At 34.3% G+C, this 72,089-nt stretch overlaps 1 non-coding gene across 1 annotated transcript; it reads right to left on the reverse strand.

Moving 5' to 3' along the window:
- Positions 1–15,227: 15,227 nt before the first annotated feature.
- On the reverse strand, positions 15,228–15,333 carry LOC113180241 (U6 spliceosomal RNA). The gene has a single exon (XR_003300451.1). It is a non-coding gene; the product is annotated as a U6 spliceosomal RNA (small nuclear RNA).
- Positions 15,334–72,089: the final 56,756 nt, after the last annotated feature.

Consider the following 72,089-nt stretch of genomic DNA (forward strand, 5'->3'; position numbering starts at 1 on the left):
GGGTAATACTATTCTGCACATCCACCATGTTTGACCATCCATTCCTTAAACTCCCTTTGGTACCATGAATATTTTTAAATGATTTGACATATGTTTTGGAATTTGATGCAAATTTCCATTGCTGTGGAGTCTTTCCACATATGCTTTCCTTTCCTAGAGTGTTTATTTCTGTGGCTCCTTATCCAGAACAGTTGTCTGAGATCCTCATAAGTCAGAATGTAGCTTGAATCCACACATCAGCAAAAAATGAAGCACCACAGAGGCCCAGAGTGGTATGAGAAGTGGGCATGAAATGCCACAGTGATGTCAGTAACTCGTTTGTAGGTCATGTTAGCTTGATCACATTTCAGATGAAAGAACTTGAGCTTCTGTTATGTTCATGGACTCATGTTTATTTTTTTTCCATGCTGCTATTCTGAAACCATGTTGTGGAGAGGAAGCTCATCACCTTTTTTTTTAATAAAATAAATTAGAGAGAGGGAAATTCAATAAATAGGAATTAAGTTGTTATTATATTTCAGATCAAATGCAAATTCACAATGCATATTTGATCAGAACAAGTGATGTTTAAGTTGTTGTTAGAACTCTCTGATTCTCAGACGTGCTCCGGTTTTGGAGATTACATCGGAAAATTCTACCAGGCTGTTTTTTGGAATTATGTTAATTTCCACTGACTCCAACTGTAGGTATAAGAAGGGCCTTTACTTAGGTCTCACAGAGCATATACACAAAAAATAAATATGTTAAGAAATACCTTTGATAAGTCAAGATTTTGCTTTTACACTGGCATAACTTTACCTGTAGCACTAAACTGTTGCTGCCATCACCAACTCCATTCAAAGAAAACACTACCTCTTGTGTATATCCTCAAACAAAAGATAACTTGATTCCTAACATTGCAAAATGTTGGCAGATTGGGCTGTCCTCACTGAGAATTAGACGGAAAGAATTCAAGCAATGTAAATACCAAAAGAAATGTCAAATTAAGCCTGTGGAATCCTTAATTTCAGTTATACAATTACAGTTTGTCACGATCAATTCCTTTACGTTTTCATGTCCCACTTTGTGTTGGTGGAAGTTTTCATGAATTAGTATGCTATTTTCCACAGTGAATAAGACAGCCAGAGAGGCAGATTTCAATGCTAAACACTTCATGTCACCCATAAATTTCTATATGTGTAATTTTTCTTATGACCAGGGGTCAGCACTATGGATTCCAGGGAAAATCTGTCCTGTTCTGGTATTATTGAAAACAGGGTCTTTCCTCCCTTTACACCCTCACACATTATTTACATGTTACATATGGTTGCTTTTTATTAAGAGCTACTTGGTCTGTAAACCTAAAATATTTGCAATCTGCATATAAATGGTGATTATTTCAACTTCTGCATACAAATGGTGATTCTGAATTTTATATCAGTGACTAGATATACAATGAATTTTAGAGTGACAGCTTAGTTTTTCTAACATATTTAATAATATTGAACTTACTATTAAAAACAACACAACTTCATAGAAATATACTGAAATTTTTATTTTTGTCAATTATAGTTTCTATGTTGCCTATGACATTTAATAGAAAAGCTTGAATGTATTGGAGAATAATACTTTACATTAGGGATAATTTCATTTTTTTTAGATGAGCACTATCATTTATTTTTGATTAACATATATTATCAAATTGCTTACCCTTTTTCTGTGGTTACATTTCATTTTTAATTGCTGAAATTATTGAGAACAAATATGTGTGGGAAGATTGGATATAAGTAAAAAAAAATTCTGAAAATAGAGTTCAGGGAAATTATCAAAAGTGAAAAGGAATGTAGTAATTTTGACATGATAGCAGTATATTTGACAGGAGGATAGAGTCCAGTGGGCTTGATCCATAACTCTGCATAGATACTTCTGTGTTTCTGTCGTGGGGCCTGCAGACCTCTGCGAGGAGCCAGTTCCCTAAGTTCCAACTTAGGCAGAAACATCTTCTGAACATGCTTCTGAACATCTCTACCTGATGAATTACCCTATGATTTGCTAGCTTGTCTATCATTCTCTCCTAGTATGTGTAAATGCTTGGAAATACTATAAGAACACACGCATCCATTTTTCAATAAACAAAATTAAACTATTATTTGCTTATTTATTTCAGGAGAAAATGGCTAGATTCAATTTAACCAAATATAGATGATGAAATGAAATTAAAATGTGAGCCACAGTTAATTGTAAAATTCACTTGCTATGCAGTCATGCTTCAGAAGTGAAACTGAGCCAAGGGAGACCCCTATGATTTCCATTTTTAAAATATTTATTTTTATTGGTGCATCTTAATTATACAGAATAGTGGGTTTCATTGTGGTATATTGGTACATGCATATAATATTATTTGACCTATTTCACTCTCCAATAACTCCCCTTACCCTCTCCTCCACTGTCCCCTTGAACCCCTTTCTCTAGCCTGGTAGTCTCCTTTCTGTTTCATGAATCTCCCCACCCCATCTTCCACATATTGGAGAAAACATATGGCACTTACCTTTCCAAGTCTGGCACATTTGGCTTAATATGATGATCTACAGTCTCATTAATTTTCTTGCAAATGGCATAATTTCTTCTGTATGACTGAATAATGCTCCATTGTGTGTGTGTATGTGTATGTATATGTGTGTGTATGTATGTGTGTGTGTGTGTGTATCACATTTTACATTTTTTCAACCATTCACCTGTTGATGGACACCCATGTGAATCCCTAGCTCAGCAAATGTGAACTGTGCTGTGATAAACTTTAACATTCAGGTATGAAGTGAGCTGACTTTGATTTTTTGAATAGAAACCAAGGACCAGTGATTTCTCAGTTAAAGAAATATGCTTCATGTATATGACAGAGCAAACCAAGAAGAATCAATTAGTTTGCACCTGCAAGGGCTGTTACTTAGAAGGCTGCTTTCCTGATGAACTTCCTCAGGTACTCTAGTCAATGGTGGGGCAATGTTAAGCATGTTTTCTAAACAATGTCTGCTATTTCTTTGAATCAGTACTTGTTACAACCAGCATGACATGAATCTAACAATATATGCCTCTAATTAGGATTTTTCAGAACTGTTTCTATACATCTTCCCTGACATGCTTTGAACAACTTCATCAAGCTAGGATTTTCTCAGAGTCTGTTTCTGTTACCCCCCATTGGGTAGCTCACCTGCTCTGCCTCCGATGGATTATGAAGATTGTACTGACTTAACTTACAGAACCAATACATATCACCCTCTCAGCGTTAGGAAATGTGTTACTTTATTAGTGTAAGCAGGTGCTTCCTGGTCAGCTCAGACACCACAAATGGTGGATTTGAGTCCTCTCCGCAAGAAATATGGTGAAACTAACTCACAAACTAAAATGTGACTGAGTCCCTATTGTTTTATTGCTTTTTTGCCCAAACACCAAAAGCACTAACCGAGTCCCATCTATGTATTTTTACCTTCCTTTGACATGGATGAGGCTTAAGAATATTTACAATAAATTTGCCAATCCCTTCTTCTTTTACTCCTGGTCTGTATATTTAATTGGCTTATTTAGGGTCTCTTCATTCAATTCAATTCAACAATTCTCAAGGCTCAGCAGATGCCTCCAACTCCACCACTGTCAATCTGCTTTGCCCAAACTCATCATCTGTGCTTTACCAGTGCCAATCATAATCCCAAAAGACACAATCCCAAAAGCCATGTTGTATTCCCAAATGTTTAAATATCAAACAATCAAATACCTGGAGTCTAAAATTTCAAAAGAAAAAAAAATATAGTTCTGAAAGATTAAATTCCCAAACATTAAAATCCTGAAAGCCAAAATCTTAAAAAATACAGTTTCCATTTTCTTAATGGATACATAAAAGTGGTAGAAAGTTGAATTCTGGGGAAGGAATTGGTGTGGATCTGTTTGTACACAGTACAGTTGTGTGATGAGAGATAAAACAAAGATGGAGAGATCTGGTAAAGCATTATTTTGTGTGAGTCTGTGGGGGTGATTCCAGAGATGAGTGTGGTCTGAGTAGACTAAGTGGGGAAGACTCACCATGTAGATACTGAATATCTTCTATTTTCTGAGGAGAGTCATGCTGTCAAAGAAAAGAGCAGTTATTTATCCTGATGCAAAGTTTCAAAATACAGGTAAACATCATTGAAGCCAGCCAGCTGATATGGACTGTCTGCAATTGTCCATATTGGATCTACTTTTTCAGATGTTGAATTTTACTTTACATTTTTAACATTTTTTTCCTCTACTTGTTTTCTATTTTGAGTGCTTTCCTCACTGTTTTAAGTTGAAAGCATTGTTTTTAATTTGTTCTCTCATGTGTTTCCTCTTCACATCTTTCCAACATGGCAGACATAAATTGTGTAAAGATGTTGAGAGTTCCAGTTTGTTTCATGGTGTGCCCGCCCTGCTGTTTCAGCTGACCACAGTTATCAAACTGGATGCCCACATTCAGTGAGAATGACATAAATTTATACATTTTGCTAGTTGACACATTTTCTTATGAATATGATTTGCCTACTCATAGCTGTTGTCTATGCAACTGTCATTAGTGTATTAGTCCATATCCTGTACCTAAAAATGCAATGCCACAGGGTGAATAAATTTTGAGGAGATTTAGGACTAGGGCTGCATCTGAAGATGGTCTCCTTGCTGGCAGAGTCTTGGGGCAGTGCAGGAGCTATTAGGGAAGTAATTTCATTCTGCCATATGGTCCTGTTATGATGTGCCACCAAAGGCCCAAAGTTGCAGGGTCAATCAATCATGGACTGGAATCTCCAAACCTGTGAGCTAAGCTAAATCTTCTATCTTTATAAGTTAATTATACCAGGTGTTTGTTATAGTAACAGAAAGCTGACTAATACAAATGGCCTCTGTTATTTTTTAGATTCCAAGTAGTCAGGGACCTTGTATCCTTTGTTCACTGCTACAGTTTTTCCTAAAGTACAAGACAGTGCCTGACACATTGTAGGTGATAAAATTGTTGATTGCATAATTGATGGGTTAGCTGGATAAATTAACCCATAAATTATGGTGAGAAGACATATTAGGAAAGACTTAAAATTGCCTTGAAGCAAGACATTTCTCTGCACATAGGAAGTTTAAATTAAGGATAATATTATACAGATGAACACGGATTAGAGATTATTAATACTCTTGTGTCTGTGATGAACCTTAATCAGAGAAAAAAGAAAATGTATGTGTGTTAGAAGATGACAGAAACAAAAGAATATGTAACTACTGATATCTCTGGACAGCTTTGTTGGAACTGAATTTGAAGGTGCTAAATTTGAATTTTTGCTTTCAGGGAAGTAAGGGATCACTGAGTGTTTTTAAGTATCAGGGCAATATGATCAAGTTTATGTTTTATTAGAATTATTTTAATCATTGTGTGTGTGTGTGTGTGTGTGTGTGTGAGTGTGTGTGTGCGTGGGTGCGTTTGTGCACGCATGCATATTTGTGTGTTATAAGAGGGGACTGGTTTGAAGAAAACAAATGAATTGAAGTAAAGGAACATCTGTAGCAGGACACCAAAATAGTTTAGAAGGAGCCCAGGAGACTCTGCAAAAAAAAAAAAAATAGCATGAGTCAAAATTGATGTCACAATAATGTAGAGAGAATGAAAGAATCAAGCTGAGTGAGGATTTCTAAGTTGGATAAATCTGATGCACTTGGATGTTTGTGCACTAAAGCATATATAGATGTGTATACTTTATTGCATACATACATATGTATGCTAATTAAGCAATATAGCATTAGACTGCTTTAAAAAGTGTTCACAGCTGATATTTTATCAACTTAATTTCATCATCTGATTTCCTTCCTTCTACTGCTGAATACAACCTGGAAAGAATGGAGACCCTAGAATCCTGATGCCTGCTACCCTACAGACACCACTTATAAGGGGACATTGTTCTTTCAAAGAAATCCTGACACATAGTAGTAAAATCATTGCCTGTTTGTAGAATAAATGAGAGTTAACTATTGAATAAATAAATGAATTACAATACCAGATGCACTTTGATTTCTACCTTAAAAACCACCCAAGGTACACCTGGAGGACTGTAAGGATAAACACCAAGCATGAGATCTAGTTAAGTGTTCTAACTCTGCAGTGAAACCACCAAATGTTGGACTTCCTGCTGAATACCACTAATAACAAAGACACATATATTTATTTTCCAAATAAAGTAAGAAGACAAAATATGACAAACTGGATGACAGCAGAAAAATGTCATTTGATCATGTTAACATATAAATTAAATTTTGGAGGGTACGCAAATTCATGTATACTTCACCCATGATAATGAATATATCCTGAGCAATGCTAAAAAATTATTTACCTCTCATCATAGTAATGGTAATCTATCTCTACATATTGTATTTTTGTTTGTAATAAACAGTGTTTGGGGAATTAGAAAGGTGTTACTATTCCATTCCATGCCTCGCATCTTAAAAGTATTGCTACCCAGAACATTTCATAGCCTTGAATAACAATGATTAAATTTCATTAACAAGGCACCTAATTTAACAGGTAGTGACTGAAAGAATAAAGTCTTTAAGTGTTTCCAGATACTAAGCTTAAATTAGCTTTAATCTTTGACAAGCAATGATTTATATGTTTTCCTAAATATATTTGCAGCCCTAGTAAGGTTTGTGTTGGTTTGTTATGTTCTAAGAAAATAAGCATTACATCAACTTGATTCAACCACCAGAAGGTGCATAAATTGGAGAATGCAGAGACTTGGGGTAAAGATGGATTGCAGTTAGACCAGCTCAGAATTATCCTGAGTATTCAAATTTATTACCCAGGAGGGGTTAGTATATCTTCTTATGGTTTTTGTAGGACAACCAAACCTCTTAATAAATTTTGAAGTATTTCAAATTCAGAAAGCAGACCAAGCAATACTAAACTTTAGATTCTAATGCTTGAAGATATTCACTCTAGAAAGAAAATATGTATCTTTAAATTATGCTTTATCTACCAGATTTCCCAGACACAAAATAGTTTTGGAAATTTTGCCAGTTTTTATGCACATATCATATACTAAAAATAGGAGGTAGTCTTGAAAGTTGGCATGCCCAGGAGCAACAGAATTCTGCTGTGATTTTTCAGTAAGTTAAGCAACTAAAAGAAAAACAGCACATTTGCAGCATTAACTTTGAAAATACAATATCTCAAAATATCTCTTTAGTGTGGACTGAGCTGATGGCATATTTCCACACTAATGTTGGTGTTCTTTGGCCCATCAATAAGGGGAAACAATGCTCATCATTGGGACTGAGGTGGCCTCACATCCCAGGATGTGCACAGTGGAAATATCAAACTTTTTGTATTGACAGCTAAAACGTTTAGTCGTATGCATTTCACTTGGAGTGGAGGTTAATTAAATTACAATTACTGAGAAAAATAAAAGTATTTCTTTAAGAAAATTTGAGAGATTTGTATTTGAAATATTTCTCATGAGATTAGAAATATTGATAGATGAAACTAAAATACATGGAATGCTAATCCAGCCTGTGGTTTACTTGCAATTTGTCAATGCTCTTTACCAGACTTCTTTGAAGTGCTTTTCTGCACAGATCATGTTTTATACAACCTAGTATTCTATTTCTGGCATTATTGTCACAGGGAAGAGAGCTCATCCCCCACCTCCTACTCCTCAAAGATTTGAGATCTACCTAATAAGTTTATACAGGTGAAACTTCTTTTTCTAGTTTTCAATACAATGTAAATATAAGACATAATCACACTTCTTCTTGTCTGGCTGGATTTATAATAGCTTTATGAATCTCTGTGGTTTCAATACTTTTCAACAGTCAGTTTTCTCAGATATGTGTGTATGTGTGTAGTAGAGCTCATGTGTGTAATTGTTGATTAGGTGTTGTGGTTAAGATACTAGGTGTTCCCTAAATGTTCACATGTGATACAATGCAAGAAAATCTAGAGATGTAATGATTGGGTTACAAGAGGTGTAACCTAATCAGTGCATTAATCCCCTATTAGGGATTAAGTTGGTGGTACCTGTAAGCAGATAGGGTGTGGCTGGAAGAGGTGGGTCCCTAGGGGCATGCTTTTGGGGCCTATATTTCATCCTTGAGGAGGAGTGCTTTCTCTTTGCTTCCTGGTGCCATGTACCCAACTACTTTCCTCCACCACACCCTTCTGCCATGGTGTTCTGTTTCATGTTGGGCCCAGAACAATGGGGTCGGCCATCTATGGACTTCCAAAACTGTGAGCCCCCAAATACACTTTCCCTCCTCTAATTGTTCTTGTTGAGTCTTTTGGTCATGGCAGATAAAAAGCCGACTAAAACACTAGGGGATTATTTCTTCCCCTTCCCTGTGTGTTCCAGTGGCTTCCACCAGAGTGACACTCTATTTATAGTGTTTTTATATTATGTCTTATTTATATTATGTCTTACTCTACACTTACGGACTTCACATCATGAGGAGAAACAAGCAGTTCTCAATGCTCCATTTGTTGTATCCTTTCTCCTAAAAGGCTGTGAGGATTGGGTACCTGCTCAGATGAACTGTGTGGGATTTAGACTTGGAATAGAATGTGGTATCCCAGAGAGTTATGGAGCTCATTGGTCACCCTCCTTAGCCTAAGTTTATCAGTAATATTGCTGTTCTACTGATCTCCTTTTCAATTTACCCCAATGACGGCAAAAGAGAAGTAATGTTCTAGAACCCCTAAAACCCCAACAGAGCCTCTTGTACAAGCTGCAGATGTCAATAAAAAAACAAATTTTAGGTGCTTCTCTAATACTTGATTTATCTCCTAAGAAAGGCAGAATTAGCACAGTGAACTATTCCTGATAGAGTGTATGTGTGTGTGCAAGTGTGTATGTGTTGTATATAGATGTGAAATTTAATTTAGTTGTTTCTTCTATATCTTCTAGTTTTAAATCAGGAATAAAAGTGAAATACATCTTGTATTTCACTCTGATTTGAAGATAGAATTGAATGATTTGGGTGATCTTCTGAGGGCATTCTTAAAAACTCTTAAATACACTCAGAACTCTAAAGATCACTACCACCAAGACATGGCTGCCACCAGTTCTTACTAGTGCACACTGCTGTATGTGAGCTGGTCTCCCATCCCCTTTAGCCCTATTTTAGGATTTTCTGTAGTCAACAACGTAGTTTCTTTACGAATAAGTAGAAAAAAGAAGCAAATTGTTCATTTTAAATTAATGATTTTCATTTGATATTGTGAATTAATCCACTGATATGGATTGACTGTAGGCAGATATGGTGTGGCTGAAGGAAGCATGCACTAGGGCTGTGCCTTTGGGTTTTATGTGTTCTGCCCTTGTCTCAGGCTCAGAGTCAAAGCATCAACTGACCATGGATTAAACCTCTGAAACTATGGGCCAAAATAAAATTTTTCTCATCTTAGTTTTTCTTTTCATCAGAGCAACAACAACAACAAAAATAACCTGATTACAACATATATGTAGCATTGGTGGACAATAAATTTGTGATTGATTGATTTTCTTTTAAAATCCCTTAAGTGTCCTGTGTTTAAGCTATATTTTAAAATAATTATGTGGGTACAACATTTGTACTTTGTAAAAGGATTTTCAACCATATTTTTTATCTGATATTCAGAGGAAGGTATTTTCCTTTTATAGAGTTGCACACCCATTCAGCAAGAAGGTAAGGGAATCACTCACAGGTTCATGGCTGTGGCAAAGGGAAAAACTTAAAGCTCTCTCTGAACCCATTTAATGTAGTGAGAATTTCCTTGGCATATCCAAGACTATTGACTAAATTAGTAAAGCTTTCAGCAAGAAAAAAGAGAAGTAAGGACTTTGTTAAATATTTTATTTTTTATTAATATTATGTTTTTGAGCAAAGTTAATTAGTTAGTGGGAAGACTAAAACAGCTGAACACATCTGGTGTCCACTGACAAGAACTGTGGTGTCACCCAATTTCCTCTTGGGAGCTGATCTGTCCATGGCCCAACCCTGTGCCCCTGCCTCTGCTGCCTAGTGTCCCTCCTGGACATCCCTGAGGGCAGCCGTCTCCATGCACTAACAGAGGTGGGTTGCAGATTTAAGGAGACTTTTAAGGTGATAAGGGGCGAGGTTCCTCTCTTCTCCATGTTTGCTGACTACAGTCAGGTGAGTGAGCCGTGTAGTCAGGCTCTTGTTTAAGAGGCCTCTTTCCAACTCCTGTAACAGGCATCAAGGAAAATATATTCATGTGTTTAACTTAAAAACCTCTGTGTTTATGTATTTTCCACTTAGTCATTTTTCTCACTCTCTATTTCTCTCTCTCTCTCTCTCTCTCTCTCTCTCACACACACACACACACACACACACACACACACACACACACATAGAATAAAATAGAATGAACCTGCTTTGAACTCAGGGTTGTTTTGATTTTTTTTTACATTGGATTTATATTTCAAAACAAAATGCTTCTAGTTTCCACCTGACTTTCCATTAACTTTTGTATATGCAATTCCTCAAGTAAAGCAAAAACCCCGTATTTTCTTTCAGTTCAAATTATATCTTCCTGTTCTTCTGTCTGCTGTGCTGTGGGATAGAAAGAGTACCTATTTACCAGTATTCCCAGCAACACCCCCCCCACTTCAGATGTGAGTTGTAGCACACTGGTTCTTCCCTCATTATTCAAGAGGCTAATAATTTATCTAATCAGATAATTGAAGGAGAGCACACAGGTTGAAATTCTGAAGAGCGATCATGAGGAAATGAGAGAGACAGAGAAAGAGAGGTTGTGATTTGAACATCAGACATATACATTTGTTTATTTATTAAATGCCAAGGAAAAGAGGAAAAGATAGAGGTTTACCAGTCACTGGCCAGCAGCACAGCCCTGACTATTGAAAACAAAGCTCTTGAAAATGAAGAAAGAATCTCATTTGGCAGCCTTATTCCACTAGCTCTTAAAAATGCAAGCAGTAGAGCTGGTATGGTGACATCACCTATAATCCCAGTGACTAAGAAAGTTGAGGCAGGAAGATGGCAGGTTTGAGGCCAGCTCAGGAATTTAATGAGACTGTCAGCAACTTACCAAGACCCTGTCTCAAAATTAAAACAATAAAATAAAATAAAATGAATTAGGGACGTAGCTTGGTGGTAAAATGCCCCTGGGTTCAGCCCTCAGTAAAAATAATATATATATATATATATATATATATATATATATATATATATATATATATACTTGCTTTGTGAAGATGCTCTAAGTTCAAATCAATTGTCAATTGAAGAAATAGCAAGTATGGCCAGTTTCTGTTGCATGAAATTCAGAATATCTTTCTTTATCTGAAATGAGAGAGTTGGGAACAATGGTATTTATGTAACAAGGAATGACTGAAAGAGTTTTTTTTTCTATAGCTGTAATTAAAATAATAACTCTTGTCTTTGACAATAGGTAATTTAGCACGACTGCAATGAGATATGTATATTATGATTTAGTAAAAGAAGCTTTTTCAATTTGGTGCTCAGTAGGAATCTCAAAATTTAACTCAAAATATTGACAAAATGAGAATCAGTTTGGCTATACCTTTAATAACGAAATTTTGGTTATTCCTTTAAATCAACTCAAACACTTAAATAAAATATTGTGGTGAAAACTAACCTTTTTTTTTTCTTTTTCAGCTAGCAGAGTGTCTATTAAAGTCATTAGGTATCTTTGCCTTTCATAAGTACGATAAGCTCTCTGACATGTCCCCTTCTTTTTAGCAGCATATGGCTCTTGAATAAGCACTGTTTTGTGCAAAGAAGTTCTTTAGAACTTATTTATCATGTTTAGCAGAACTGAAGCTAAAGTATCACTCACTCAAAACTGTGTTTTCTGGTTAGCTATTCTTATCACATAGACAAAATAATAACCACGGAACACAGGGGTCTTTGGAGGTGTCTGAGAGACCTATGACCTTGGCTGTGGTGATGGCATCATTCCTGAGTGTTGGCCAAAGCCCAAAGAGCCCTCATCAACTACATGCAGTTCTTTGTCCAATAACTTATATTTCAGTAAGTCTGTGTTTTGATAACAGAATTTAAACAAAAACAGATTCCTAATAACTTTCCAGGTTAACTTTGCTTCATTGATCATATTACTAAGAGTTTAGAGAAAGGATGGGGTGGGGGGAAGAATTGACAAACTGAACATCTAGACAAAAATATGAAGAGTGAATAGCTGACTTCTTCCTAAGTTCTCTGTGATGTAGGAATCCACAGAGAAAAAAAATGAAAGAATGTCCTGTCTTAGAATTATGAACATATTTATAACTTCAGATAGCATTAGAAATTTATTTCCAAAGACTATCTATTGTGGAAATATGTCAATGTACCTACAACACCTTCTTGCTTTAAAATCAATGGCCATCACCACTAGAAAGGGTCACAAGGAAAAGAGGAAATTTCCAATCCATGTCCTCACCTGGAAAGTGCTCCTGTTTCCATCCTGATCCGAAGTTCTGATTCAGTTCTCATGGTTCCAGTATAGGACAGCTTGCAGGCAAGATGAAGCTTAGACCATTTTTTTTGCTCCTATTTCTCACGACTGTTCATAAAAGGAAATTAAAGTGGTGGAAATTAAAGAGCAGTCACCCTCAATATCCTTTAATTCTGAATTCAAATGAATGAGAATGTGGCTGGATGCTTCTTAGGTCACCTCTTCTCTCACTTCTGAGAAGTGCTCAGCTCCATTTCTCTTGCTCGCCCTGCTGGAACTTCTCCAGTAGCTGTGTCCTTTGTCCTTTCTCAAACAGAGATGATTCGGAAGACATGTAAGGATTATAAGGAAGTTGGTCTCCTCTACATGGTCCTCAAATGTAAACTGATCCCTTGAGATTCTGCAAACCCATGTTTCATGCCATTGCCATGTTGTACTATTGTCTTTAAGAATAATTCCATTATTTCCTCTTTACCAGGCATTTAATCTTAGTAGCCTTCAATTTCCATTGGCTTTCAGTAAGTGGACTCATTCTATTTTATTATTATTATTAAGTGATGACCACCACACTATTTCAAATATATCCTAATGTAGATATCATCATCACCATCACCATCATCATCATCTTCACTGTTATTGTTTGGTACCAGGGATTAAACCCAGGGCCAAGCTTCAGTACTGAACTACTTAACCAGCTTTTTTTTTTTTTTTTTTTTTTTTTTTTTTGAGCCAGCATCTTGCAGAATTGCTTAGGTCCTTTTTAAATTGCTGAGGCTGGAGTTTTCATCTTGGGATCCTCCTGCATGAGCCTCCTGAGCAGCTGGGATTGCAGGTGTGCTCCACCACACCTGGCTTATAGACACTTGTTAATTCAGTTTTACAGATGAGATACAGTAAGAAGAGAATTTTGGAAAATGCTGTGTTTTAATGTCCTTTCCCAAATCTCTTACAATTCTCCATCTTCGTATTTAGTTATAATAAGTAGATGTTTTCTGCCCCAGGTAAGGAAGGAATAAGTCAAATTAGCAGGAGCACAGTGTTGAGTCTCAAACTGATATTTTTATTTCTTTAAATGGACAAGAGTGATACAAACCCAGTGCAATTGAGAGAGACAATCAGTTCAAAAATGTCCTATGTCAAATGTATCTACAGTTAGGTCAGTGGACTTTATTGTTTCTCCTTGCAAAATTAGACATTTTAATTTTTTTCGTTGCAATCTATAAATCAATTTCCTTCTTTCTCTGCATCTCTCTCTGCCACCCCCTCTCTTTTCATACCAGCTATGCCTTCCATAATGATATTGATTAGTAATTGTGACAGAGGACATCATGCCCTTGCTCTCATTTGTAGGGGTAAAATGTCCAGTCTTTCACTAAAAATAGAACATGAGCTGGAGTTTTCTTTATATGTTGATGAAACTGCAGTCGGCAATTTTCTGATTTTTTTTTTAAACAATAATGGGTGGGTCTTGGATTTCATTAAGTGCTTTATTTTAATTGATTGGAAAGATTATATGATTTTCCCTTTTAGCATCTAGACATGGTAGATTACATTGACTATTTTTATAGCTTAAGTATTTGGGATAAATCACTCTGGCTCAGTGTGTATAATCTTCTGTACACATTGTTGAATTTAGTTTGCTAACATTTTGTTAAAGGCTTCTGTGTCTATAATCATGAGAGGTATTTGTAAGTGGTTTGCTTTTCTCGTAATTCCTTTATTTGCTTTTGGTATTATGATAATACTGATTTCATAAAATGAGCTGGTAAATATTCTTTCTGCTTCAATTTTCAGGAAGACATTTGGAGAATTTATATTATTTCTGTTTAATATTTTTTAGAACTCAGTGAGATTGTCTAGTTTAGTGGATTTTTTTTGGAAGGACTTTAATCATTGCTTAAGTTTAGTAGATATTGGACTATTTGTATTATCCATTTATCTTTGCATGCATTTTGGTAGTTTGTATCTTTCAAGACATTTGTCTAATTCATCTAAGTTAACAAATTTATGAACATTGAGATCATTAGTATTCTTTCATTAATCTGTCTATGTAATCAGTAACAAAGCTGCTGTTTTCATTTCTATTATTGATAATTTGAGTATTTTCTCTTTGTTGGGTAGTCTAGAAGTTCATAATTTTTTATAGAAATAATTTTCTAAAAGTTTATAAATTTATAAATTTTAATAACTTTTAAAATATGAATATAATCAGCTTTTGGTTTTATTGATATTCTTTTTTGTTTTACTGATTAAAATTTCATCAAGTTCTGCTCTTATTCTTTATTTTTGTCAGGAACATAAGTTGATCATCCCTAGATTTCTAAGATGAAAATTTACATTATTAATTTTGGATTTGTTTACTGTACATTAAATACTATGGTCATGCTTCTAAACACTCTTTCTGCTGCTTACAAATTTTTGGGTAGATTCTATTTTTATTTTTATGCAATTTAAAATTGGTTTTAATTTCTCCTGGGACTTTTTTTAAACATTTGTGTCATTTCATGCTAGTTTGATAATTTCTAAATATCTGAGAATTTTCCAGCTACCATTCTGTTATTGATTTCTAGCTCAATTCACTTGTGGCCTGAAAAGTACTTTGTTTGTTATCTAGTATTTATAAATTCATTAATAATCATGAGCTTTACTGCTCGGAACATGATTTATCTTAGTAAATGTCCTATGCAAGCTCTAGGGAAATATGTATTTTGGTATTATTATTGAAAAAAAGAATTCTGTAAATGTCAATTTGTACCAGTTTTTTGTTTGTTTAAATATGAAATGCTCTCCAAATTTGTGTGTAATCTTGCATTGGGGCACTACTAATTTTCTCTGTATTGTTCTAGTTTTAGTGTATGTGCTGCTAAAGTGAGCACTAGATCCAGCTTAATATTCTCTAAGTGACTTTATGTCCAATGGGTCTGAAAATTATAGATAGCCCATTTTTTCATGTGTGATTGTGAATATTTCTATTTTTCCTTTCAGTTATCTAAGTTTATTCATCATCCGTTTTAATACTCTGTTGTTAGGTGTATATATGTTTAGCATCATTATGCCTTTTTCAAATTTGACCCTTTGTTGTTATACTATGCCTTCTTTTGACCTTAGTAATCTTGCTTATTCTGAAATCTAATATTTGTAAAATCACATACCTTGCATTTTTTAATTAGTTCTAGTGCAATATATATTTCTCCACATCTTTTTTCAAGCCATATACTTGAATGTTTACATTTTAATTGAGTTTCTCTTAGAGAAGATGCAGTTAGGTCTTGTTAATTTTTATCCACCCTGAAAAATCTCTTTATGTTTGTCTCTTCATATATAAAATGTGTATTGATGCAGCTGTATTATACTTAAATATATAGTTTGAACTATTCATTTGTTGAATTCATCCTTTGTTTCTTTACTCTCATTTTACTGCCATCTCTAATTTTAATTGAGCATTTTATTATCCCTTTTTATCTCGTCCATTAGTGCACTGATGATACTTCTTTAAAAAAATTCATTAGTTGCTCTAGACTTTTTATTATGCATTTATAACTAGCACAATTCTACTTTAAAATAACACTATTCCATCTCATGTGTTGCAAAGTTAGCCAATAACTTTTACCTCCAACTCCTTTTGTGGCAGTGCTGTCGTGTTTCACTTATCCACTCTCATGACACCACTCAAGGCATAGGCGAGGTCCTCCGTGTCCATGGATTCTGAACTGCAGATGCAACAATTTTTAAAGAAATTGCTGCAACTCTACTAAACCTGTTCAGACATTTTTCTCATCACCACTCCTTGAACAATATCAGAACAACTATTTACATAGCACTTACATTGCATTGGGTATTATAAGGAACCTAGAAATTATATAAAGTGCATAGAAGGATGTGCATGGGTTATATGCAAATTCTAAATAATTTTAAATAAGAGACATGAGCAGCTGTTGATCGTGATAACTGTGAGGAGTCCCAGATTTATTCCGCTGCAGATTCTAAGGGATACAGATACTAGCCAATATGTAGTTACTTGTATTGATTTAAGTGGTAATCATCTAGAGTGGTTAAGAATGTAAGCTAGGAGATATGATTTACCACTGTTATTACTTCTCCAGGTCTTCTTTCCTTGGTGTACATCCAAGTGTCTGCCCTCTCTCATTTCCTTCTAACTTCTTTACCACTTCTTATAGGCAGTTCTATTGGTGACAGATTCACTTCATTTTGTTTACCTGACAAGTGTTTTTTTCTTCAATTTATGAGGATAATTTCACCAAATATAGAATTTGAGGTTAGTAGTTTTTGTTCTTGATTGTTTTCTTTCCACACTTTAAATGTTTTATTTCACCCTCTTCTGTGTGAGTGATTTCTAGTGAGAAGTGTGCTATAATTCTAGCCTTTTTCCTCTATAAGTAAGATTGCCTTTCCTTCAGCTGCTCTCAAGATTTTTCTCCTATCTGCAATTTAAATTTGATCTCTATTTTACTTAGCTACTTCACTGCTGTGACTGAAGGATGCTACCAGAACACCTGTAGAGGAGGAAATTTTATTTGAGAGTTCACAGTTGCAGAGGTCTTAGTCCATAGAAGGCCAGATTCATTTATCCAGAATTGAGGTGTGGCAGAACATCATGGCTGAAGACAGTGGCAGAGGGAAATAGCTCACCTGGTAATCAGGAAGGAGAGAGAGAGAGAGAGAGAGAGAGAGAGAGAGAGAGAGAGAGAGACACTGTACTCACCAGATACAAACGTATATCCAAAGCTAAGCCCCAATTCCTACCTCCTCCAGCCACACCCTACCACTTCAGTTACCACTCAGTCAATCCCTATCAGGGGATTAAATCACTTATTGGGTCAAGACTCTTAGGAACCAAACATTTCTCCTCTAAACCTTCTTGCATTGTCTTACATGTGAGCTTTGAGGAGACACCTCACATCCAAACCATAACAATCTCTCAATTTAAATATGATCTCAAATTAAATATGAACTATTTTTTTCTTTTTACTTCCTTCTTTCTCCTTTCTCCTCCTCCTCCTCCTCCTCCTCCTCCTCCTCCTCCTCCTCCTTCTCTTTCCTCTTTTGTCATGCTTGGTGTTCTTCTACAATTTTATTTTATTTCATTATTTTAGAAACTTCTTAGTCTTTGTTCCTGCAAATATTTCATTTACTTTCACTTTAAAAAATATTTTGTGGATTTTTATCATTCTTTCAATTAATGGCTTATATGGCATCATCAATTTTGTGAGTAAAATTTTAACATGTGTAACAAAATGTTGAGTATTGAGAATAAAGTATCTATATATCCCAAGTCCTTAAAAATTACTGTTTGCTTTATACTCTTGGGTACTCTTGTACCACTTCATTCTGAGTCTTTCCTTTCTCCATCTGGAATTTTAATTGGCTATGTATTTTTTTTTTATTGAAGGTTGTTCCAAAGATTTTGGATGTTCTATTCTTTGTTTATTTGTATGTCTCTTTCCTCATTTCACTGACCTGTATGAAGGTCTCTGATTTATTCCTCTTTCCTGTCTAGTCTACTGATAAGCCCATTCAAGGTATTCTTCATTTCAGTTGATATATTTCAATTCTTCTCATTTCCCTTTACAATTATTTCTTAGCATTTCTATCTCTCTGCTTACATTATCCATCTGTTCTTGCATGAAGTCATGGATATTTTAATTACAGTTATTTTAAGTTCATCTGATAACGCCAACATCTACATCATATCTGATTCTGGTCCCGCTACTAGATTTCTTGCCTGGTTTTGTAGTTTCGTTGCTAAATTCTGGTGTTTCATTTTATCATTGTTCAAGGTGGTATTTCTATAGAATTCTTCTGTGTCCTGGAGTATGAAAAGCTCACTATACATTTGTTCTGTGTGTGTTTGCTGCTTTTGGGGTCTCCAGGGATTTCTACAGTGCTAAAGTGGTTGCACATTAATTTCTCTGTGGTAATGTCATGCCACAGAGGTAGTGTAAATTTTCACCTCATTTTCTTACATAGTACAAGAGTGAGCTTTATGTTACTTTGTTTAGAAGGCCCAATTTCTCTGCAGCAGTTATAAGAAGTAAGTTTCCCAGGCATGCATATACCCTTATGGGTATGTATCTATTCTATTTTCTTCGAAAAAGGAAAGCTGTTTTTTTGCCATTGTCTCCCTAACTTGTATATTCATCCTCCAGGGCAATAGATTTGCCAGTTTCATCTTTGCGAATTTAAACCTTCCTTTCGTTAGTAGATAATAGAAAAAGTGAAGTGAAAAAGTGCATGTGATGAATTAATTTCAAATATTGGTTGGAATTGACATTAATTGACTAATAAAACTAAGAAAGAACAAGACTGCTTCAATCATTTAGGCATAAAATACTTTTGGATTGGATTAATGACAAACCATTCTTTTCCCTCTTATATACCTAGACCTGAATCCCCTTGACATTATTTGTTAAGCCCAGATTAGCTTTGTTTTTAATGCAGAAATAGCAAATAATCATAGTAAGTTAAGTATGCAAATGTATACGCTTATAAAATGTATACCTCTTCCTAAGGCTGTAGGTAAAGGTGTCTGAGAAACATTTATATGTTTAAAAAAATAGTTCTGCATTTCAAGTAAAATATTGGAAATTACCAATGACTTGCAAAAAATGAGTAAAATTCATTAATGAGTACTTCATTCTTAACCTTTGATGCAGAAAAGGAATTTGTTTTAATTACAGAGCAATTAATAATTATGAATGTATAAATTATTGATCACTAATAAGTATAACAATTACTATATGAAGTAATTTGAAATGTACTTCCATTAAATTATAAACAATGAATTTTCTGACAGTTGAGCATGAGTCATCCTTAAATGTCTTAGGAGAATATTGATCTTGTACTTTAGAAATGCTCTCTTTATAGGCGGCTTCTTATGAATCTTAAAACTCCTAGGAATATTTAGAGCATGCCCTTTTAAATAAAACTTGAAGTAACTTCTCTCTCAAAACAACCTTCTTTAGTATACTTTCTTACTGTTTTATATTTAGGATTGAAGGAAATAGTGTACAAATTGAACTCTCCTTAGTGTAGATTTAAGACTAATTATATATACCCTCTTACCACATATTATATAAACGCAAATTCCAGTAACTGTCTGTCCTTTAACTTGTAATGCAATTAGCAATATTTTAGATTAGATGTTAAATATTTTTAAGTATTGGTTCATTTAGTAACATGTGTTTGAATAAATATTATTGTAATTCTTGTTTTCAAATATTTCTTTCACATAATTTTTCTGTGGCAATATTAATTTATTTTAGATTAATGCAATTCGATATTTGTATTTTAATTAGCATGTATAAATATGATAAACTTGCTTTTAATGGAATAAAGTTAATTTTCTACAGTACATTTTTAAATGATTTTCTTATAAATTTCTTTTAATAATGTACATGGATTTATTATTTTTCTGTACATTTAACTAAAATTTTCTGAAACAATTTTTTTTTTTTGCTGTATATTGACATTGTATGTTATTACACATCTGTAATACCAACAACTCAGGAGGATTCCAAGTTCAAGGCCAGATTCAGCAGCATAGTAGGATTGCTGACAACTTAAAGAGACCCTTTCTCAAAGTAAAAGATAAAATCCCAGAGGCTTGGGAGGCTGAGGCAGGAAGATCACAACTTCAAAGCTAGCTTCAGCAACTTAGCAACGGCCTAAGCAACTTAGTGTGACCCTGTCTCTAAGTAAAATATGGAAAGGACTGGGAGTGTTGCACAGTAATTAAGCGTCCCTAGGTTCAATCCCCAATACCAATAAATAAACAAATATATAAAAGATGAAAGTGCTGAGGTTATAGCTCTGTCTCATTGGCAGAACACTTCTGGGTCCACTCTCCAGTACAAAAAAGAAGAAAATTCAGAATTAATTAAAGCAAAACAAAAATGTAAAATATATTTTATGAGTAACATAAATAGAGTAATATCAGTTACTCCATTAGAAATAAAAATATTTATTTGAAAGCAAACAAAAAAAATGTATGTACATTTGTTAGAATTAGCAGAGATGTACTAGGTTTCTGTAATTTGTTAAGGCATTAACGTGCTATTGTAATTGATTTGTTATTAAAGAAAAACATTATTCTTATGTTATGAAAAGGAATAGGTTGGACATTCTGTATATTCATGTAATAGAGTGTCTTGAAGCTTCACTGTTCTGTGGGTATATGTTAACTAAAGGATTAATCCAGGACATTAGAGAATGTGCTGTAAGAATGTGTTTTAAGCTAACATCCAGGATATTAGCAGATGTGTTTTAAGGATACTTCTTTGGCTGCTTTTCATTTCAAGGACAAAACATTTAAATTGGATTGTATTCTTTAATAAATAAGAGATAGCTATATGTTTAATTGGTTTATGCTGATTGCTTTTATTCTTAACAGTTGAAGAATAAATACCTCTGTGGATTGCAGTCCTCTCAAGGTCTTTTGTTCTCCCTGATGGTGGTGGACTTGAGCTAGGTATGAGGTGGGGCTTGAGTGCTTGGAGAAGCCAAGGCCCCCTAAAAGAGCATATCAGAATGGTGCTAGGCTGTATTACTTCAGAGAGTTTAAATGGAATGTGAATACATTTTAGGCTTCAAGAGCCTTGAGAGAATGTTAACTGTGCTATTAAAAACAAAAGAGAGTGTTCTATTTGTGTTCACAGTTTGCTTATAGGATGTATGTGAATAATAAAAACAGAAGAATCAGATGTTAGTGTGGAAAGTGATAAACAGAATGAAGTCTCTTGGATAAACTACCTAGTGTTTGCGTTTATTTCTGGTTTTAATTCTTTACATTAGCTCATTTTAAAATTTAGATTGTCTTTTCTGGTCATTCTATGTATCCATAACTATCAATGATTTATCTCAAAGAAACATAAATAAAGACTTGAATATAAACACCCAATAGCATTGTCTTAAATGAGTTTTAACAATAGCATATGACAACTTGTTATTATTATATTACTATGATATATAAAGAAGCAATTTCAATTTTGTATCAATAAATAGCTAGCAATTTCTTTGCAGACTGAATATATCATATGAACCATAACTGAAAGAAACTTCGACAAACAATGTTACAGTTTCAAGGTGCACATAGTAACAGGTTTTAACATGATGGATCTTTCTCCAAAGACCTTTATGTTTCAAGTGTTGTTCAATTTTTTCATTTATCATGAAGCAAAATAAACTACTGTGACATGCTTTATGTTTTCTAATATCTTGATGTAAACTGGTTGATAAATGTATTATTTTCTCATAAAGAAGAGAAACCGTGCATGTTTGCAGCTGTGTTACCCACCCTGCACCAAATTGCTTTTTTTGATATATATATATATATATATATATATATATAGTCTTTCTGCAAAGATTCACTGTCTTACATTAAACATGTCCATAAATCTCTTAGTAATTGTGTATTATTTTTCTCCCCCTATATGGTTTACACATTGTATTCAACTTAGAGCTAGTTCAGCTTCCTACAGTGGTAAGGCAGGTTTATGAGATGCTATAAAGCTCAAAGAAGCAAGGCAATTATTGTTAAGCCTTTGTAAGCTGAGAAAATACATTTGCTGCAAACATGGTAGAGAGAGTCATTTCACCAGCTTCAGGTTTCCTTGAGTTTTCATTGATACTGTTTCTCATGGAGCATTGCTAGAATCTTCCTAAAATTTGAAAGGAGACCATAAAAACTGGGAGGTTTTAATAAGTTTTAAAATAATAACTAAAGGGGCATCAGAGACATAAATGATTTTAAAAAGCATGAGTGAATAAAAATTGTGTTTGATTTAATGCTGGTGATCTGAAAAGATATTCTAATGAATCTATGCAGAAGATAATTATAATAAAGTATACATAAAACTCTTATTAAATATAAATCTTCACAGACTAACCAATTTGATGATATTATCATTTTTCTATATTATCATCATACAGAGATGTAGATATAATTGGAGGATATATATTCTTTAGAGACAAGGGAAGGACCTGCTTCTTTTTCTAGCCAAATTTTTGTGTTTCAACTTTTAAATTATATTATTGCTAGTATATTAAAAATCAGATGAATTTATATTTATATAACATCTGGCAGCAAGCATTATGGTGCAAAATATCACTTTATTTGAAAGAGAAATAGTGGGCATCTATGTCCTTCACAGCAGCATTTTATTTAGAATAACATGGTACCATAAAACAAAATGAGTGGCACATAAAATTAACAGAATGGGCTCCTATCAGTAGAAACTTGCATAAAAAATCCAGCAAAGCTTTCATGGCATAAAAGAAATTCGGATGATTTTTACTATATGTGAAAACAACTAGAATATCACTGGAGTATTCTTTTCAATTCAGTGTTCATGCTTGCCTTCCTTTGCCTTAAAGACACATTTGCTCAAGGTTAAGGTCTAGATAAAATTTATATGATCTTTAGTTAGCCTTTAGCATTATTTTCAATACCAATAACTTTAACAACCATAGATTTGTTGCTTTATTATTTCTTTAGGTAGTTATTTTCTGGGACTCCTTATTCCTTTAGGTCTGTAGCAATTTCCATCAAGTATCATATTCCTTCTTTCTGAATGTTTTATTTGAAGACTTTTTTGAGTACCCATCTGCTGGTGCTGAATTTTTTAACCTTTTATATAGCTGAAATAATCTTTATTTTTGCACATGTTTGATATTTGTCTAATATAGGATTTATGCACATATATACACATGTACATATATAAATAGAAAAATATAGACAATGATTTAGATATATTTATTTTAATAGTTTAAATATATTTCTTTCTCCATCTGAGTGACATTTTTCTTGATAGTATGTCTGTTATAATACTTATATTTGTCCCTCTCTTTTTCTTGATAGCTCTATATAAAATTACCTGTTCATCATATTTTTAAGGAATTTAACTGCAATATGTCTTGATATAGTTAAATGGTTTTCTTGCTTTGAATTCATTGATTCTATAAGACATAAGACATGCAAAAATGTAATTCTGTAAGATATAAGATCACTTGAAATTATGTAGTGTCTAATCTGCTCTTAATAGTTGCAGTACATTTCTCATCAGGCACATTGTAATTTTTCACTTTCTGTACTTTTTGTGTGTATTTTATTTAAATCTAAATCTCCACCTTCTTGTGGGATCATTCCTCTACTTTTCAAATACATAGGAAGTTATTGTCACTTACTCTGTTAGGAAAAATTTTGGAGAGGAACAAGTTTGGAAGGAGATGCTAAGAGATGAGTTTTGAACCTGTCAATTTTCATAGGTTGGTATGTTGTCTCCTTCCTTCCTTGACTCTGACTGATGTAATATTTATAGAAGTATAAATTAAAGAGAAAGCCTATACCACCTAAGTTAGGAGAAGATAAGAAGGAAGTTTTTGAGAAATGGCCTTATGGCATTGTAAGTCCTAGAAGGAATCATTTGGGAAGCTAAATGATAAACAGTGATGTGATTGACATGAGATTTTGGAGTTGGGGAATTAACAGTAGCTAGATCATTTAGGGAATCATCATATCTAGGCTTTCACGAAGTAGGCAGAAGATCAAAATGAAAAGGACTTTGGGAATCAGGAAGCCAGGGATTTCTGTCAGCATCTGTTTTGATATGGAAGACATCAGGAGTGATGATAGATTTCACCAGACTCTTCCTTCCTCTTGTTCACATCAGGTACCATGCATCTAAATCTTCTCATCATATGTAGACCTTTAAATTCTTTTGAAATAAATGAATGTTATTATAGGAAAAATTGTAAAAGAGTTTGGGCCTGTGTCTGTATCACCGTATGATGACAAGGACACATTTTCTACTCCCTTTTCAGGAAATGATCAAGGAATTCATCTACTCTCTTATCTTCTCTCTCTCTATCTTCCTCTCTAAAAGGCTTTGGCATATTGCAACTCAATTTTGTAATTAAATCACCTAAGTATTTTAGGTCTTAGAGATATTCAAATTTGTATGTCTTCACTGCTAACAAAGAAAGAGGTATGCATTTTAGTATTTGACAAGAAGTTATCTCTGAGTTATTATAACTCCCAAAGACAAATTGGAGCTCAAGAAATCGGGTTGTGATTTTAGTTTTTATACCTAGGCCAGAGACTTGGTTCATAATTGTAGAGTCTAGATTTTATGTCTTTGAGTGTGTGTGTGTGTGTGTGTGTGTGTGTGTGTGTGTATGCATATTTTGGAGAAATGCATGACTAAATTTTTGTACTCCATTATTTATTGAAACTGAATTTCCTTGCCCTCCATAGAAAAAAATTGGCATTGCATGCATAGTGTGTCTCTACAATAAAGTTTAATAGATAAAATTGATAATTGCACTCCAAGGAAGTAAAAGTCATTGTCAAATTAGAAAATAACCCATTCCTCATTAGCAAATGAGGAAACCCTCTCCTCATTAGTCCCAGAAAAATGAAATTGCAGTTTTAAAAAATTCCTCAGCTTCTCTAGTATCACGATGTGTTCTCAGTCATCCTGCTATACTGATAAAAGAAAAATAAATGGGTCAAGAAATCATGTACAAAAGCAGATTTCCAGAATAACTCCTATTTTTTTCTTCCATAACCTTCAGACTCTGTTCAAGATATAAATTCTCAAATCATATTGATTAGATGCTTCAATTATTTAAAAAAAATCTTATGAAGAATAATCCCAGCTCAACATCCTGAGAGCTCTGAGTGGCAGGGAGATTAGTGAGCTGTTTCTAATGCAGACATTTCTCTTCTTCCCTGTCCCAGATGAGCACTCTTGTGCAAGAAGATGAGAATATTGTAACCCATGCTTCAGTAGGGCTGGCTGTCTCCCCACAAATGGACTATAAAATGTGCACTTAGGAATCATCTCTTGCTGAAATTCTACAGCTGATGGTTTAATGGAAAAAAATGTCTAAATATAAAATGTCAGAAGTATATCTATGTTCTTGATGGTAGGTGGAGGTACCTATTTAGAGGAAAGCCATTTAACAATTTGTTGTTATTTACCACATCATCATTTCTTAAATATAAGTAGATACATATATTTATAAACTCCCATACAGTGTTTGATTCAAACTGGAAAGTATTATTCATTTTCTCTTTACTAAGGAGAGATATTCTAAGAGCATCATTAACATAGTGGGTGACTCTGTCAGCATCAAATTTGCCCCAAATACTTGTTCACATTTTGGGTGAACTCTATCTTCTCCCATAGAGGTACTTAAATTACTCACAAATATAAAGTCTGGGTTACCCAGTCAATCCATAGGCTTGTCCAAAACTTTCCTGATCTCCCTTCAAGGTGCCACATGTGAATTTGCCTTTCCTCAGTTTTCTGAGATTTCCTCTCTTTTATGCACAAATGCATAAAAGTATCTGTATTAGACAACATTTTCTCTGGGTTGTTATTATGTGCTCAACTGATACTGGGTAAAACATTCTCTTTAGTCAGATAGGCTCTGCAAAGTCTGAGTATCTATGTTTAACCTGTGAAATGCAAAATATTAATTTTATATGTGAAGAATAACACATATGAAGATGATCTTTTCAGAAAAAGATCAATCTCATGAACTAAGATTAACTCTGTACTACAGTAATAAACAAAACAGGCATTCACAGTATTCATGTTGAAACTTACCTGTCATTTACTGTGTTACTGATAGAAGGATTAAACAAGATTGAAGAAACCCTTAATCTACACATTTATTGGTCTATAAATGTATGATACATCTTGTTATCAATGCTCAGTTTATCACTACCAAGAGACTACGAAGAATACCTAATTATATCAACAAGTATACTACTCTTGCCCAGGGCCTATTAGCGTTCTAGAATCTGACCATCTTTTTCCTTTGTCAGGAGGCCATTTCCTCATTGATTTGGGGTACTTAATAAACAAATAATATTAATTACTTATAAACATTTAAATGCCAGGATTATATCTTTAGTTTCATCAAACACTTGCCTTGTTCCAATGTATGCCTCTGTCTGCCAATCCCAATCCCAGTACTGCTTGAAATCAGATGATGAGCTTGACTAGACTGCAGAACTGGACCACTTACTTGACTTTTTATAAAATAAATCAAAGACCTGACGGCTTTGGTAATCTCCATTGCTAAAAACAAGACTTGGCATTTTTATTTTCGGATTTTTAAATTATCATTAGCAGCATAGCTGGTCTGGTACAACTTTACCCACCAATCAAAAGTACATTGGTCCTGCTATCAGAGTATGAGTTTTCCTTAAGTTTGGTCATCATGGATATTTCCTCATTTTTATTTTCAATTATATCATGAAATAAGTACTCAGTAAAGAGTTGATGAGTAACTGAAAATGCATCCTGAGACTTTCTGTTTGCTTACCCTAGTCATGATGCTTTATAGGATATAAATTCTCTCCCAGTGGTGAACATTAACTTTTCTGAAAATACACCAGTAAATATATGACAGAATTTTAATTTTTGTTTCTAGGTCACAATATAAATAGATTCCCCTTTTATGCAGGAATTTTGAAGTTATGATGAGCACTCTGAACAGCATCCTACACTTCCTGGTCTGGGTTGGCGACTTCTCATGCCCTTTCATTCCTTTACCTGTTCCTGGTAAAGGTGACCCAAGGACCACACAGAGTATCAATAATGAGATCACCAGCTGCTCCTAGACACACCCTGCCTCCAGACCTTTCCATACACAAAGCCCCCATGCACACATTCATTTCTATTCACCCTGCATAAAAAATTTCCATTTCTTGGAAATGAATTTTCACATTGGCCAATTACTCACTTATTTAGCAGTTATTAAATCAGTGTGCAATGTCCACTGGCTAAAGCCTTAATGAAAAGTTAAATTGTGTCTAGATAATACCTATAAAGAAAAAAAAGAAAGCATTTTAATTTTTCTTTTAAATTTATTACAAATAATTTTAAAAAGAGGTCACAGTCAATAAATGAGGACTGGATTTTACATAACCAATTCTAAAATAGCTAGACAGACTATAGCAGAGGTTTGCTCATGGTAAACAACTGTAGTTCCTCCAACAGATGGTTGTCTCCTTACTCCATGATCTAGTCCATGAGGGAGATGTTGCCTATAATATGAACCCCTGTCCCTTCTCTCTAGAAAACAAAAATAAAATCACCATTTCTATAAATTTTCTTCTATTTCTAGCGAAGCGTTCATCTTTTAATGCACTTATCATCTGTTTTCCTGATGGAAGTGTGAGAATTTTAAGAATCAAGATTATGTTCTATTTATTCTTTTTGATGCCTACATAATTCCTGAAGATGGCTATTCCATAATGGGTATTTATAAAATGAATACATGGAACCATGAGATGACCCCTGCCTCAGTCCTATCTTCTGCTGAATGGTGAAGAGGATAGTTATTTCCCTTCTCTTGTAGTTCTCTGTCTTGAAAATTGTCCAGAGATCCTCAGAGTTTCATGGATAATCTCTAAATCCTATCTACCAAGTTATTACTTTCATTTCTGAGCCTAAATCTAGGAGAATACACTTAAGGATCACTCAATTCCAGTGATACCAAGTTGACGTTTGATTCCTGACCGCTTAAAAGGCAACAGTGAATTTTTTCATTCTTTTGTCATGTAACTCTGATATTCTTGGACCATTCATTTTTTCTTTTTTTTTTAGCACTAAAATTGAACCCAGAGATGCCTTCAAACAAGGCAACATCTCTAACCATTTTTATTTTTATTTGGAGACAGAGTATTGCTAAGTTGCCCAGGCTGGCCTTGAACTCATGATCCTACTGCCCAGCCTCCTGAGTAGCTGGGATTATAGGCATGCAGCACAATACCTATCTCTGTTCTTCCATTTCAAAATCAAAACCTCAACTGAATTATCTACATTACCATTAATTTATCTCAAAATCTGTGCTTTGGACTACCTATTATATGTGCTCCTCCATATCCATTCCTATTGTGATTTTCCCTATTTCAACTTTCCAACTGTCTAACATTTCTCTCCTCTGTTTCTCAAATGTGAACACGGTACATTGTAGAGAAAACCAAGTTCTCCTCCACATTCATAGTATTAAGTGACTATTCAATTCTTTCCAGAAACTGTCAAGTTCCTCAGAATGACTTGCAAGTCTACCCACATTGGCTTGATCCAAACATGTCCTTCCCTCACCCTTTGCTCCTGCCAGAGCAGAGTTCTTAATAAACAAATGTACCTTGCTTGTTCCATCACCCCATTTGGGTGAGTTAACTCTGCTATTGACTCATCCCCTCCTTTTTCCTTTTAATGTCTGCCTTTGTGCACGATTTTTTGTTTTGTTTTGTTTTTCCACAAAGCATTCCCCAATTACTCTAATTTGTGAAAGTTATTGTGTTATGGGCCTAGACTCTTCAGAAAGCTCAAAGAATTCATTCTGATCCTACTGATTTCTGCAGGTTGTGGAGAATTAGCATATAGATGTATGTATAAGCACTGAAAAACCTAATTATGAATGTGCCCGAAAGTGAAATAAACAAATTTTCGCCCTTGGAAGGAAGGAAGAGTGCAGCATCTGTCTGTAACACTTCTGTCTTTTGCTCCTTTGTGTGCTTGTCCTGGAGGGAAATTTCTGGAAGAAAGAGAAAACTACCTACACTTCTGTTTTACAATATAGCACCTCGTGTAGTGTAGTAACACAGGATCTCTATAAAGATGTGCTGAATTGAACTTTGATGTCTGTTTTAATTATCAAACTTAAAAATCATATTTTAAATGATGACCAGGATGTTAATATAGTTCAGCCTTTTTAAATTGATTCAACAGGGAAATAAAAGAGTATGAATCCTAAAAATGCCTAGATTTGCCTTTGAAATGAAATTTCACGCTCATCTATGAGCATAAGTGTGTTTCACAAATCAGATGATATAATACCTGCACAGGCAAAAGACAACTCAAACACAGTCCAACTCCTTTCCTCATTTGTAGTCATTCTCTGCATCCCAAACCCCATCCAGCCTAGCCAGCACTGTCACAGGCAAAGATGCTACTCTAATTTTGTCTGGAGCAGAAAAAAAAAAAAAAAAAACATTGACAAGATCTTAATATTTCACAACCCTTCCCTTTTGAAGTGGAAGAATTAAAAATAAAAGCAGGGAGTCTCAGACATCAACAAAGAAACAATTTCTAGAACTACTAGAACTAATAAATGAATTCAGCAAAGTGGCAGGATATAAAATCAACACGCATAAATCAAAGGCATTCCTGTATATCAGCCACAAAACTTCTGAAACGGAAATGAGGAAAAACACTCCATTCACAATATCCTCAAAAAAAAAAAAATACTTGGGAATCAACCTAACAAAAGAGGTGAAAGATTTATACAATGAAAACTACAGAACCCCAAAGAGAGAAGTAAAAGAAGATATTAGAAGATAGAAAAATATACCCTGTTCATGGATAGGCAGAACTAATGTCATCAAAATGGAGATATTACCAAAAGTTCTCTATAGGTCTAATGCAATGCCAATCAAAATCCCAATGGCATTTCTTGTAGAAATAGAGAAAGCAATCATGAAATTCATATGGAAAAATAAAAGACCCAGAATAGCAAAAGCAATTCTAAGCAGGAAGTGTGAATCAAGCAGTATAGTGATACCAGATTTCAAACTATATTACAGAGCAATAGTAACAAAAACAGCATGGTACTGGTACCAAAACAGGCTGGTGGACCAATGGTACAGAATAGAGGACACAGAGACTAATCCACAAAGTTACAACTATCTTATATTTTATAAAGAGGCTAAAAGCATGCAATGGAGGAAGGATAGCATCTTCAACAAATGGTGTTGGAAAAACTGGAAATCCATATGCAACAAAATGAAACTGAATCCCCTCCTCTCGCCATGCACAAAAGTTAACTCAAAATGGATCAAGGAGCTTGATATCAAATCAGAGACTCTGCTTCTGATAGAAGAAAAAGTTGGCTCCGATCTACATATTGTGGGGTCGAGCTCCAAATTCCTTAATAGGACACCCATAGCACAAGAGTTAATAACAAGAATCAACAAATGGGACCTACTTAAACTAAAAAGTTTTTTCTCAGCAAGAGAAACAATAAGAGAGGTAAATAGGGAACCTACATCCTGGGAACAAATTTTTACTCCTCACACTTCAGATAGAGCACTAATATCCAGAGTATACAAAGAACTCAAAAAATTAAACAATAAGAAAACAAATAACCCAATCAACAAATGGGCCAAGGACCTGAACAGACACTTCTCAGAGGAGGACATACAATCAATCAACAAGTACATGAAAAAATGCTCACCATCTCTAGCAGTCAGAGAAATGCAAATCAAAACCACCCTAAGATACCATCTCACTCCAGTAAGATTGGCAGCCATTCTGAAGTCAAACAACAACAAGTACTGGCGAGGATGTGGGGAAAAGGGTACTCTTGTACATTGCTGGTGGGACTGCAAATTGGTGTGGCCAATTTGGAAAGCAGTATGGAGATTTCTTGGATAGCTGGGAATGGAACCACCATTTGACCCAGCTATTGCCCTTCTTGGACTATTCCCTGAGGACCTTAAAAGAGCGTACTACAGGGATACTGCCACATCGATGTTCATAGCAGCACAATTCACAATTGCTAGACTGTGGAACCAACCCAGATGCCCTTCAATAGATGAATGGATAAAAAAAATGTGGCATTTATACACCATGGAGTATTACGCCGCACTAAAAAATGACAAAATCATGGAATTTGCAGGGAAATGGATGGCACTAGAGCAGATTATGCTAAGTGAAGCTAGTCAATCCCTAAAAAAACAAATGCCAAATGTCTTCTTTGATATAATGAGAGCAACTAAGAACAGAGCAGGGAGGAAGAGCAGGAGGAAAAGATTAACATTAAACAGAGACATGAGGTGGGAGGGAAAGGGAGAGAAAAGGGATATTGCATGGAAATGGAAGGAGACGCTCATTGTTATACAAAATTACATATAAGAGGTTGTGAGGGGAATGGGAAAATAAACAAGGAGATAAATGAATTACAGTAGATGGGGTAGAGAGAGAAGATGGGAGGGGAGGGGAGGGGGGATAGTAGAGGATAGGAAAGGTAGCAGAATACAACAGTCACTAATATGGCATTATGTAAAAATGTGGATGTGTAACCAATGTGATTCTGCAATCTGTATTTGGGGTAAAAATGGTAGTTCATAACCCACTTGAATCTAATGTATGAAATATGATATGTCAAGAGCTTTGTAATGTTTTGAACAACCAATAAAAAAAACACAAAGAAACAATTTCAAACTGTATTTCATTACTTAAGGAATGTGAAAAAAAATCATGGCATTGGAAATGCTAAGTCATGCGTGCAGGCTGCATGTACTGCCATGATGTGTCCTATTTCTCTTCATTTCCTCCTATAGAGATTTTAATGATTTTCAGACCATAGGAACTCACTGAGTTAGATCATATTAACAGCAACACACATACTATTATTAACTTATGTATGGTACTATGTTGGTGTGACATTTTTTTTTTCTAAAACGTAAGTTCTATAAGTCAGGCAGCCTGTCTAATTTACAATTGTATATACAAGGTCTAAAACAATTATGACATAAGATAGATACTCAATAAATCTTTCTGGAATGAATTAATGGATTTTTGTATGGTTTTGCAAAAGTCCTGCAGAAAGTAGCATTAGAGAGCAGCAAATGTAGATTCATTGTGGTCCCTAATTAAATCTAGAGAAAATGAGAGTTGTTTTAGATTCAGCTAGCTTATTCCCTGATTTTCAAATGTTTTGAATTTGCAAAACCTTTAATGAGTTTGGCCTCAAGGAAGTTTTCTCCAATCCATATGTTTCTGATTCCCTTTGAGTCAGCTCTTACCAAAACTATTTTAATTATTTATTTGCATTCCAAGAAGATTTTTGATATTTCATAAAGGAACTCTTTATGTCTGACTTTTTATAGTAGAAAGTCATTTCTCTCAATAATTTTGTGTATTTCCAAAATTCCAAAACCATTGTGAGAGTACGTGTTTTTTAGGCTGGTTTTATAATTCCACTTCTTGTATCAATGAACAAACCGTTTCACTTCTGTATTGTGTGCAATTTCATTTCTCTAGGATCATTTAAACAAGTTGAAAACATATTTAATGGTTTTTTGTGAGAAACAGACATTAGCACTTACTATTCATAACTACTAAATATTAGTAGCATAGAAAAAATCAAATAAGCTGAAATAAACATGAGTCTTCTTTTTTAAAAAATTGCTTTTATTTTTTAAATACTTGACAGTGGAATGCATCACAATTCTTATTACACATATAGAACACAATTTTTCTTATATTTGTTTGTATATAAAGTATGTTCACACCAATTCATGTCTTCATACATGTACTTTGGATAATGATGTCCATCACATTCCACCATCATTGCTAACCCCCTGCTCTCTCTGCCCTATCTAGAGTTTGTCTATTCCTCCCATGCTATGCTCCCTCTCCCTACCCCACTATGAGTCAGTCACCTTATATCAGATAAAACATTCACCATTTGTTTTGGGGGGATTGGCCAACTTCACTTTGCATTATCTTCTCCCACTGCATCCATTTACCTGCAAATGCCATGATTTTATTCTCTTTTATTCGTGAGTAATATTCCATTGTGTATACCTGCCACATTTTAACCCATTCATCTCCTGAAGGGCATCTAGGTTGGTTCCACAGTTTAGTTATTGTGAATTGTACTGCTATAAACATTGATGTGGCTGTGACCCTGTAGTATGCTGTTTTTAAGTCCTTTGAATATAGACTGAGGAGAGGGATAGCTGGGTCAAATGGTGGTTTCATTCCAAGTTTTCCAAGGAATCTGCATACTGCTTTCCATATTGGCTGTACGAATAAGCAGAATCTTCCTGTGTGAGATTTTAATTTGTTTAGTATATGTCTCCCAGATGTAGAAACATTTTTTTTCATGCATGTTGTCAAATATCATGAAGTACCGCTTAGATTCAATGTGAGAGCTCATTTTATAAATAAAATCATATTTAATACAATAGTTTTTTTCCTGGGAACTTGAGAGAATAAATCAATTTGCCATATGTTAAAAAAATGGTGAGGGAGAGAAGGCTCAGGAACAGATGCAGTTTGCTCTTTAGTTATTTGATGGCTTAACATACTGTGTCTACTACACAGGGTGCACTATCAAAATTAAAAAAGCAAGGAAAGATGCCAACCTTTTAAAATATGTGACACCAAAGTGACAGTTTTTAAATTTTATTATATTGCACATTTTTACCTAATAATTATTTTACAGAAAAAAAAGTTATCTAGGGTTTTCATGGGACAAACTGAAGAAAAATACTATGTATCTTGGCATTCTACCTTGTTTCTAATGATACTGTAAATTACAAGCTATACTCAAATGCATAGGAAAATCTGAAGCCTAAAATGATAAAGGTCTTGTTTTTTATTGTTGATAGTTATGAATTAATTGTATTTTAAGTGTTTGCTTTGATGCAGAACAGTTAGAAAAATAATCATTATATATTGAATAAAGCTCATATTCAGAAGTTTCTGAATTTTTCGATTTCACCATTTTAATTTAATTCATGCTATTATAAACAGGGATAACTAATATGGTTTAGGAGTAGAAAAAAGGATTCTGATTATATAAGTCTTCAAAATTTGCGATTTTTAAATTTGAATTTCTTGAAGTCTATCAATTATTGAAGGTTTGTCTTAATTGGCTTATCTTTTGTGAAACTCTTGATTAATTTAGTTTTCATTTGAACCACCATATCCATTAGAAAAAAAAATCAAAGCACTTAAAATTGAACAAAATTTGTGCATATTACGGCCATTTTCATTACTGCTAATGTTCCATAAACATGAATTGACATGTTTTTCAAAGAAAAAATGTAGCATGTAAAAAAATCATATGCTTATTGAAATAAAAGGACTGTTTGGGTACAGCTAGGTCAAGTAAGAAATAACCTGACAGACTGTTCTCAGGCAGAGCTATTTTCAGGTAGAAAATACTGGCAGGGTTGATGCAAGGAATATATTGACCCTCTGTTCTATTCCTATAGACAAATCAGATGTCAAAGTTGAACAAAGCTATATAGTTTTCTTCCCCAAAGTGATGTTTGTTCTTAATCTGAAAGCGTAATTTATTAAAAATAAAACACTTCAAGTAATTACTGAATGCGTGCATTATGCCAGACAATACAGCAAGCACTTTACATGCACTTTCATCTAGCAATTAACACCATAAGGGAGGTATTGCTATTTTCCTTGTACAGTACATAGTTGAGAAGGCTTTTAAGCCGTCAGTCTTAATTATAGCACTGAAGAGAAACCCATACAAACGCCACAGCTACAGTCCTTCTAGTTCTTTTTACAAGAATCGTGACTTTTGGCAAGAAAATAGGGAGTTTTCTTCTTTTAATTTTTTCTTTGTATCTTTCTTATTTATTTTAAACTGAAATCAAAGTTTTGCAGTGCCAAAGTTTTAACTTTTTATTGATATGAAACATTGAATTTTGTTCAAACTTAGGTGCCTAGGACAGTTGTGATTATACATTTATCAGATAGAAAAGTATATGGATAGATAGATAATTTCAGGTATCAGTGGTTCCTTTATTTTATTTTATTTTATTTTTTGTACTGAGGATTGAACCTAGGGGTGCTAAACCACTGAGCTACATCCCCAGCCCTTTTAAAAAATATATTTATCTAGAGACACAGTTTCCCTAAGTTGCTTAGAGCTTCACTAAGTTGCTGAGGCTGGCTTCAAACTTGTGATCCATCCAGCCTCACCAATCTGAGTCTTTATTCTTGAATTCCTAAACCAATGTCTGTGTTATCAGTAATGGTTACATGAACGAGAAAATAGAAACCAGCACAATTTACTCAGAAGAACTTATCTGTTTGTTTTTTTCTCTGTCTTTCTCTCTTTACACACACACACACACACACACACACACACACACACAGAGATACACAAAAGCATATTTGTCTCTTTCTCTGTCTCATATACACACATGTCTGCTATGTCTACAAACAATAAAAGTCCAATGTAGGCTTTGCAATAGATCTTCTTTAAAGGTATGGAAAAGGAGTGTTTACATAATTAAACATACTTGTTTGGAACTGTTTAAAACTATCTTTACTCCCATGCTTATAATCCTCAGGCAGGTATTCCTCCTTCCTTCCCATCTCTGGGTCCTTGCACTGGCTTTTCTTCCTCACTTTGGAAATTCCATTTGGGAATTGACAACATTCGACTTGTAGCTTCATTGCTATTTAGTTCTACCTCCTCTCATTGTCTCCTGAAGTATATCCATGAAACCTATGCTTCTCATCCCAAACTTCTATAGCAAACAGATCTCTCTTTAACTAGAAGACAATATAAAAACCATACTTATTGAATAGGATATATTGGTGGTCTAGCCACCATGTGCACTATGTGGCTCCTTTTAATGTATTTCTAAAAAATTACTTTGATTGACTGTTTTGACATTTTTTCATTTGATTGTAATTTCTTTACATTAGGATGAAGATGAGTCATCGACCACAGGCTCAGATTTCATGACCTCCTGTGGATGTTCTCTCAGGCCTGAGTTATACCATTTCAGTCTGGTGTATCCCTGGCTTCTCAAAGGCATGGCCTTCAGAGGTGTAAAACACGCATGAAGGCTTATCTAGAGATTTAGTTCTCCAGTGTAAGTTCTCCCTCTCTCAATCTGTCTTTCCTATATAAAAAAAACATGCTCCAAACAAAGTTTTCAACATCTTAAATTTTCTAAAAGGTCTAACAGAAATTTGTAAATAATAATTACAATAATGTAGAACACAGAAACACACAGGTCATGGAAGCGGAATGCAATTGAGGTTGAATCTGGGTTCTGAGTGTGATTATCACTTCCTGTGTTGGTGAAAAATACTATCTATGGAATTTTAGAGTGTGGTTCAAAGACAATAAATGAGATGATAGATGTCAGCATGTTTTGGGGTACAGCCCTTTGTATTTTCATGTAATGATTAAACCTTCAAACACTGTCATCTTGATGTATCATGCTTGAGAAAGGCCATGAACTAGAGTTGAAGAATTTCATGAAACTATAAAATATTTAGATTCACTCCCTATGCATAGGTGATGAGAAAGAGTAGGTAGCCAAACAATATGGCAAGTATCCAAAACACAGAAATGATATAAACTTTCTATGATAAAATAAGCCATTATTTTTTTTCCCATTTGTTTATATTCAAGGAAACCTCAAAAGAAAATTCTCCTGCTGGGAAATAAATTCTGTCATTTTGTCACTTTGCTCTGAATACCACTTAATTACTAGAACAAAAGAAATTTACTTTCACCTAATAACCCAGATGCAGTGCCTAAGAAGCATTATTCTGTTTTCCTTTAATTGATGCCTATTATCCACAAAAACTCTATATTGTAATTATGATGCAATAAATTTAACTGGAAGCTTGTTATTTCTAATAACTTGTAAAGGACAAAAATTTTATCTCAAAATAAGCATTAAATTACACCTTTATTGAGGATGAAATGAGATAGCCATTTTTACCCTATGGTACATGTATTATTGCACTAATGGTATGACTGCAAAAGAAAGGAAAAGTTGTGCTCCATCTGTGTAGATCGAGTTGAAATGCATTCTGCTGTCATGTATAACTAATTAGAACAAATTAAGAAAAAAGAATTAGAAGAAAAAAAATTACACCTTTCTCAGTTATGTATGGAGCAAGTTATTTCTGACATTGTTCTTTGATTAAGTGTTGATTGAAAAAGATAGAGGTCATTTTATTTATACATGTAAAATTGTTCAGCCACTAGCATTTTTATGAATAAATTGAGCACCTTTTTCACAATACAACATCAACTCAGGGCAATTATTTGAGGAATTAGGAGACAATGCTAATGCATTTCATGCTTCAAAGGTTACAGCTGCCAAAAATTCATAGTAATCAATCAACATTTTTTCTGCTGTATTTCATATCTTAAACAACCTACCAGGGGTAATTATTATGGGTAGATTTTCTTATTTTAGATGTAGTTGCTTGATATATTGATTAATCTATTGTTCATTTGTGGCTGATTCTTACAAAGCCTAAATAGTAAAGCTATAATCTGTATTTTTTTTCTTTTATAGCAAGAATATGTATATCCCACTCTAGACGATATAAAACAATTCATTGCCTGTAAATAGAATTACCTTTTTTCCCCCACATGTGCTATTGTAATCTACAACGCAGAACTGAAAAGTTGAACAAAGGAATAAAAATGAATTAAGAATTTGTTTTTTACAGCCTAATGATTTTGCCCTGAATTCAAAACTCATTTTGATGGTCACAGAGCAGTCCCTGAGGAAGAGGAATCTTTGACAGAGAAGCATTTCAGTTCTTTGCCAGAAGTGGATATAAAGATGGGGTCATAATTCTTTAGCTGTTCATACCAATAACTTAGCCTTAGAGGAAAAAATAAAAATGATATGCATTTAAATTCAAGTTCTCAAAGAAAAGAAAAAAAAGAAATTCATTTCTGATTTTGCTTCTATATTTAATTCTTTTCCAATTTTTTACTTTCTCTACCAATCAATATGACTACATGATAATGAAATCGTTTAAATAAACTTATAAGATTATTGTTAGTAGAAGATGACAACAAGCATAATCTAACTTTCTAAAAAATGGTTAAAGATGATTCCAAATTCGGATGTTTCAAATTGGCAATCCTGTCTGCGCCAATCAATGACCTGCTGCTGTGTTTGGTTTGGCCTATATTGTATTTTTTTTTTAATTCTATTCTTTGGTACCAGGGATTGAACCTAGAGGCATTTAACCACTGAGCTACATCCCTCGTCCTTTTTATTTTCCAATTTATGATAGGGTCTCTCTAAATTGCTTAGATCCTTGTGAAGTTGCTGAGATTGCCTTTGAACTTGCAATCTTCCTGCCTCAGCCTCCTGAGCCTCTGGGTTCACAGGTGTGAGTTACAGCACCCCGTGGCCTATCCTGCATTTTAAAACGTTGTTAAATAAATTGACAATGTTTTAAAACCAGAATAATATATATCAGGAATTTCTGGGCCAGGCATATTGGCTCATCCTGTAATCTTAGACTCAGGAGGATAAAAGAGGATCATTGCAAGTTCAACAAGAGGCCCGACAACTTACCCAGGTCCTAAAAACTTGGCAAGACCCTTTCTCAAAATGAAAAATAAGAAGTGCTGGGAATGTGGCTCAGTGGTTGAATGCCCCTGGGTTGATTGGTAATTAGACTATCTGGACACCGTGAACCCACATTACATATGGCAATAAAAGACTGAAGCTGAATGACAGGATCCCCTGCCTACCTGTACTCTGTTAGATGCTTTCATAAGTCACATGGATTACTCAAAACACTGTCCCCTTGTTAATCACACTTACCTGTTGATATGTAGAATTCTCCTTGTGCCTCTTTCTTTCTTTTCTTTTTTATTTATTTATTTATTTATTTATTTATTTATTTATTTATTTATAGGTAGGGGGGTCTCACTACATTGCCCAGGCTAGCTTAGAAACCTTCTACCTCAGTTTCATAATTTGCTGGGTTTACACATGCATGGTAGTTCCCAGGGTATTATTGATTTATGGTGTTGAAGATTGAATCTCCTGCATGCTAAGCACATGCTGTACCACTAAGCAACACCTTCAACCTCCCATGCCTTTTAATATGCAAAAAGCTACAACTAACCAGTGGAAAAAATTAAGTAGGTGTATCAATAGGTACAATATAATTGTGTACACAGATAATCTCCAAAGGATGATAATGAAGTTGCAGCGTATGTAAAACATTTACTTATAAAATTTTGCCTGTGCAATGTTTTAACTTATTTTAAAGTTTGAAGAGAGCCTGGTTACTTTGTGGAGTAGTGGCTTTGAAATTTTGTTACTCTTTTCTTGGACCAACAGATCCAAATGGAAATTAATGTGGATGCCAGATTTACAGAGAGCAGCTCCTAGGGAAGGAGGAGTGGAGAGGGTCTGTAGCCCCTGGCTAAGCCTGTTCTTGGCCCAGATGTATTTTTAAATGTTGCCTAGGGGTTCTATGGATTAGTTCAAAACCCACTAATCCTGTTGGACTTCTCTTATTTGAGAAAAGAGGAAATTGATGTTCAGTGAGGATAACTGCTTGGCTCATTATGAGTAGATCCAGGATTACTGGCTGCAAAGCTCTATTCTAAGACACTGAGGAACTGAAAAAGTTTGTCATACACCCTTTGTCTACAAAGAAAGTGAAAGGGGATGTACAAAAAAAAAATAATAATAATAACCATGTGAACAAATACCATGAAGCAAAGAATTATCTAGGAAAAGAAAAACAAAGGCAACTTATAGGGACTCTTTTTTAATGCAGTGTGTTTAGACTGCTGCATTTTGGTCTGAATTACAGGGACAATGGATTACAAATGTTTATGTCATGCTCAGCACTATTGGCATTTGGGGATGATCACATCTGCCACAGGAAGTTGTGTTCTGTATCCTAATGGGTTTAGCAGCAGTCTCAGTTTCTTCCCATTAGATGACAGAGAGCATTCTAGGTTTATGGTGATCAATAAAGTCTCTAGACATTGCTGAGTGTTCCTTAAGGGTCACAATTGCCCCCAAAAGGCAAACACTGTTGCTATGGATTACCAGCTGCAAATGCTAACTGTGGCAATTAAGACTTCAAAATGCACTCACTGTAAGATGCATATGAATTATTATATAAAAATATTTTCCAAATATTTAGAATTATTTTAAAATATCTCACTCAATTTAAAGTATTGGTTCTCCTGTGTAGAATTTATGGGAAAAGTGGGGATTTTTTTATATTTATTACTAAAGTAAATCTGGCCTGGGACACTAAAGTCCTTACATGGGTGCTCCATGCATTGTTAAATGCTGTTAAGGAAGGAAGTGAGATGTAGGGCTGGAATTACTCAGATCTGGATAGAACCCCTCTCTGTGGATGGCAGAAGTAGTTCCTGGGGCATTGACAGCATTCTAAGCATTCTTGGTCAGACACACTGAAACTTTTAGTTCTCTGGAGGTTCTGCAAATTTATTTTCATTTGCCTAAATTTAATTTAAAACTCCTATTTGTTTAAAAACAAAACAACCAACCTTGTAACTATATAGCACTTTTAATGCACTAGAAAGGTTCTGATTATTTTACATGTTTTAGCTTATTTAATCCTCACAGCAAGACAATGAAGTACATATTAAGACTACCTGTGTCTTACTCACAGGTAAATCACAAATGTCCCCTTAATCATTTAGTTAATAAGTTAAAAAGCAAATAAACAAAAAAATACTGCAATTTGCACCCAAGTATTAGCCTCCAGAGTTTGTATGTTTATTACTCTTTTGTCTGAAATATATATACTTGGTTGTTTTCTTATTTTTAGTCATTTTTGGATGTTTATAATAGGTATGCAAAAGAATAACCTATTTATTAGGTAAAATATTGTTTTTTAATCTTTTTATTTAAATATCATTTTAGTCTTATGGAAAAATTGTGAAATCCCTCCCTTCTTCACATTTCTTTTTTTTTTCCTTCTTACTCTTTCTCCCCTATGTCTCCTATAATGTTAATATTTTTTTTCCTTATAATAAATGTACATTTATGGAGAATTACTTGGTAATTATGTAAATATCTTGTTTCTCTTCCATTTTTTTACCTCTGGATTTAGATCATTGATAATCTATCATGAATAAATTTTTGCTATCTTTTACCTGTTGGTACGAGAAAACAAAACCCCTAAATGCAGCACATTAAAACAGTAAAACTTTTTTCTTATTTCACAAGGTCTGTGCGTCCAAAATTAAGCTGCCTCACAGGGTGATTCTAACTCAGTGTCTCTTAGGGTGGCAGTGAGGATGTCCTCTGGGACTCTATACTTACGTGAAGACTTGAAAATGCTGAGCATTTGCTTTCCAGATGGTGGACCCAGGTGGCTAATGTACACATATGGTGGCAGGTCCTTGTCCTTGGGCCTCTCCATAGAGCTGTTTGTGTGATCTCTTCAAATAGCAAGTATCTGTCCTTGAATGAATAAGGCAAGGTAGAACAAAACAGAAGTTTCAATGTGTTTCACATCCTAGACATGGGACGTACACATCCACATTTCTAACATAACCTATTAGTTACACTGATAGCTCTATTCCAAATGAAAGGGGTGTGCACACAATGGAACTAGCAGGATGTGGAATAATCAAAGGACATCTTGGATTCTGGCTACCAAAACTATTTTTGTGGTAGATGACAAATTAATGATTTTCTAATCATGGGGCACAAGTCCCTTTATTCAATTTGCAACACCAAATATTTTATATATATATATATATATATATATATATATATATATATATATATATATATACACACACACACACACACACACACACACATATGTATAATATTTTCCAATCATTTCTTGATTTTGATATTATTTAGATTTCTATAATTGAACAGTGTTTTCCCCTCTCTGTCACTTATTTATTCATTTAAAGGGCTGTAATGTTAACTCCATTGCGTATTTCATGTTCAAAGTGTAAATTGTCCCAGAAGAAGTCCAGCTCTTCTTCTTAAACTCTTCCATTTCTGTTTAACATGAACATGTCTTCATTCATTGAATTCTTGAATTTGGTGGTTTTCAAAGGAGGATTTTCATGGAACTCTGGGTTCCCAGATTCTTCCAATGGAAATTAAAGATCGAAATTATTAACATAACACCACTATAATCTTTTTCCTCTGTACTGCAGTGATGTTTATGCTTATAGCGCAAATACAATAATGAAGGAAATTCCTGGAACCTTGTCACTAATGAAAAGAGTCCAAACAAAAACTATTTCTCTAAGATACTATCTCACCCCAGTAAGAATGGCAGCCATTGTGAAGATAAAAAACAACAAGTGTTGGTAAGGATGTGGGGAAAAGGTACACTCATACACTGCTGGTAGGACTACAAATTAGTGCAGCCAATATGGAAAGTGGTATGGAGATTCCTTGGAAAGCTGGGAATGGAACCACCATTTGACTCAGGTATTCCTGAGTCATAAGACCTAAAAACCCATAAGACCTAAAAACTAGCATACTACAGGGACACAGCCACATCTATGTTTATAGCAGGAAACTCACAATAGTTAAAGTGTGAAGCCAACCTAGATGTCCTTGGATGAAAAAAAAGAGACATTTATACACAATAGAATATTACACAGCACTAAAAAATAATAAGATTTTGGCATTTTCAGGTAAATGGATGGCATTAGAGAAGATTATGCTAAGTAAAGTTAGCCAATCCCAAAAAACAAATGCCGAATGTCTTCTCTGATAAAAGAGGGGTGACTCAAAATGGGGTTGGGAGGGAGAGCAAGGAAGGAAGATTACCTCTAGACAGGGAATAGGGGTGAGAGGGAAAAGGAGAGAGAATGGGAATAGCAAGGATAGTGGAAGGAGATGGTCATTATTATACAAAATTAATGTATGAAGATGTGAATTTGGTGTCAACATACCTTATATATAAACAGGGATTTGATAAATTGTGTTATAAAGGTATATTAAGAATTTCAATGCAAAAAATTATGAATGTAATGCACTCCTTTATTGTGATGTATGTAAGAAATTAGAAAGAAAGAAAGAGAAAGAAAGAAAGAAAGAAAGAAAGAAAGAAAGAAAGAAAGAAAGAAAGAAAGAAAGAAAGAAACAGACTACACTAGCAATCATTGTATTCTTCATCATTCTCATCAGGAAAAAAAAGAAATAAAGAAAGAAAATATGTAAAAGTTTCCTTGGCTATCAGTAAAATTTATTAATCTTCTTAAATATGTATCTTCTAGAACAATGTTTTAGTATTCTTTGTGAAAAAGGTAAAGTATTCATAAAGTATTTCTATGCATAACAAATGATGATGATCTCTGCTATGGACTGAATAGGGTGTGTTCAAAATTCAGATATTGAAGCCAGAACTTCCAAGGTGACTAATTGGAATTAGGGTCATTAGGCAATTAAGTTTAAATTAGGTCATTTAACTTCATTAAGGCAGACCTCAATCAAAACAGAATGATAGTCTGATAAAAAGAAAGAGAAATCTCTCTGTCTATATTCACATGAGAGAACAGTTATCTGAGACCCTCACAGACCTTATTCTCCAGAACTGTGGAGAATAAAATTCTGTTGTTTAAGCCATTCAGCCTATGATGTTTTGTTACGGTAGCCTAGCTGACATCTGCCATCAGGAAAAACACTTGGGTATTGTTTTTGAGTTGTGAGTTGAAGTAACTGCTTTTGTTCATGGAACACATTTTAAAGAATAAACAACAAACCATGGTTATTGAGGCTTCAGTAATTGGCTGATGGCTGACACTTTTTGAACATGAACCAAATGTGGACTTATAGGAAAACACCTAACATTAATTTTTAATCAGATATTCAAGGTTTTCTGTGAAAAATAAGTGGATAAATAATTTTATCAGCCATCATGAGCTAAGACAGACCTTTTTTTTTAAATTTTGGAGCTGCAATCCTAGCCTCAGCTAAGATTGGTGGTGAAATTTGTGGTGATAGTAGAAAATATGATTTTTTGATATTTTATAATCAAACAAATATATCAACATTGGAAAGAAATATCTGTGTAATTCAATAAGCCAATTTTTCCACATAATTACAATGTGTAATTTTATGTAGTAGGGAATCAAGTCAACATTAGAGAAAAAACAAGAGGTTTTAATATAAAGGGGTATGAATGGTTTATTAATCTGATTTCAGCTTTCATATTTCAACTTTGAATTTTTTCATATGTCAACTAAAACGGTATGTATCCAAGTATTGAATTTAGAAACAGGTTTGAGAATCCAGTTCCCTGTGATTAAGTTACATATAAAACAATTATACTCTTCTCATTAATTTTGGATAAAAATACAGTTTTTGATCAAGTATTATCTCTGTTAAAATATAATGGATTTATAATGTAATTTTAAAACAAATTAATAAATTGGTATTTTACTTTCCCTCTCTTTTATTCATACTAAATAAATATATTTATATTAAATATGTATATATTATATATCATTATATATTATATATTTATACTAAATATCTATATCTGTAGATATATGCATACTTATGTATTTCTATATACATATAACCCACATAGATAAAAGTTCTTTAGAGTCCTTGTTTGAAGGTATTATGAATTCAAAAATTTGAGAACTGCTGCTTTAAGTCAGTATTCTTTACCTTCATTTATTTTATTTGAATCTTTAAGGAAAGGGTCCATATATTTAGAGGATTGTTGTTTTACATTGAAAATGTCAGACTCTGTATACAAGTGTAAGGAAAAACTAAAACAGCACCCCATGCCTCTAGTGAAGTCTTAGGCAACTTTATTTTTGGATGGAGCGTGCTAACCAATTTCTCAATAAATTTCTTTCAGCTATGCACAGATGCAAGCACTAGATTTAAAATTAATGAGCCATAGAATCTCAGAAATCTTACTTAAAATTACTGAACTCTGTCACTTAGATGACCAAAGCATAAACTACTGCTCCTGGGAAATATTTTCATCTTGTCTCTGTAACAAAGTAGAAGTGTTGGATCTGTTAGTGTTTAAAAAGTAGTTTGTTCATGTGAAAACACACAGACTTTTTCATTTATTTAAAGGAATGGTATATGGGGTATATCCTATAGTGAATTCAATGTACACATTCACATGTGATATGTGATCATTTGACATATACAGTGAATCAAGCAAGTATATACACATGTGCAGTTTATATATTTGTGTATGTATGCCTATATATCGTTCATTGAGCTTTCGAATTTTTTGGTTTACACAGCAGAATCGGGAAATACATATTCTTTCCAAGTACACTAAAGAGCTTCACTTTTTCACAGAGGTAATTCAAGCTTTTTAATCCTGAGATTTCTGTTGTCAAAGTTTCTGATCCTGACAGCCTGCAGACTGACTGATAACAAGCAGACTTTGCCACTTTGATAACTAGATTTATCTTTAACACAAGAAGCACCACATTGGATTTCTTCTGTAATTAGATCAGGACTAGGAAGCCTCTGGTTCTTTTAGAAATATAGTTATATAGGGGAAAAACTGAAAAAAAATATAGTCTACCCATTTAAAAATATATATAAATGATGCACATTTACAAGGGACATTTTATTTCCAGTAATATTCAGTATTTGATTTAAAATAGTCAAAAGGTGGATTACATTCTTATAGAACAATGATTTAAACAAAAAGAGCTCCTATTTATTTCTCACAAGAGGGCTCCTTACTAGCTTCAATATATTAAAGTTTAGTTTTATATTTTAAAAATGTATTTGGGCATTGTCAATGGCAATTAAGTTTTGATGGTTTTTAATTATCTAATTTGATTTAAATATTTGAATATTTCATGTCTATGATGAAGCTCTTTATCAGGTTGAATGATTCATTTAGGACTTTACAATGCAGCAGAAGCAAACATTAATTGACCCTAGTTTATTTAATTTTTAAAGTAAAATAATAAAACAAAATATAAGTTTGCAAATTAAACCAACATTGTTTCAGATAAATTTTGTTATATATAATGACATGGGTGATTTTTTAAAAGGTGGTTATTTATTTAACTTAGCATTAAATATATGGGTTTTTATACAATTAGAAACAAGCTCTTAATTTTTCACACAAATTCTAACTAATTTTGCAGAATGCCAAGTGCCAATGTCTTGGCTTGGCACAGAATCACGAGCCACCACACAGCTTTGTAGGTTCAAACAGCAATTCTTTATTCCCGATCTCACACCGGCCTCCACACACGTTCAGGGGCAGTCTCAATCTCCCTCCCAATTCACCTATTCCACAAGGCTTTTTCCAAATCCCATTTTAATCTCACGAGAACTCAACAGGAACAAGCAGCAGGAACACCCTAATCCCAGCAGCAATAATCTTCAACCTCAACTTCCCTAAAACCCATATTCTTAAACCGGGAAACGCCTTAAACCGGAAACACCCTAAGCCCAAGGACCGGGATACTTCCTCAAACCTGCAGGATACTTCCTCAAACCTGGATCCACCCTGGATCACCTTGAGCAGGGTCATCTTTTTTTTTTTTTTTTAATATTTATTTTCTAGTTCTCGGCGGACACAACATCTTTGTTTGTATGTGGTGCTGAGGATCGAACCCGGGCCGCACGCATGCCAGGCGAGCGCACTACCGCTTGAGCCACATCCCCAGCCCTTGAACAGGGTCATCTTACTAAAGCATACATGCAATGTCCCATCAAATGTCCTCTAAGCAGCATGGGGTACGCTGGCAAGGAGATTTTGATGCGTCATACCCACTTGGCAATGGCCCTCAGCATAATTTCTTGTATTTTTCAATTTATGTGAGAAACAACTGAATGCCAGGTACCAGTTATAGTAGTTATAGTATGCTCTGAATTCCAATGGTATAGATTAAAAATTCAGAGGAGATAATTACTTTTAACAAGTAAAATCCCAAATGATCAGTCTCTAGTAAGTGCTATAATAGAAAGAGGAGTTATGAAGTAGAGAATAATATGGAGATATTTATGTTTTAAGATGTTAAAGATGACCTTAAAGAGGAATTGTTACTTTATTGATATTAGAAAGGGGAGCCAAGCATGGTAGCACACACCAGTAATCCCAGCAACTGGGGAAGCCGAGGCGGAGGATTGTAAGTTTAAGGCCAGCCTCAGCATCTTGGCAAGGTTCTAAGCAATTTAGCAAGATCCTGTCTCTAAATAATATACAAAAAAGAGGGGGCTGGGGATATAGCTCAGTGGTTGAACATCTCAGTTCAACCCTTGGTACCAACAATAAAATAAAATAAAGAAAGAGGAAATTGTTCAAGTACAGAACAGGAAGAACATGTAATATGCATATGTCCTAAGAGTGATAGAGCTGAACCCTTTTTAAACACAGGAACAGCACCAGGCTGGAGTGTAATGAAGAGAGAAAAACAGGTTTAATCAAAGTTTTGTAGGGCATGCCAAGGATTGTGCACATTAGTTTAAATAATTATTGAAGGGTCTTAAGCAGCACATGATACGTTGAGATTTTTTGCTTCATTAAAAATTGTCACATGGCTGTAATCCTAGTGGCTCAGGAGGCTGAGGCAGGAGGATACAAGTTCAAAAGTCAGTTTTAGCAACAGTAAGGCATTGAGCAACTCTGTTGTCTATAAATAAAAATACAAAATAGGGCTGGGAATGTGGCTCAATGGTCAAGTGCCCCTGAGTTCAATTGCCAGTACACTACCTGCCCCCAAAACTGATCAATCATCTGGAACATACACCTATAATCCCAGGCAGAAGGTTGAGGCAGGTAGATCACAAGTTCACAGCCAGTCTCAACAACTTAGGGAGGCCCTAGACAACTTAGCAAAACCTTGTCTCAAAATAAAATAGAAAAAAAGGGGCTGGGGATGTGCCTCACTTGTTAATTACCCCTGGGTTCAATCCCCTGGACCAAAAGGGAAAAAAATAATCAATCAATCAAACAAACAAAAGCCATACTCCCAGTGACAACATGAATAATGGGATAGAGAGTGGTTGCCCTGGTTGAATATCTCAGCTGCATCCACTAATTCAGGAAAGCACCAATGAGGTGTGACAAGGATGAAGAAAAGAGAAAGAGGAAAAAACTGAGCCAGGTAGGCACTGACCTCTGATGGAAGAGCTGTAACGCAGAGCTAGTTCAGCATATTTATTATATGGGTTTCATCAAAAAGTTATTTGTGGTATAAAGTTTCAGCAAAGCATGCAGTCCAAAGGACACATTAGGGTTATCTTGCTATGCTGAGAATTCTCTATCCCTTTGAGCCTAGGCCAAAGACTCAACTCATCCAACTCTGTACCTTTGTATGGAGTCTCCTGGAGCCAGCATCACCATAATAACTAGGACATCTTGACCTGCACCTTTTTATAGGAACCATGAAGCTGTCAGACCATGATGCTGTGAGACCATGATTCATATCACCACTCTCCACATCTCCCCCTTTTTTTATTTTTTAAATGTAACCAATATATGTCTATTTTGAAGTGCTGGAACTGGGATCAGAAGAGTTTGCAGCTGGCTGTTCTTTGTTTTCCCTCTGAGTAAAGGAATCCTTACTGTTGTAAAGGGAAATGAACAATGACCACTCTGGCTGCTTTATGCAGTGTAGGGCAAGCAGCTTGGGTCTCCCTTTAGGAATGTTTTGGTCAGTCAGGGGATCCATGGCATAACTCTAGTTTGGAAAGACAAGTTGGGAGGTGGGCACTTTTATAAGAGAAACAAGAAGGCATGAGCACTGGAATGAGATTAATACAAAATAAATGAATATGAGGATGATGATAGAGAATATTTTTTTTCTTTTACCAGAAGCTGCAAGAGCTAAGAAATTATCTTGATATATAAGAGTAGATTCATGTTTTTAAAAAATCCTTATTACTTTAACACATAAAGGATTAATTAAACTTTGGTTTATATTAGCACATTAATATTTGATCTTAGGAAAAGCCTTTTATAAACTTAACTGATTGTGTTGATGGTGCTAATTATATATAACCAATTTGTTGCACAGAAACTTTTTGAAATTTACCATCCATACACTTTTTGTAATTTACACAAATCTTCTGTAACTTACTTTGACATTCTGCCACTTTTTAGCTTACCACACAAAGACCCTTTTATCTAGATACATTTCCTTTCTCCTTCCACTTTTTATATTTTTCTACCTAGAACCCTCTTATATCTCTTACCCTTCACAGACCTTCTTATACCTCTTCCCCTCTTTTTTAAATTTACATTTAGAAACAATCCTTATGAAGTTTTTAAATTTAGACAAATTACTCCATTTTTATAAGATAAAATACTTTTTTAGGGTACTTTAATTGAAACCCATCTTAAACTTCTCAAATTTTGGTTTATAAATTACACCTGATAAAATCCTAACTCCTATTAATCTTTTTTTTAATGAAGACACAGACACAAAGCACAATTCATGAAAACACATTAAATATTTAAATATATTACCTTATGGAGTTCAAGAAGACCAAGGTACTTGACTGAACAGTTGATGTTTTAGAAATTCACAAATTAATAAAATGTCTCCTTTAACAAACACATTTAGGCAGTTTGACCCCAGTTTTGTTAAATCCAATTTATTCATCCCCAACTATAAAAAAACAGATATCAGACAAAGGTAGTTAACATTATTTATCAGATCAGAGTTTACTTTGGGCTCAGATTAAAGTCCTGAAATCCACAGATAAAGGTTTTTAAAGAAAAGAAGAATCATATATACGAGATCATTTCATATTTCTCCATGTGCTGTAGTGTTTAGGGAGGAACTAGTTAAGAAGGTAGAGTGTGAGAGCAGACAAAATAGCCAACCACAACACCTTGAATTAAAATTTTCTTTGGTCTTATACCAGTTTTAAACAATTGCCTCTGTAATTTACATTTTAGATGCAAGCCTAGGAGAGACAGAGATTTAGCAGAAGCTAAGAAAGTATAGTCTCAAGCATTGCAACATAGAGAGACCTTTCTCTGGATCTTAGCTGCCCATGTTTTACTTCCAGCTACAAACTTGTGCCCCTCACCTTTCTTTATCTGACATGCATCATCAGGAGTATCCCCTCATCATTGAATTTTCCTGTATCCAGTCCCTGATTGGGCACTAACTGCCACAGCACATCTCTCAGCTTTGGCCCTTAATTCAGGAGAGCACTGGTATGGTGTGATCAGAGATGAAGAGAAGACAGACAAAGGCACATAGAGAGAAAGAAAAATGGGTCCAGGTGGACACTGACCTCTGATAGAATAGCAGTGACCCAGAGCTAACTCAACACATTTATTATAGAGGTTTCACCAAAAAGTTATTTGTGGTAAAGTTTCAGCAAAGCAGGCTATTGAAGGACACAAAACTGGTAAGACATTGGAGTTTTCTTACTATGCTTAGGATTCTCTGTCCCTGAGAACTGATGCCTGAACTCAAGGTCCTAACTGATATCTCTGCACCTTTGCTTGGAGTGTTCTTGGACCTGCTTCACCTTAGCAACTGGGCCATCTTTATCTGTACAATTGCACAGGAAGTTCCCAGTGCAATGCAGCCATCAGACTGTCAGACCACTTCAAAAGTGGTAGCAGTGAAAGTTGGCAATCAGGTTTAGGTGCTCTTATTACTTCAAAGTAGAAGATGGAGATGAGAAAGTTCACAGTGCATTTTGAAGCAGAAGCGATAACAATGGATGATGACAGTGTCGTAGGATAGAGAGTTGGTGTTATTGAGTTGATTTCAGGTTTCTCTTTTGAGCTACTGATGTTGCTACTTCCTGAGATGGAAAAGTTCACCAAAGAGGTGGAGTATCAGAGAAAGATTATGAGTTTGATTGTGGAAAAATATTACTTGAGAAGCTTGGGAAAAAGGCTAGAGGAAGTTTATACAGGCAACAATATATGGAAATTTCAGAAAGTAAGGTTTTAGTACCATTCGATATAGACGTGATCCACAGGGTACATGAAGGAATGAGACTGTCTGGGGTGAAATGTCTGGCGGAAGATAGAAAACCAATATTTATAGCTAAAGAGAAAATACTAATATCTCTCTTCTACCTCTCTTTAAATATTTAACTCACTAATATGAGTTTTGCATAAAGGACATACCATTTACAATAGTGGAATGATTTTTACATAAATCTCTTTCCAACTGATTTCTTAATATCTTAATACCTTAATTGGCAAAATAATAAATTTTTAATTTAAATTTGATAGTATTTATCTATAAAACCATCTGGAAAATGCAGGTATGGAGCATACCTGTAATTCTTTCACTTTGGAGGCCAAGGCCAGAAGATGAAGAGTTCAAGTTCATCCTGAGCAACATCCAAACAAACATAAACACCTGGGTCTGGTGATTTGTTTTCTGAGCAAAAAATTTACTATTATAAGGGTTGATTCAAAAATACACTGCTCTGTCCAATTTCTTTGTTTCTTCTCACACTGCCTTTGGATTAGTAAACATTTATTTCTATAAGGTGTTTGAATGTATTGGTATATAGTTATTCATTAATACTTTTCCCACTGTGCAATAATACCTGTTGTTTTCTTATTTATACTTATAGACTCTTTCATTATTCTAATAATTCAACCGCAAATTTGCTGGTTGTTTCTGGATAGATAGGAAACACATAACCTAATATTACTGGCATCTCTGTTTCCTTCTTCCTTAATATTATTAAATACTTTATTTATTATCATACTCCACAGAACTGTATCAGACCTCCACTGCAGTGTGGCATCGAGGTGCATGTCCTCATGACACCTCATTTCTGAATTTAAATGACAGGTTCCAAATTGTCACCTCTGCTCAGAGTTTTGGCAGATATCCTTTATTCTAAGGAAGAGCCTTATTATTTAAATCAGTAGCATGAGTGTTTATTTCTGCATCTCCAGAAATAACTGCATTCAGATATTCTGACTGAGGAAATCTCTAAGGAATCATAAAAAAATAGGACCTTTTGGTTGAAATTGTACATGTCTTGACTGATGGCTTTTGTATTTGTTTTCAGCAGTAAAATTTCTTTTTCTTTTGAAAGTTTATATTATTTTCCTTTTGTTGTTATGCATATTTGTTCTACCATGCAAGTATGTGTGAGGTTATTTTATATACATATTTTTAGTTTTTATCCTCTTTGACACTTAATGAGTCCTCTTAGTCCGAGGCCTGTGGCTTTCTTCATTATTGGCTGAAGCTCTGAGGCAATAACAATATTAGACCTGGGCAGGAGGGACTCTTATACTGTGCCCTATACTTTAAATTTTCCTACTAAGTATTTTCTCAAGCTATGTTTTCAAAGCAAGAAAAGAAGATCCACTTGCCTACTTCTGCCCACCTATATCTGAATCACCATCCAGCATACTTAGAAATCTTTATTCTCCAGGTCCAATAACCCCAACATGCTTTCAGAGTTCATGCAATTCTCTTACTGCTCATTTATCTTTCAAAGAATTGACAACTTCCTCAGTCTCTTACTCTCCTACAGCTTCCTCAGTTTCTTACTCTCCTATGAAATCATTGAAAATGGATGTGTGTGGGTGTGTGTGTGTATTTCTATGTTTCCTTTCACATTATTGATTTATGCTCAGCTAGTCAATTTTTAACTGCACACTATGATTCTTAGTTTATAATTCCTCTTGGGCTATAATAAGTCTCCTTATAACTGTAATAAACTTAAAACTGTAATACGTTTCTAAGACATAAGAAAACTTCATTCTGTGCTTTCCTAAAGACTATTCTCTTTGAATAGACTCTTAATTATGATGATGGCCTCAAGTCTATTTAAACTCTAGCTAAGGGTGGATTAGAATAGCTTTATGTTTGTGATTTTTATTTCCATATTCAGTTTCCTCCTTAATCTCCTCCTTTTTGTATTCTTTCTTTTAGAAACGTTTCACAAATTTGATCCAATGTAGCTTTATTTTTTTCTTTTCCAGCATAATTATGAATCCAGTTAAAATTTTAAATGTTTTTAATACAATTTATAGTGATTCAGGGGAAGAAAGAAGAGCCTATCTAGCATATGTATGATCCTCCCAACAGCTTTTTAATTCTAGGAATTTATCAAAGTGTCTGGATTCCATATAGATGTTGATTCAATAGGTCTGAGGTAGGGTTCAAGTATCAGTCTTTTGTTAAAATTTCTGGCTTCTTTTTTATGAAAAAGTACACTTTGGGGAGACATGATTATAATGAGCAAAAATTTAACACAAATAAATACACTTTATTTATTTATTTATTTAATTGTTGGTTGTTCAAAACATTACATAGTTCTTGATATATCATATTTCACATTTTGATTCAAGTGGGTTATGAACTCCCATTTTTACCCCATATACTTGATTTTTAACCTAAGCTCTATCAAGTAAGTCACCACCTTTTAACTTCAGTAGCTTTTTCTGCAGATTATGTCAAACAATCAGAGCTGTTGTGAGCAATAAAATTTGCATTCTCTAAAGCAGAGGTAGTTTGCTCCACTGGTAATGCATTGTAACTCTAAGTTCCTGTTTTTCCTGTGTTGCCCAGATAAAGAAAATAATCTACTCAGGTTAACCTTAGGGTAGTATTGCAAATACACTGTCCTCAGATCTCAGGTCTAGTATGACCGTTTCCTGTCATTATCACCCAGAGCAACCTGATTGTCTATAGTTATATTGATGTTTTCTAATTTTTATCTAATGCCTTCTTGGAAATACACTGTTTGTATTCTCTCTTATGCTGATATGAGTGGGGTGTGTATTGCTGTATGGTGACTATATCTAATACAAAATTTCAGGTCACACTTCACCCTGCTTAAGTGTGCATGTGGGAAAGGTCTCCAAGGTCAGGAAAAACTCCACACATCAAGGGGGACTGAGATGAGCACGACTTTGGCTCTAGCATAAATTTGTTTCTTTTAAAGAATCTATTTATTTGTATTTTATTGAATTTTAGTAGAGTCAGAGGGAACACATTAGATTCACTTTAAAATAGGATTTGGAAAGAGTTCAGATTTTTCTATCTTAACACATTTCTTTGTAATTCATGAACTCCTCTTCTACCCAATAGTATATTCTGTTTGGGTAGATTCATTATCTCATTTTTATTATACATGTTAATTTTATATTAAGTTTTTAGTCTTCTATGGGTAGTGAAATCTGTTTAGGGAAGACCAAGTACATACACACAAACACACACATGCAGAACTAAAATATTGTCAAATGCAATTATACATAATTAAACTATCTGATGATATAAATAACAACGATATACCATGTAGTGTATTTCTTCCTCAGATGTTTAATCCCAGTAAAAATATTAACCATCACTTAACCCTTCATTCATTTAATTATCAATTCTGACTTTTTTTAGATTATAAGTACATAATCATATTTCAAACTCTCTTTCATGGGACATTTTAATTCACCTGAAAGATTCACTAAAGGTATTGAAAATCATCTGTAACATCTCACAACTATATATTGTAGAAATCATGTATTTTCTGTTGCTTTCTTTCTTAAATTGGCAGATAATCATAGAAGAAAACTTGAGTAATAAGGCCACTTTAATAGGTGTTAGGAAGAATCCACATTGAAAAAAAAATTGGTATTTAGAGTACTCATAAGTAAATGAAAGACCTAAGGATATAGCTCAAGGGAAGAGTGCTTGACTAACATGCACAAGGCCTTGGGTTCACTCCCTATCACTGAACCAGGAGAAAGAGAAAAAGAATGTTCTGATTATAATTTTCAATGTATTGAAAAATCACTCACACTAATATAAAATCAAATGAATGGGGAATTAAGTTGATATTAAAAAAAAATTTGGCCTGGAGCTTGGTAAGCACATGCGCTAGGATTGTAAAAGTCACCTGGGAGTTGCCATATCAATGGGTGAAGTCATCTAATCAAACCAAATAAAAACAAAACAAAGAGAAATGTTTAAATATGATGTAGTTACATAAAATAGTTTATGTTCTGTGCAAAGTATAATAAAATAAATTATCTACTGCGTTAGATATATGATAGACATAAAATATGGCACATATTTGCCTCATATTTTCATGAGTAATTAAAATAGATACAAACTTTTTTCTAAATTAGCCCAAGGTATAGATATAATGAGGCTAGCAATACTTGCATATGATTTTAAAATGTAACTTCAGGAGGTTAATTTTTGGTGTTAAGATCTGGAATTAGCTTGTTATGTGGAAAGATTAATTATATAAATTAGAAACTGTTCATGTACTTATATGCTTCTAGGTATTAAAGGCACATTTGTTTTTTTTAACAAAATTACTCTCTAAAAGATAATTATTATTGCATTTCCTGTAGAAACTATTAAAACTGAAGGTAAATATTATCTGATAAATCTATGCAATGTCAATAAGTATGTATACATTTTTTACATGCAAAAATCGATTGATACAAAAACAAATCTAACACAGTGAAATTGAAAGATCAAAACTGTAATATAGGATACGGTGATTTAGGAGAACCAATTTAAACCTTTGTTGAGAGAATAGCATAGAATGATAGTCTAACATCAATGAAACATTTTCCCATTATACTCATCTCAACTACCTATTATTGTCCATTTAGTCTCTCTATAACTGTTTGTGAACATGAATGTTTTCTCCTTAGAGATCCCTTTGTAAAATAACTTTTTGCTTTTCTTTCAGGCATTTTATTTTATGTTGTATTAGCCAGAGCAAGATGTAAAGGAAGCCAATTTCCTCAAATCACTTTCTTTACCCAGCATCACCTCTTATTTGTAAATTAAGCACTTTTCTGAGTTATGAAGATGAAGGCAAAGGTCTACATCAACTTAATTTCTCTTAACCTGATGCTGACTTCCTGTTTTCTATGGAAGGTCTCAGTATCAAACAATTTTAGCCATCCTAGATCCCTCAGACAAATTTGCTTCCTCCACTTTAAATGAAAATAAAACAACCAGGTTCCTCCCCTTTCTTGTTGAGGATTTAGGTTTATAACTCCCCCTCCCCAGCCTTCTCCTGAGACCATCTGAGACACCTCCTGAGACTCCTTCCTATGTTCTGAGTGATCCATCATCATTAACTCTCCTAATTAACTCCACCTTCATATTCTTTCCTGATTACGCCCTTAACCTATAAATATTTCCAATCCACATTATAAGCAAAAGAGAACATTTGTCTTGATCCTCTGGCTGTCAACTTCCCATTGTTTCCTTTATCTGAGGCAAACTTCTTGAATGGGTTTGTCTGCAACCAGCCAATTCAACATGAGCTCAGTGTCCAAATATTCAATTCAATTTTGCCAGGAGCCACTCAGGAGTTGGAGCAGACCCCCAGGTCAAGGACTCAGTCCAAAGAGACTTCCCCTGTACAAGAGGCCAGTTGCCAACCTCGAACCAATGTACTTCTTCCCAGCTGGCTGTAAAATGGGAGATGCCATGACCCCATTCTCAGATTTCACAATTTGATAGCACAATGGTCAGAACTAAGAAAAGTATTTTATTTAAAAATTTCAGTTTATTATAAAAATATTAAAAGACTTTTCCAATGAAGAGACTCCTGTAAGGAAGATTTAGGTGGCGAGAAATTTAACGTATTTCTTAATCCCCACATCTTAAAAGAGAGATAATGCAGAAGCTGACTCTCAGAGGTATTGTGAAAATTACATGGCTTATCCAATAAAAAAAAAAGAAAAATACTGGAAAATAGCTAATTGATAATACTCATTTTTTACTGATGGTGTTTTTATTGTGAGACAATATAGTAGAGAAATTCTGAGCCTGAGTTTGCAGTCCAAAGAAGGTGATTCCAGCTACATCATTGACTCCTTCTGTGATTTTGTATAAATTTACTTAATGTAAGTGGGCCTCACTTTCCTACTCTGAAAAAGGAAAATTGTAACAACCTCTAATTCACAGATTTTTATGATGATCTAATGTGTTAATATGTGAGCACACATAAAACACTGGTAGCAAGCACTCAAAAATCACAAATGATGTAATTGTATTGTGATATTTTTAATTACCAGGGTAATAGGTGTGAAATAGCATATCATCTTTTAGTGGCATGGTGACCAAGAATTGAAGCCAAGAGCACTCTACCACGGAGTTACATCACTAACTCTTTGATTTTATTTTGAGACTGGGTCTCATTGTGTTGTAGAGGCTGGTCTCAATCTTGCAATCGCCTGGTCACCACATCTGGCAAGTACTATCTTAATTTTCATCTCTCTGACTACTGGTAAAATTGAGCATCTTTACGGGAAAATATTCAAAGATTGGTCTTCCTTAGGTACAAACCACCCATTGTAGGACAAACACTACTCGTGATCTAAGGACTTATTAACATTTCTTGCAGAAATACTTGACAGATTGTTGCCATAAATAAAACTGATTTGCGTTGGTCTAAGGATGGTGTGAGAGTTTTTGAGCCCAGGCTGATCCCACTACTGACCAGTCATGGTAGAGTTCTGCACCTGTTCCTGACCTTTGCATGGGTTTATTTCAGACTACTAAACTCTTTATTTCTATGTTTTGAACACAAACTCTTTGTCATATGCATCTTCTCCTAGTTTAACATTTGTTTTTACATACTTTCACCCTTTACCTGGGAAGCATTTTTAACTGTAATACAATACGATTATATTAATACAATGAATGGATACAATTACTCATATAATAAAACCAATAAGTAATTTTTCTGATAGCTTCTAATTTTTCCATTTGCCTTAGACTTCCTTCATAACGTGGATGACATAAAAAATGTCCTGTGTACTATTTTAAATGATTTTAAATTTTAGTTCACTTTTATACTATTAATATACCCGGGTTTTAAACTAAACTACTCAGCACCGGGAAAGCCTAAGTCCTATTTCAACAACAGCAGTGGCAGCATATGTCCTCAGGGCACACCCTTGTGCCCTAGTCCTCTCAGTGTGCGCTGCTGAATTTCAGCTGCCACTGTCTGCATCCTTGTGCCTAGGAGAAAATTTAGTGGATCTGTAGGGGGTTTAGAACACAACCCATACAGGCCTCAAGTTCCAGGGAATAAATACCCCCAGGAGAGTTTCTCAGCAATGTGATTCCTTATAATGGCCTGTTGACCCTTCAAACCTGTGTTTTCATGCTCTCCTTAATCCTGAGGCCCAAAAGCTTGCTGATTCTCTGCCTCCATAGTAACCTTTTACCTGGGCCTTTTGTGCTGGGTTGATTCTCCACTCCTTTTCCTATAATTACAGCCAAATTCTGTGAGTTCTCAGCAGCTCTACAGGACTACCTCCACTCTCTCTGTGGCCTGCTCTAAAACTTTGTTTTCCATCTCAACTGCTGCTTAACTCAGGAGCTGACTCCTATCTTCAACCATGTGGTTTTAATTTTTATGTGGCAGCAAATACATTTTCTAGCTGTCTCCTATACTCCCATAGCCAGAAGAAGGTGTCTCCAATTTTTTTTTTATATTCTATTACATGGGTCAAATAATATGTTGTATATTTTTAATTCTTCGTTATTTCCTAAAATTTCATGAAAGAAACTTGACTTTTAAAAATAAATGTGTTTCAATATGGATACATATTCCCCCTTTGAATTCCACTGTCATTGTTTGGCTTAAATATCTCTTTGATCTCTCCATGTCTCAGTGATCCACTTTCTTACAAAAAAAAAAAAGTCTAAATTTTGACCTTCTGTTTAGCCACTTTAGCTTTGTCTATATTTTAAGGTGATTTGATATGTCATTCATGGTCAGGGTGATATTTTCTTGTTTGTTTAATCAATGAGTAAAGGTGTTTCTATACTTATTGAAGAACAATCATTTTTGACAGAAAATCTATTTTTCACATGATAATGTAGTCACAATGAATTCTTGGATTGTATACTCTCTGGGTTAAATATTTTATCATTGGTTAAATATTTTATCATTGTTTTCCTTTTATTCTTTCTTTTAAATTATGTTTTTAGTGACTTAAAAATTTCATAGTACTGGGCACAGAAGTTCATGCCTGTAATCCTAGTGGCTCCAGAAGCTGAGGCAGGAGGATTGTGAGTTCAAGGCCAGCCTCAGCAAAAATGATGCACTAAGCAACTCAGTGAGACCCTATCTCTAAATAAAATACAAAATAGGGCTGGGGATGTGGCTCAGTGGTCAAGTGCCCCTGAGTTCAATCCCTGGTACCACTTCCCCCAAAATTGCACAGTGAAACATTTTTTAATGTGGTCATTTTATTTTAAAACTGGCAATTAGTTATTTTTTTAGTTCTGATTATTGACATAATTGGAACTATTCATATTGTATTTTTGTGATTTTCAATAGCATCCCTTCACTTCACATTTTTTTGCACTCCATTTAGTACTACTGATGTCATTTGGTCTTGGTTTTAGGTTATCATGTTTTCTTTCTCTTGTCTTTTGAAAGCTATGATTAACTGCCTTTTGTTCCTCCATATATGCCCTCTGCTGCTTCAGAGCTGTATTCATTTTAACTCCTATACTACCATTCCTTGAATATTTATGTGCTTTTCCAATCTAAAGTAGTTTAAAGTTATCACTATTTCAACTGTTATTCTCTGTGAAATTTGGATTTAGAATGCTTTAATGCTGCCAGGTCACCCCAACTCTTCTTTCATGTCACTGTGATATTCTCCAGTGGCTTCCACTTCCACAGATTCAACCAACTGCTGATCCAAAGTGTCTGGAAAAAAGTTCATCTGTACTGAATGTATCCAGACTTCCTCTCCTTGTCCTTGTTAAACACATTGGGGTTTAACAGCTACTTACATGGCATTCACATTGTATCAGATTTAGAGATGATTTAAAGACTGTGGGAGGAAGTGTGTAGGTGACACAAGGGTTGTGAGTGTCTGCAGCTTTTGGTATCAGCGGGGAGTCATGGAACTAACCCCCATGAAAATGCACAGGCAGCTATAAGTTGTTCCCACTCAGTTTTGAGGTAGTTCTTTTTTTCTTACAACCAAGGATTTTTCAGAATATATTCTTTAACCCTCTATAACTATATTATTAGTTATATGCAATGATGAATTATGTGGACCATAAATTTTATATGCATATCTTTGTATACATGTAGGCATATAATCTTTCATCATTCATTGAAGTGGAATGTGAGGATTTATACACATTATATTACTCGGTATTGCAAAACTTTATCAATTTTAAAAATAAATTAGATTTACGAATAACACTGCAGTATTCTCAGTCCCATATAGTCCATGTGGTATTTGAGAAATGGAGTCTGCGGAGTTCAATAAACTGAGAATTGCACAAGATCTGATATTAACTCCTTGATTGATTGCATTGTTGTGATGGTGATTCATATCTTTAAACATGTTTAAGAAAATTCTGTAAAATCCAGACTGCTCCATGAGTCAATGCCATCTCATATGTACTCTACACAGAACACTTTTGAGAGCTGGTTTTCTAGCCATTAGTTTTATGTCATCCAGTCTGTGGTTCCCTTGTCTTCTTACACACCTTGGTAATCCCCTGGTCCATGGGATGCACTTACATGTGCAATCAATGTGATATGGATCTAACCAACCCTCAAATTAAGAGATATTTCCATCTTAACGTTCCATAGTACCATAACCTCATTGAAAATCAGGTTTAATAATTTATCTCTGCATTAAATCCTTTGTCCTTTCGTAGAGTATTTCCATCTTGTCTGTCAATCATAATCACCATTTTAAGACCCTTATTAAAATTCACAAAATATGACATTACAAATATAAAAATCACATTGCCATACTTTACTTTATATCTGAATCACTCTAAAATTTGTGGAAGAAGAAAGATATATTTTTTCTTAACTAACTCTTACTGTATTAAAATCCATTTGGGGAAGAGTAGAATAGTGAATTCAAGATTTTTTTGCCATATTTAATCAGGAAACAAATAAATAAAATAATCGTGCAATCTATTAAAAGGATACAGAAGCATGCAAACTGTTTGACCATAATTTTTTTAATACGGGAACTAATGTACAGTAAGTACCTTAGGTAATACTTTTTGGAGTTTCTTTTGAAATACACTGAATTTCTCATTTAGGAACACTAGATGCTGAGCAGGGCCAGATTGGTTCAAACTGCACAAAGACAAGGTACATATTTGTGCCATATTACTGAATATTCTGATCTATTTTCATTTTATTGTTGGCTGTAACAAGTATTGAGTACAAAATGTTCTATTAAAAATTAATTTCAGAGACTCTTTTGGAATCTTAGCAAATAAATCTGCATACCACAAATACATATTGAAATATAATGTAAATATGCAGTAGGGTGAAGAAGGAATACAGATGTGCCACATTTATGATAACAACTACTCTTATGTTTAGTGCTTTGTACAATATTATCTGTAGGTTTTCTAAAAGAAATGGTGCTCTTCTCTTCATTCTCTGAAGGGGAAATTCACAGAATGGTTGCTGGGCAGAACAATACAAAAGGCAGTGGGAAAATGTCATTCAACTAATTATTTTCCATTATTTCAATTAAATCAAGGTACTTGGTAAAACTTATTTTTTGTTTACATGTGGCATAGTACAAATACTGGTTCTTTGATTTTTCTTCTTTTTATTTTGACTCTATAGAGGTGGAAGAATCTGCTTATTCAACTCTTTCATTTTGCACAAAGCTAGCATTGATGGTTAAGATTTATATCCACTTTGGGATTGTAATTTTAAAAAATTTACTCAATGCTTATTTAAAAAAGTTAAGTATTAAATACCTACAAATATCCCAGGGACTGTATTAAAGATGGGAGTACGGTAACAAAGAAGACCATTCTCTACTTTGAAAAAGTTTGTAATATGCTGAGAGAGACCTGTTAACAGAGAAGTTGTATTAATGGATGGTCCATGCTTTATATAAATATCTGACCATTAGAGATGATTCAAAAAAATCCTGCAGGTAGCAGCTAATGTTTATTTCATCTTAAAGGATGATTCCTGTGTCCAACAGGCAGAACATATGCAAAGGCACTGAGCTGTGAAAGATACATTTGGGGGCATGTTACATTTTAATGGAGAAACCATTGGTGCAATTTCTTTAAGTACATAAACTAAAAATAATGAACTATTTGTGTTACTAAAGTCTTATTTTCATTTGTGTGCTTAATGTGTTATACTATTTATGATTAGTATGGCTTCAAATTAAACATGTTTTCTTGTAATAACTGCAATCAGAGAATAGAAGTCCTACCAATTGTCAGAAAATGACCTTTTCAAAGTAAGCTGTTAGTAATATTCTCTTGAAAATGTATGCAAAACTATGATAATGCATATAAAATGTGTTAGGGGTTGGGGACTGGATTCAAGGGGTATAGGAAAACAGAAGAATAGTTATTAAGGTTTAGATACTAGGTGTCTCCAAAAAGCTCATGTGGGAGACAATGCAAGAAATTTTACAGGTGCAATACTGAGTTATGAAAGTCGTAATCTAAACAGTGCATTAATCCCCTGAGAGAGATTAACTGAGTGGTGACTATAAGCAGGTAGGCTGTAGCTGGAGGAAGTTGGTCATTAGGGACATTCCTATGGGATATATATTTTATCTCTGGAAGGTTCAGCTTTCTTTCTCTTTGTTTCCTGGTGCCAGGCCCTGAGAAGCTTTCCTCCACCACATCCTTCCACCATAATGTCTTGCCCCACCTCAGACACCAAAGAATGAAGTCAGAAGTCTATGAACTGGGAGTTCTGAAATCATGAGCCCATGTAAACGTTTCCACTTCTACTTATTCTTGTCAGGTCTTTTGTTACATCAGAGAAAAGGCTAATTAAAACACCAGTTCTCACAACTGGGTTATGATGCAAGAAATACTGTGGGCCTGTAGCTACCTCTATGTCCTTGTAAAACAAACAAACAAACAAACAAACAAAACAGATACAGTGAGACAACCACACCACCATTCTTGGATTCTAGGCTGACTAGTCATTGGAAAGTGTCTGCTAATGTTTAACTGGCATTGGTTTAAGACCTGGACAAGCGTGCCTTCCATGAAGGTAGAGGAATGAGTTCTAAGAATTGAACTAGAAAACTAGCAAAACAGAATATTCCTATCATCAAGATTGTGTTTGTTTCTTTCTTTCTTTTTAATTTTATGGATTTATGTCAAGTACCATTTTTCATGTTGTTTCTCTTCTTCAGAATGTTCATATAAAACACTCTTCATCTTTCAAAATCAGAAGATGAACGGATGGGGAAACTTTGGTATATAAACACAATGGAATATTACTCAGCACTAAAAGAGATTAAAATCATGGCATTTTCAGGGAAATGGATAAAGTTGTAGAATATAATGCAAAGTGAAGCAAGCCAATCCCCCAAAATGAAAGGTCCATGTTTTCTTTGATATGAGGATACTGACTTATAATGGCAATGTGGGGGAGAGCATGGGAGGAATGGAGGAACTTTAGATAGGGATAAGGGAAGGGGGGAGAAAGGAGGGGGCAGGGGGTAGGAATGATAGTGGAATGAGTTAGACATTATTACCCTAAGTACATGTATGAAGACATGAATAGTGTGAAAATACTTTGTGTACATTGACTTGAAAAATTGTGCTTTATATGTGTAATATGAAATAAAATTATACCATCATGTGTATGTCTCTTCCTGAGATGAGTCTCCTGGAGGCCGAAAATTATCCTTTTTTAAAAATTCAGTCTTCTAGCCTGTGTCTTTTGATTGGTGAGTTTAGGTCATTAACATTCAGGGTTGTTATTGAGATAAGATTTGTATTTCCAGCCATATTTGCTTATTTTTGTTATTTAACTTGACTTGGTTACTCCTTTGATAAGTTTTTCCTTTAGTTTAATACCTCTCTCTGCTGATTTTCATTATTGTTTTTTATTTCCTCTTCATGGAATAATTTGCCAAGGATGTTCCATAATGCAGGTTTTTTAGCTGTAAATTCTTTTGACTTTTGTTTATTATGAAGGTTTATGTTTCATATCAAATCTAAAGCTTAATTTTTCTGAATACAAGATTCTTGGCTGGCATCAATTTTTTTTTCAAAGTTTGATATATGGTGTTACAGGATCTTCCAGCTTTCAGGGTCTGGGTTGAAAAATCTGCACACAACCTAATTGTTTTCCCTCTATATGTAATCTGATTTTTTTTCTTGTGGCTTTTAATATTCTCTCCTTATTCTGTATGTTAGGCATTTTCATCATAAGGTGCCTTGGTGTGGATCTGTTGTGATTTTTGTATATGTGGTGTCCTGTAAGGTACTTGAATTTGTTTTTTCAATTTATTTTTCATGTTTGGAAAATTTTCTGATATTATTTCATTGAATAGTTTGTTTATTTCTTTGGTTTGGAACTCTATGCCTTCCTCTATCCCAATAAATCTTAAATTTGGTCTTTTTATGCTATCCAATATTTCTTGAATGTTCTTCTCATGATTTCTTACCATTTTCACTGTGTGGTCTGCATTCTTTTCAAGATTATATACTTTGTCATCATTGTCTGAAGTCTTGTCTTCCAAGTGGTCTAATCTGTTGGTGATGGTTTCAATTGAACTTTTAATTTGGTTTATTATTTTGTTCATTTCAAGGATTTCTTTTTGGTTTTTTTAGAGCCTCTCTCTCCCTATTGAAGTAATCTTTTCATTCTGTATTTATTTGTAGCATCCTTCAATTCACAGATCATTTTAATTTTGTACATCCCAAACTATTTCTCTGTAATTTATCCTGTTATTCTGGCCATGGATTCTAATAATTGATTTGTTTAGGGCACTTTCTTCCCTTGTCTTTTCATATTGCTTGTGTGTCTTTTCTTCTAGCACTGTGGGTCCAAGTATTATCAGTTTTTACTCTATAGACTTATAGAGCCCCTGTATGGTTCCAATAACTCTCCTTTGAGGAGAACCATGTTAACAGATCCCAATATAAATAATATACACCTTAAAAGCAAATAGTTTCTTATTAAGACATTTACAGTTTAGTCACAATGTTTAGAAATGCTGAATTCAATTATTATCTACAATATAATCGGTAGGTTTGTAAAATATTTTACAGTTTCTGATGGTGGACAAAGAACAGGGGCAGGGTGTAGGATGATATGCTGAGGAGGTAGGAGGTGAGCATATAGAGTTATTATATCTTAGGAAGTATGAAAGAGAAATGTAAAGAAGAAGGTTAGTAGCAGGAGAATAAGGAGGAAGTAATTTGGGGTAGACAAGTAATTGGGAGGATAGTAGAGTACATAAAACAAACACATGAATATATTAAGAAAAAGAAAAATATTAAAATAGTAAAGATTGGAAAGAAAAAAAAGAATATACAACACAATTGTAATATACTATTCAGACGTCCTAGTCTTCAAAATCTAATTCATACAAAGTACTTGGTTTCAGGGAAGGAGAGTAAAGAAGGAGAAGAAAAAAAATCTCGAAGGAAGAAACAAGGATATATTTTTTTTGGTTGGAGATCAGTATCTTTCTTGCTTCCCTTCTCATCCAATAGGTGAGGTTGTGTGTTGTTTGCTGGTATGTCCACCCTCTGGGTGGTGAAGGTAACCATGGTGTCACTGTGATGACTTAGTGGCTGCTGAGAAGAGGGAGGAGTTAGAAACTGAGTACCCAGCCAGCCGAAGTTCCAAACTGGTAGTTGCCCCTATTAAAGATGGTAATGAATGTGACCCAAGATGGAGACAGCTGCTTTCAGTGATGGAGTGATAAAGATCGGATGGGGGAGATGGTGATAGCATTGAACATGGAAGATGTGTTCAGAGACAGCTCTGTGGAGTCTAGTGTGTGGCTGTCGGCTGTTTTCAGAGCCTATGTGAAGTTCCCAAGTGCAGGCGGGCTACCACGTCTATGGGACTATCTCCATTTCTGCAGAGTCCCAAGCTGGAGGTGACTAGGGGAGCCCCACGTTGGTAGATGGGGGTACACATGAGGATGGTGGCCAGAGTTCCTGTGATGAGTAGCTACTTGGTATCCTGCATGTGTACAACGTCCAGGATTTCTGCTTGGGTAGGTGGCCAAAATTTCTGTGCTGGTGCTTATGCCAATGGTCCCACTTGGGTACCCAGTAGTCCTGTGTGGGCGAGTAGTTGAGAGACCTACTCTGACGCTGGAGCCCTGCCAAGATTACTGCATGGGAGCAGGAATATCGCTCACAGAGAAGCAGTATTCTCACAATGTGAGTCCCAGATCACAGGGTGACACAGAATGCTGCCTCTCTCTAGCCAGCAATTTTGGATTCCAAAAATCTGAATATTTTCTATGTTAAAACTTATCATAGTGTATAATTCCTTAGTGTCTGGGATATACCTTTTTGAAAATGTCAGGTTTTGTATTCATAGATCTGACAGTTCATTTTAAGTTTACTTAAAATCACAAGGTATTTTAGTAGGAAAAAAACAACTTGAAAGAGATAGAATATCTAAAATAAAATAAATATATATGTATTGTTCATCAATATAATTTTTTTCCATCCAGTTATGTTCTTTTAAACAATATTTGTATGTTTGGGGACATTGCTTAGTTTTGTTACACTGAGTGAGGGGTCATGATTGACTGAACAATGCTCTCTCTAATTCGGAATCTGAGTAATCGATAGTCTTTCATCATAAAATCTCTTTATTTGAGGAGAACATTCATTTATTATAGGAGGACTAGAGTTTCCCTTTTTTTTTTTTTTTGCTAAATATTCAGTAAGTTAATACCCTCCCGCCTTGTTTCCAGTATTAACCTACATTTGACCATTTTATTCTAGAATAACAAGCTTTGGCCCTCTTCTGTCATCTTAGCTATTATCCGTCACAGTCATATTGTCACCATTAGAGGTTGATGCTACATCCTGCACAGTGATTGATTATATTTAAAAATGAGAATGGAGACAACCTGAAAGCTGTTTATAATCCTTGCTAACTAGAAAAATTTTACAAAGAAGGAAGGACCCTTATCTTTTGTACACAATATTTAGTGTTCTTGCAATCTGTATGACATCTTTGACTTTGGTTAAGATTTGCTTTATTATAATATGTTCTTCCAGACCTAATTGGCATATGCTATTTCCTTAGGCCATAGCTTATAGACACACCTTATATGATTGACTTCCCCTTATTCAATTTCCCTGCCACCGACCATAGAAATTGGACTAAGAGGAACTTTTTCAGTTAAGATTTACTTGGATTCAAATTTAAACCATTGTTCTGATTCTTTGGAGGTTTAAAGTGGAAGACTTCACACATATATATAAAATTTCATTCTTACCCAGCATGTATCACATTTGAAAGGAGATTCCACAACAATGACCTCTTTATGGATTAAAAAGCCCATTAGTCTAACAGATGTAATTACTCACTTTTATAACTAAGTTGATTAGATAATGCTGTGAAGGGCACATTGCTTTCTTGAGCTAATTAACAGTAACATGATTTCTATCAGGGTACTATCCCCCTAAGATATATAAACAGGACACTATGTCTTTTACTTCACACTAATAATAACCATTTATCATAACATTATTAGAATACATTGTATTATCATGTGAATAATGCTTTATTCTCTCTGTGATCATAATAAAAATGTATTTACATTATTAACTCTTTTACTATTATTAATATGCACATTTCTTAATTTTGGAGAAATATTTCTGAATATTTTGTACTCAGATTTAATCAAGTGAGGTTTTTTGGGGAAAACATAGTCCAGACACATTGCTACCTCAGATTCACATTTGGTCTGTTATAGTCGTGCATTATGCCCTTAAGTAAGTTACTTCAATTCTATGAAATTAGATAAAATTACATGAAAAATGTATGTGTATATAGCATGAGAAAAGCCACCCATGAAGATATCATAATTTACATGGAGGTTTTAGTGACTTACACATTTTCTTCTAAAATGTTAGAAGAGCATACTAAGGAGTGAAGATGACAGCGGTCTGTACCCCCTTGGAGCTTAGGAATTACATGGGTTGTGATCAGCTTTCAGGGCAGGACCCTTTTCTCACCATATTTATTTTTCCAGTTCTTATTATACTTCCTGCTCACAGTATGTTTCTTCCTTTCACTTTATGATTTTTCTTTCTGGATCAATTTATGAAGGATAAATTCCTGGGTAGCATTACTTTAAAATAATTTATACCCTATGTATGTTTTCAATTATGTTTATTAATACAAACCACATTTTAAAAATATCCACTAAAAGCTCATGCATAACTTCTCTAGTTAGAAATAGTGGAAAAGCCCGATGATGCAACCTTTCTAAAACAGTGGGAATTATAAAAGATGCATAAAAAAGAATTTTGATGTTGCTAATATGTATCTCTATTGTTCTAAAAAAATTGAATAAATTATTTTTGAAGAGTGTATTGTACTATTGGAAGTGTACTTTGGTACTACTGGAAGTGGTATTATTGGAAGTTAAAAAAACCACAAATCTATTTATATTAAAATCAGGGCATTAAATAAATATGATCAAATTGACTTATGAGGAAGAGTAACTTGAATTATTATATGTGGTGTTAAGTGTTTTCTCAAGACTGAACTTGGTAACACTCTTAGCAAGACCTACTTTTTCTCAAGTCTATATTTATCATAAAGATCATAGGTAGCTTAAAAAATCAAAATTATTTTGTCATTATTTCCTGAAATTACAAAAAATACTTATCCAGCTAATCTGTGTGTGTGGCTAATGTGTATAGAATATTCTCAAGTTATAAATAGTCATACCCTGGTCATATTTGAAGTAATTGCTTATAGTACTGAACCATAATGAATAATTCCAATAAATGTGGTACTTGGTGGGATGTAATGGAGTGAAGTGTTGTGGAACATGGAGGAGAAAGCCTCAAAACACAGTTACATATTATGCAATGTCTCAGCCAGGTCAAAACCACTTTTTTTTTAATACAAAGAACTGATTGATATCAAACTGATGTTCTCTTAAAGAGTGAACTTTGGCTTAAGGAAAAAAATAGTCTTCCATTTATTGAACAAAAAACATTTGCTCAATAAAAATCTTTCTCTTTAAAGCTTTTTTTTGGCCAAAATAAAAAAAAAGTATCTTTAGGCATGCACATGTCTCTTTGTGTGTATGTGTCCACATGCACTGAATAATATGCAATATGCATAAAGCTGTCATTTCTCTTAAAGAATTTATATTAAGAGAATTATAAAACTTGAACAGTAAAAGGATGAACAATAACACAAAAGTATGGTTTTACTTTGAAAATATTTATATTATGTATTAGACATAAATCAATGTCTAATATATAAAATGAAACATGCAGTCATTTGTAAATTTTGTAAATACATATAATTGGATGTGTTTGGAAAAATGTAAGTATAATATTTACACATAAATTATTTACATTATATTCTAGCATTCTTTCACTCAACAAGACATTTGATAATCATTAAACTACTATAGACCTGGGTGATACAGCATAACATGACCTTGGAAGTTACTTATCTTCAAAAATAATGAAATTAAGCAATATAAGAAAATTATGAATTTTAATATGTATTATATCAGAAAGCATCATATTTAAATAGAATCTGTAACTTACCACACATTTCTGGCAAATTAAACTAAAATAAGGTAAAGAGAGAAAAGTTTTTCTCAATTTGCCAAAGTATTCCAATGGACTAATGGCAACCTTAGTCAGACTTGCATTTTTATTATATGAATTAATGAGGCTACAGCTATTACAATGAATCTTTCATAAATCTACTGTAGACTTCATGCCGCTTTGGCCATTGGATGTCTTACATTTCATACTTTGGATTGTCTTCCATGATGTTTTTTATTCTGTGTCTACTGCCTGAGGTTGATGGAGTGAACAGTGACATTTATACTGGGCACCCTGTCCAGAGGAACATCCAATGGCCTCGTTATGCAGTTCTACTCTTTGGATCATTCTTCAGCCCTTTACTCCATATGTGAAGTCAAAAACATGCTTCGAGGAGTTCTAGAGACTACTTGTATGGGTTCTTGTAAGCTGGGTGGCCATGAACCAGTTCCAGAATGGTCTGAAAAGCAGACCACTCCAGTGGTTGTTGTGTATTTTTTCACCAGGAGTGAAAGAACTTAGACTACCAAAGAGGTGTTATTATGCTGATTTGAAGTGACTTACAGTTTACATTAAAAGAGGCCATGAAAAATTAGTTGGCAAGATCCTGCACAGTCTAGGGGCAGCTCTGTATGGATTAATTAGTTTTCCACTATGCTTGAACAAAAGATATAATAATATTCACTCTTGCTAACTTCTAAATGGGTTCCACTAATAGATCTCCTCCTGTTCTGTTCTTTCTCTTCTTTATTACGGTATTAGTTCTCTTAAAAGCCTTTATTACAGTTTGTATTTGAGTTCTCAAAAGAGGGAGAAAATACATCTATGCACATTTTAAATGAGAAATTATCACTTTACCCTAAAAAGTTGTATAATTTTTGCTAAGAAATTTTTTGAGAAAATTTCTGTTATTTTCAACAAGAAGGATTATTTGAGTGTGCATAATAGTCTGGTTTAAAAATCTAAGAAATGCACAATTTTGTTGTGGCATTTTACTAACCTTAGCTGTGCTCTCAGAGAAGATTTTAACTCATTAGCATGAGGCACAGATTCCAACATCTAGGCAATAGTCAGGAGTCAGAACCTGAAATATCTGAGGCTGTATATGGAAAAGAAGAAACAAAGATGCTGTGGAAATATATGCAACATCTCATATCATGCCTCTCTACACAGAGTGAAAGTGTGTAAAAACATTACTGGATGGTGAGCAAGAAGTCAAAGGTTTCTGGAGAGGAGTTGAGAAGCAAGAAAAGAGCAGAAAAACAAATGTCATTTCTATGCATGTGTACAGTATGTCTCCCAGCTAGATGGAGGATAGATGATATTTTTCATGGATATTTTTAGGTGATTTCTGGGGCAGGGGATAGTTTGGGAGATCTATCCTATTAAATACCCCAGATTATCATTTTCTTCCGAAAAGAAATGTGTGAGCATGTGTGTATGAATATGTAAAAAGGTTACTTTACAAATCATTTCATTTCTTTGGTGACTTGATTTTTCTGTAATATGACTTGAGGAGGAATTGTGAATTACTAGAACAGGGACTAGAAGTTACCTGAAACTTGGAAAAAATGACCACAACATGTAAGAATTTATTATTAAAGAGAAGCAACACAATAGTTTAGGAAAACAAAATTATTAGGTCAAGATGGACTGTTTCAAGGCCAGCAATTTTTTGAATAGGGGAATATTGAAGCATGACAGAGATCAACAATAAAATATAGGCAATGCAATTACAAATGGTACTAAGGGTTGATATTCATTAATTAAATCCATTCATTAAATTTTTGGGAGGCTGTGTTCAGACTGATAACACAACTGTGATCAAGAAACAGCAATGAGGTCCTTTCTGGAAAATGTTTATAGTAGTACTAATAGCTTTATAGTAGTACTAATAGCTGGGCCTCTGTAACTTTTTATGACCAAATATGCAAGTGATACACTTGAATTCCGTATGGTAATGTGTGTCCTAGATTTCTATCCTCACTGTTCAGATACCACAGCATTAATGAGATGAGGAAATGTGACAAAATTTAAGCACACACTGTGGAGTGCATGATCTTGGTTCATTGCTAATTCCATATTTGAACATTCATTTACTGAATAAAATTTATTTGTGAATACAAAATCAATACTCACAACACATTCAAGGTCATTTACTGACACATTAATTTGCAGAGTGTTGAAAAACTTGAATCACCACAGACCCAGATTCTCAGCTGACAGCAAACACAGTGATGCTCTATGCTCTGAATTCAGATTTTATACTTTGAACCACATGATAGGACTCCAAGCACTGACTGAAATGCTCTCTATGTTTAGTCCTCCTAATCACAAGAAGACTGTGATGTACCTTACAGAGAAAGTAAGATGGGTTAGGCAAGCTTTCTCCAAACATGAATTTCAATGCTGAAGAATCAAGAATATATATTAAACAAGTTATCTTTACACAGAAGCACATATATAGTAAATTTATGCATTGGTCACTTGGTGAATGGGCTGGCAAGAATCTAGCCCTGTATTTTCCCTAAGAGCAATGATTAGATATTTGCCAATTAGTGTT

Source organism: Urocitellus parryii, chromosome 2 (assembly GCF_045843805.1).
Source record: "Urocitellus parryii isolate mUroPar1 chromosome 2, mUroPar1.hap1, whole genome shotgun sequence".
Taxonomy (NCBI): domain Eukaryota; kingdom Metazoa; phylum Chordata; class Mammalia; order Rodentia; family Sciuridae; genus Urocitellus; species Urocitellus parryii.